Source organism: Dysidea avara, chromosome 5, assembly GCF_963678975.1.
Source record: "Dysidea avara chromosome 5, odDysAvar1.4, whole genome shotgun sequence".
Lineage (NCBI taxonomy): Eukaryota > Metazoa > Porifera > Demospongiae > Dictyoceratida > Dysideidae > Dysidea > Dysidea avara.
Genome location: NC_089276.1, coordinates 35,397,255 through 35,469,343, shown reverse-complemented (window position 1 = coordinate 35,469,343; position 72,089 = coordinate 35,397,255). Strand labels below are relative to the sequence as shown.

General features: G+C 38.0%; 1 protein-coding gene and 2 long non-coding RNA genes across 8 annotated transcripts; 1 reads left to right on the top strand and 2 right to left on the bottom strand.

Moving 5' to 3' along the window:
* The first annotated feature begins 21,546 nt into the window (after positions 1–21,546).
* Positions 21,547–23,585, top strand: LOC136255962 (uncharacterized). Its single transcript, XR_010701244.1, has 3 exons — positions 21,547–21,937; positions 21,987–23,331; positions 23,392–23,585. It is a non-coding gene; the product is annotated as an uncharacterized lncRNA (long non-coding RNA).
* On the bottom strand, positions 22,103–25,005 carry LOC136255961 (uncharacterized). 6 transcript variants are annotated; one of them, XR_010701240.1, is made up of 9 exons: positions 24,704–24,998; positions 24,522–24,581; positions 24,362–24,417; positions 24,036–24,305; positions 23,789–23,980; positions 23,623–23,730; positions 22,489–23,311; positions 22,386–22,438; positions 22,103–22,327 (listed from the first exon to the last, which is right to left on the bottom strand). It is a non-coding gene; the product is annotated as an uncharacterized lncRNA (long non-coding RNA). The 6 variants fall into 6 exon arrangements; XR_010701239.1 differs by having other exon boundaries at positions 24,735–24,997; XR_010701242.1 differs by having other exon boundaries at positions 22,489–23,267; positions 24,036–24,417; positions 24,735–25,005.
* Positions 25,006–47,697: 22,692 nt separating this feature from the next.
* Positions 47,698–59,597, bottom strand: LOC136255227 (uncharacterized). Its single transcript, XM_066047954.1, has 2 exons — positions 59,460–59,597; positions 47,698–48,255 (listed from the first exon to the last, which is right to left on the bottom strand). Exons 1-2 carry the CDS (start codon positions 59,595–59,597, stop codon positions 47,698–47,700), a joined length of 696 nt encoding a protein of 231 aa, XP_065904026.1.
* Between the last annotated feature and the right edge of the window lie 12,492 nt (positions 59,598–72,089).

Below are 72,089 nucleotides of genomic sequence, written 5' to 3'. Positions count from 1 at the left end.
GAACACAGCCGACAGCAAAGCGCAATGGATACTTCACTTTTCAGATAATTAATATAAATTGACATTCTTTTGGTATCCGTGGATTGCAGAGGTGCTTTTCAAACAGTTCTTGATTCAAAATGCTTGGTAACAGGTTGAACATAGCTGACAACAAAGCGCAATGGACAGTGTAATGGATAGTTTGCTTTTCAGACGACAATTGATATAGCTGGGGTGCCCAGCACCATTTCAGATGCGGTATGCATGGGTTCACCAGTCATAATAAAATTATTTACAAAAAAAAGTTAACAAGTACACAAATTATTTTGGAATTTTCAACTAGAGTAGGGATAATACACATCGATAAAAAGTACTAAAACAAGTTGAAGTAGTCCGTGATATTAAATCACTGTAAAACAATAAGAAGTGTTATATCCCTACTGTTCATTTCCATTATATATGGTATCTTGAGCACAGATAATAATTATTGCTGCAATGTCTACAAATATATTAACCTGATGGTCCTGTATTAAAGTGACTGAGTGAAGAAACAATGTTACTACAGGAATGGAGAGTGCTAGTAACATGTACTCCAGTAATCTAAAGGTTCTTATCATGAATATGACTTATGTTTCCAACTCAAGAAAGAATAATTTGTAGAAACAACATGTACCCTTAGCGTGTATCACAGATGCAATACAGTGTGGGCACATCAAAGGGGTCACACAAAACACTCATTAGTGTGGGACTAGTTTGAATTAGGCCTGCGGGAATTATGTGGGAATATTTTTGGGAGTTTTGAATGCAGAAGCTATGCTGGAATTACTTCCAGCATAATTTGGGAGTATTACGAATAAATCAGAACAATACACCAAATAATCAGCACATTCAAGACAAACCAAGCAACAGAAAACAATACATTGTAGCTACTTACAATGCAAACTGTATTTTTCTTCATTAATCACATGAGCATTGCCTGAATATAGCATGATGGCATGTGCTATGGCTACATCAGCAGAAAAGCAGCCTCAATTGAGTGTTTATCGATGTTGCCATCCAGCACTGTGTTAGATGCAGTGAACATTAGTGATTCTGAAGTAAGCGACCAAATCACTGATAGCAATGCTGAACAGAGTGAGGTGCTGGAATGTGAGAATGAACAAGGTGAACCAACATCTCATGCAGATTTAGGGGTGGACAATGAAAATGTTACTGAAGCTGAAACAGGTAGTTCTATAAGTTCAACCAGTGCCATAAGTCTATTGAATGTTCTTAGAGCTCCTAGACCATCTAATCTAACTAGAAAAAGAAAATTGCAGTGCAATCCTGGAAAGAGCAAGAAAACTAATGCAAGCTGTTTTGTACAGCTATTAGGGAGAAATCGAGTCAGAAAGTTCAAGTCTCGCAAATCATTTAAAATCACAGAAGTACAAAGAGGGTAAGGAACGACTAAAAAGGAAAGAAGCTAGAGAAAGAGATATTGTGAACAAAGTAGATAAGTACAATGAAGAAACTCATGTGGTTGGTGAGAACATAGCAGAGAGCACACAGGTGTTTTGTGTTAAATTTATTTTAGCTTTCTTTTGTGCTGGAGTCCCTCTTAACAAGTTGGAGTTGCTTAGAGAGCTTTTTGAGGAGACTGGATATCGTCTCACAGACAGAAGGAACATATGTGACTTGATACCGTTTATTTTCAACGAAGAATTTGAAAGAATTCAACAAGAGATCAATGGTAAAGATGTATCAGTTATTTTTTTGGCACTACCCACTTAGGGGAAGCATTGGCTATTGTCATTCGCTATGTAAATTCTGAATGGAAGATTGTACAATGTCTAGTTCATCTTCAAATGTAAATGTTGGTGAAGAGTGTTACTGGTGAGGAAGTAGCTAGAGAGCTAATTTCAGTTCTATCAGTGAATTATGGTATTTCAACTCAGCTTTTTTTAGCTGCCATAGCAACTGTACATGAAACAGCTGTTCGTACTCTCAAAGTTGTTTACCTTAACCTTTTGAGCATTGGCTGCTTTTTTCATACCATTGACCACATAGGAGAACATTTCAATACACCAAATCTTACTGAATTTATCATAAGTTGGATTAGCCTGTTTCACATAGTCCTAAAATAAGGTTTTTGTGGCTTGAACAGACAGGAAAATCAATGGAAACGTATAGTCCAACATGCTGGTGGAGCCGTTGGGAAGTTATTGAACAAGTGTCGGTACAATTTGGAGATGCTTTGCCATTTTTAAGACACGATGATCTTGGTTTTCAGCTACCACTACTGCAAAGTTGCTGACCTTTCTCAAAAAAAGGCTCAGCTTGGAGTGGAGCTTGCTGCCATAATAGAGTGGGGAGTGACTACTACTTATTTACTTGAAGGAGATGGTCCTTTAGTCATGGGGGCCAATGAAAAAATAGAACTGTCGGGGCCACAATCCGTGCTGGGCACATTCCTAATGTCAATGCTGTTGCTCGGAGACTGTGTAGTAGTACTGATAAGAGTTTACTGCTAGGAGTTTTCCGTCCATTGCGCTCAAGAGGATCCCCAATTACCAATCAAGCTTTACAGCAAAACATTATCCACTCTGCAGCAGCATGTGTGCAACCTGCACTTGATTACATCAACAAAATGTTTGATTCCAATCTAAAAGACTCTTTTTAACATTTAAAGCAGCCAAATATTTTTCTCTGAAGTGGTTGAAGGACATTCAACTTGGTGCTGAGGCTATTAAGACTTTCCCATTTTTAGATTCAAAGATGGTCCTGGATGGACTTAAACAGGAGCTTCCTACTTATCTAGTCAAAGTGGTTGACCTGGATCCTGCAATTGATATTCTTCACTGGTGGCATTGTAATAAGTCTGATTTACCATCCTGGGCAGTAGATATCCATAAAACATTATTTGTGCAGCCATCAACAGCAGTGACTGAGCAGGTATTTTTACTGTTGAAATCTTCTTTTAACTCCCAACAGCAAAGTTCATTATAAGACTACATAGAGGTGTCCTTAATGCTGCAGTATGTAATAGTTGTTGAACTTCACCTATGAGCAAAATTATATGTACACTGTATAACAATGCAGTTATTGACAATTGCTTAAGAAATTGTGTCCAGTGATTTGCTAGACTTTTTTGCATGTGTTACACTGTTTTGCTATGTTTTGGTGTATATGGAATTTACTAACAAACTGTAATTGGGGAATAATGATAGTCAGAAGTATAAAAATAATAAAAATGAGCACATTGATGAAATTTTAGGAGAACTTCAGAATAGAATAATGATGGAAAATTAGAGCGCATAATTCCCACATGCCTAGTTTGAATTGAACATTGTATTGTGTATTCAAGGCTCATTGGAGCCTGCCAAAAATTCTGCTATAAACGCACAACATAACACACTTCTATTATAGTACGTTCGCGTTGAGCTGAATCCTGGGTTGCTGGTTAAGAAGCCATATAAGATCAAAGGCTTTAGACATGATGTTTGTGATGCATTATTCGTAATCTCAGGTTACGGGAGCGCACTTAATTGTTGAGAATATGGTGTCCAGTGCAGTGTCAGCAAATGTGGAGCGAAACTCTTGGAAAGAGGTTAAACAGCCGAACGAAGTATCTACTTAGGAAACTATGGGAATACCTTAAGCAAGAAGTGTAAATTTCCGTCAACATCAAGGAGAGAATCTCGAAGGCCACCGGTAATACCTTCTTTGCTGGGTTATGGCATACATTACGCTACGCAGGGATTTCAAAAACGTCCATTGTAAGAGTTAGAATGGAGTACCGCAAGAAAGGCGGTTTATCTATATCTACACAAAGAAAAAAGCACTTTGCACAAGCCCACTCAATTGTGTAATCGTCAGGTACAAATGTTCACGAGTCCGTGTCAATGATTGGTGCAGACAGTTTCGACCGATATGCCATCAGACGGAAGATCCATTCATTGTACGGAAGGAAGGAAAATCTATCACTCTCTAAGATTTTGGTAAGTTAAATTTTGAACCCTGGAACTTTGTCACGTATTCTGTCTTAGGCCAAGCTTAAGAATGATGGTGTTTTCTCTGGGGGTAGACATAGTTTTAAAGAATATTAAGTGATATGGGATTTAAGTACAAGACAATTAATGACAAGAGGTTAGCATTGCAACGGTTTGGTGTACTTTAATGCCACTACACATTTACGCAGGGTATACTATGAGCAGTTCTGCATAGTCCATCAGCATCACAAATATTAAAGACGAACGAGGTACAACAGATGTGTACTTGAATGAGACTTGGGTAATGAAGAACTTCTAGAGCGATTCCTCATCCACATCAGCAGTGATAGTGAAGATGGCGATGGTGGTATTACAGGTTTTTGCAATTGAATTCGTCGCCTTCGCGATTGAATTCGTTCCATTTGCAATTGAATTCGTCCCGTTTGCAATTGAATTCGTCGGTATTGCAATTGAATTCGTCCCGTTTGCAATTGAATTTGTCGGTTTTGCAATTGAATTTGTCGGTTTTGCAATAGAATTCGTCGCGTTTGCATTACAATTCGTCATAAACAAAACGGCTCAAAGAAACCAACCTTCTCATTAAGAGATGAACTATTTATGCTTTGGAGAGTTACACTTGAGACACTAGAAAGTAATTGGAGCTGGTAGTACGCGAAGTTGATAGCTGTCTGACAAGTTAATTAACTTGCTCGCGAGTGACCATACCCATCGCGAATGGCGTAGTAGAGTTTGGAATGTTGCTGGATAGGCTGTAGAGGAAGAACTATTGCCTTATAAAGAGTTGTTTACTACTGTTGTACTTGAACAAGTTCTTGTAGCAGCTGCTACATCATGTTTTCATGTTTCCTCCAGCTGCCATTCTTGTTACGGACGAATTTAACTGCAAAAGCGACGAATTCAATTGCAAAACCGACGAATTCAATTGCAAAACCGACGAATTCAATTGCAAACTGGACGAATTCAACTGCAAAATCGACGAACTCAATTGCAAACGGGACAAATTCAATTGCAAAAACCTGTAATGACTCTTCTACTAGCAGCAGCAGCGGGTCCAAGTCTTCTTCTGGGCTTACTTCATCTGATGAAAGATTGTTTGACATTTACAGCATTGGTGTTACAACTTGACGTTGTTCCCCAGGAGTCATCGGGTAGCTGGGATTAAACTGTGTGAAGTACATGAAATACAGATGAAGTGTGTGCTTTAATAAAATATATTATTGCTTTATTACGCTAGCAGAAGTTGAACATACCATCCCTTGTATATTTGATCAGTGCAGGAGTGTTTGGAAGTCACTACAGGTACTATCAGCCCAAATTCATACAAACAGTAATATTTCAGTTGTTGAAACTTTTAGAGTTTGGTAGGATTGTGACTTCAAAAACAAAACACTGGCTGGAAAAGCTGTGTACATGTGGTGAAGTGATGAGAAAAGGATTAAAATAACAAATTGACTAAATGGGAATAGAAGACGATGGGTAGCCGTGTGGTAAATGTGGAGTAAAATACATGTCGTTTGGCTCACTTGCAGGTACACCAATCCTTGTACCACTGCGATTTTGAGCTGCTATAATTTGGGTTTTTCCTCTTTGACGCTGGAGAAGTTTTTTTTCCCTGAACATGAGTAGACCACTTATCTTCTAAATACAATGCAACAGTGGCTCCAGCTCTTCTACTCATGCAACTCTGTTTTACACATACAAAAACTGTTTTATTTTTCTTGCAAAAGTGTATTACAGCCTCTTACATAACAGATGGTAAAATCATGCGTGTTGAGGGCGGGAGTGTGACGTCTGGCTTCACCACAAACATGTCAACATGAACATCTAAGGGCTGCACTTTAGAGGCTTCCTCATTGGAAATGTATGGCAAAACTTTACAGTGTCAACTCTGGAGTGTCTTACATTCGAATGAAGCGCTTTTAATATATTTTTAGCAGATCAAGAAGCGCTATGTATTGCACAATACAAGAGGCCCATGCAATGTAGCAATTGTATGTTATTAATCGTTTTTGAGGATTCAACTCAATGCAAATGTACTATGGTCAGGTTTCACCCACTACCTATATAGTAGTACATTCACAAAGTGATTGTGAGTTTTAGTTTTTACAACTACATTACATCAGTGAATCACACAACCACCAGTCATTACAAATCAACACAGAAAATATTTAGTTGGCAGTATAAAGCCTTCCACTCCTTGTACCACTGCTCCCATAAAGCCAGTTAAATACAGGATCAGAACTCATCAGATACATCACCCAAAAATGATGGCTTTCAAACAAAACCTTGTTGTTTGAGAAATGTTAATGCTTTGGCCATTATCATTGTTTACTCATGAAGTGGTTTAACAAAATATTTGGAGGTTGGACCAAATATGTTCGACATCAATGGTTCAAGTGGACCAATTATGACAACATGGTCCTACCTGAGCAAAAAATGGTTCGTGTTATAAATTTCAATGTTAAAGCTAAGTCACGACTGTGTGTCGGCGTATTCAACATTGTCTGCCAAAAATTCTGTAGAGTATATAATGAAAACCTTACAATGGGGCTGTTAGTCAAGTTTCACTCACAGTCAAGTTTCACTCACTACTTATATAGTAGTACATTCAAAAAGCGATTGTGGGTTTTAGTTGTTGCAACTACATTACATCAGTGGATCACACAACCACCATTCATTATACAAAACAACACAAAGTGGTTAGTGTGTGAGAGTATAATTGGGCCTTTAAAATCAAGCACATACCTAGTTAATTCCTAGCTGAAGAACATCTTTGGTTACTAATACTACAATACACAAAAAATTTGGAATTTTCAACTAGAGTAGGGACCATAGCGCAGCGATAAAAAGTACTGAAACAAGTTGGAGTAGTCCATGATATTAAATCACAGTAAAACAATAAGAAGTGTTATATCCCTACTGTGCTCAAGATACCATAACGGAAATGCACAGTAAGGATATAACACTTCTTATAAGTTGTTTTATTGTGATTTAATATCATGGACTACTCCAACTTGTTTCAGCGCTTTTTATCGATGTGCTATGGTCCCTACTCTAGTTGAAAATTCTGTGTACTTGTTTGTTAACTTTTTTTGTAAATAATTTTATTCGTATGACTGGTGAACCCATGTATATCGCATCTGAAATGGCGCCGCATGCCCCAGCTATATCAATTATCATCTGAAAAGTGAAGTATCCATTACGCTTCGTTGTCAGCTATGTTCAACCCGTTACACAGCAATACAAATCAAGAACTTTTCCGGAAGAACCTCTACAATCTATATACGCATACCTAAAGAAATGGTGCCGCGCCCCAATTTTATTAATTATCAACTGAAAAGTGAAGTATCCATTACGCTTTGCTGTCGGCTATGTTCAACCCGTTACACAGCAATACGAATCAAGAACTGCTTGAAAAGCGCCTTTGCAATCAAAATAGCCACTACGAAAAATACGGACGATTTCCATTTCGAAGAGAAGCCATCACGTGCTCACGCCAAATCGACACCTTTCCCTGTCAGCAAAGATGAATGGGACACAAAGTAGGACACTGGTAAGTCCATGAAGAATGCATTGTACGTATTGTGGTATGCCAAAAGGCACCTGTCGGGCTGAAGCAACGTCGAACAGTGAAAAAATCAAGCCCGTAGCTTTAGCCGTTATCGAGGTACGCTTGTCTGAAGGCATCAGTCAGTTACTTACTTACTTACTACTTACTCAGTCAGTAGAAAATTCCGTTGAATAAAATTTAAAAAAAAAATTCTGTAGCAACTTGTTGAAAGTGTTTCGGGTCAATCTGAAAGCTTGTTTGGGCTTAGTTTAACCTCACCAATACTGCCTCATTGTCATCAGGGAAATTGAGGCTGGTTTTTGGGTGATTTTATTTCGTGGGCCACGCCTACTCCTTTGTGGTCCCTACTATACAGTTACTATCGTACTGTATGATAATTGGTATTTGTCTTCCATACCAACATAAGCAATATAAAAGCAGCCTGTATGTGAGAAATGAAGGCTATATAGTGCCAGTATTAACTTCCTGGTTGACAAGCTTTGCTTTAATAATGCAGTTTATTCGTTCTAGTTTGAAACGTCGATGAAGAAAGTACCCAAAAAATTGTGAATATCTTTCTCAATGACTATTTCCACATAAAACAACTGGAAAATGATATACTGGAAAATGATATATTGGCCTCCTAGGCTACCAAACAACCTTTACAATTAACAGATTGTGTGACGCTCTGAAAAAGGAACCTCATGCAGGAAGTACAGCTCTGGGGAGAAGACAGATATATAATGATTGACATCATTGAGTGTCAATTGAGCAAGGGAAATGTTAACACCTACGTAACACAACATCAACTTGGTTCAGCTTGGCTGGCTTATATAACACAAATAATTAGAGAGATTACTACTTGTTGATACAAGTAACATCATTCTCTTTCTAATATCAGCACCTAGTCAAAACTCTGGTTAATTCATGGTGAACAACACCAGCTGTCACTGCCTGATTATTTCTTTACAGAGTATGTATTTATCGAAATATTCTTCAGTATTTCGGTAAATATAGAATCTCTTAAAGCAGTATACAAATCGATACGATAATGATATCGACAAATTATAGCGATGTCGATATTTTTTCAATATATTGCACACCACTACTAGTAGTCTAGGACCTGACTAAGTTATGTATACACTTCATTTAGGAGAACATATCTCAACCGTTTTAGGGTAAATTTACCTCAAGGAACAACATGGGATATGTGCCGAAACCTATATCCGCTGCGAAATATGTGAAACTGACCATGCCCTTTTTATTACATAAAATATAGTTATATCTATTGATGCTACAGATTCTTTGACATGTTTCCAGTCTTCAAAATGGTCACATTTAGACAGTAAAGCCTAGAATTGTAGAACACTTGCATGTGACTATATATTAAAAGGAAAATATGCATGGCTAATATATTATCAAGAGTTCATGTATAATACAAAGTAGTAAGTGATCATAAATGGATAATTCTGGCATAAAAAAACAATTGACAGGGCTCATTATACTAGCTGTTTGTTCATTGATACTGTTCATTCATTGATAGGGTTAATGCAGCTTTGCATTTGCAGTATTTGCAGCACATACCCTGCAGCAACATCTTATCCGAGCACACTTGCTGCATGTGCAGGGATTTGGCAAACCTTCAAGCTTTGTTTTTGTCCCTTCAAAACTTTAGGGACCAGGATACTGTCTCTTCTTTCAAAACCAAAGGTTTCAGCTTTTATAAATTAAAGAAGTGGCATCTCTAAATGAAGCTTGGACCTAGTGCTGAGCAATGTGACAATATTTTAGTTAAACCATGGTATCTGTTTTTGATACCGTCCAATTTTTAACTACCACAAATACCGTGAATTCGAAAACACAAGTCTTTTAGTAGCTAAAATAACATCCTGTGTGAAGAAGTCTACTTACAGCACATATGAATGGATATGTACTGCAGTAAATATACTGCAATTGGCTTTCAACACAATTCTGTCGTTTACTGAAATTTTTAGGGTTATTTCTGTGTCTAAATCTAGTACTGTAGGTCTAAAATAGCATCAAGCATGCAAATAATTTAGTCATACCGCAATATCAAGTTGACAATACCGTACCGTCTATGAAATATCAAAACCGCTCAGCACTACTTGGACCATAGTTACCGTTAATAATCAGCTTGGTGAATGTGATTTCTTTCATTTGCTGAAGCGCAAGGAGTTTTCTCAAAATCCATTTTCAGAGCATTGCTACTGAATGCAGCAAGGCACGTGTCATCAAATGTCTCCTGATTTAAACACCTGACCAAGAATGTCTCAGCCATTTGTACTGAGTAGTGGACAGTCAAAATTCACAATCAGAGAATAATGTTCTGGGTTGTGGATGGCTTTGAGTGCTGCATGCTTGTTTGTTATTCTAGTGGTGTCACACCCAGTCAGTGCATGGAGTGTAGGAAGGCACCGTGTCAGCTCATCTCCCAGCTCTCTGCAGATATTGTGAAGTGGTAGTGTTGTTCCTGAATTGCGAATCAGCCAGGGCTCTTGGAGACCAAAACTTCTCCAATTAAAACACACAAAGACATCTGTATCACCTGATAACAACGTGATGGAACATGGAAGTAAGCCCTGACTGGTGACTTAAAGACTTTCCTGCATCAGCTTCCTTGTGTGTGCAGTTCAGCCAAGGAAATAGAGAAGTATACTCAGTTGACAACATTACTCAGTTGACAACATCCATGCCTGTGGTGATATACCGAGCTTACTTCCTTGGTGATATCAGCCATTCAACATAAGTAGAATGCCTGGAAGGCAGTTTTACTAACAGAAGATGACCAAAAGTTGTCTAATACAACTGGAGTTTTCGACATGGAAATATCTTATCAAGAACTATATCATTTCTGTGGCCTTTCTCCTTCTGGCTCTTTTCTGCATCCTTGATACTGTCCTCTCTATAAGCATAGTTTAAATTTCATCCAAGTTGTGCCCAGCTTTGGTAACCATAGACGTCATGTGTGTCAGCAAAATCATGAAATGTCTCCTTAACAGGTGGATCCAGCTTCCTTAAGGAAACCTTTCTCACTAAGGCCATAGTCAATAACCATAGCATTGGTTATAGTGGGGAGGTTTCTGGTCCTTTTGTATCTTTTGGTGGGCATAATTTTAACAGCTCAGTGTGTTGAGATTATCACTCTTCAAGTTACCATCCTTGTCAACCAGAAAGAATGCAGAATTAGTAATCTCATGCTGGAGTAGCTCCTCAACAGTAAATCCCCTGTGACACCCATACTCAATTTACTACAAACATAATTAGAGCTTTGATTGTCTCGTTTTTAGTGTCTACTTTAGAATTCAAATTTAAGGCTAACATATTTAATTACTGAGTGTATCGACAATGATTTCAATTTAGCACAAGCAAAAACTACCTTCTTTTATACAGCAGAGCAATTTATCTACATTTACATTAGTCACAATTATTTATCCAGTAAGAATATTCTTCAGCACTACCTGGTCTTTTAGACTATTTAGAGGATTACAAACTTTCAAGAGATGCTCTATGTCTTGCACCATCCTAACCATTGTAGATGCAGTGATGCAGTGTTTGTACTAAAGTCATGGTGAAGTGAGAGTTCTCCTTGAACATCATCCTCCATCTTTAGGAGGTCAACATACTGATCTTTATAATGCTTTATGACTCCCCACAAAGTTACTGCATCTTTGTTTCTGGCGACTCCAATTATTCCTCCATTTACTTTGGCAGACCTGTTATGTAGCACTGCTCCAGTGCCTGACTCCACTACCTTTCTTTATTCTGTTCATGACAAATCAGCTTTTAATGTAGGAGTTGTAGAGAAGTGGGAATTTTTCATTTAGTTGATAACGGTCGTGCAGGAATAATGGTGTCCATCAAGAGTAGTTTGTTTGCCCAAAAGGTGAAATTGTCTGCTCTATATCACTGAGGCAAAGAATCCAAATCTCCAGTGCACATAAAATTGTTTAAATCCCTGACAATTAGGAACAGGTCAGAAATATATGTGTTCCAGTTAATAAAGGACTAAGACTGCAATGCTCTTTCCTTATGGTATTGTTCAAAGGCTGCTAGGATATTATAAATACCTTGCTTAGCTGTGATCCGATTTTCACAGAAGAGTTCTTTGGACTCACAGTTGACTTGCATTGTCTCTAGTTCCATTTGCCTGTCTGGATATTTGGAGAGAAATTCCTCCACCATCACAGATGTAAAGACTTTGTAGCAGTACCATAGCACACTGTCCATTCAAAAATTACTTCCAGATGGTTCCAAGTACAAACCAAGACAAGCCAACACAATCTTCTCTATATGAAATCCACCTATACCAAGAAATGTTGTCAAACTGTCATGAATTAAACAGCTTTGTGACATTGCTGTCAAAAAGGAATGTAAACAAGTTTGTGCAAGTTAACCTCTGGCATGCTTTTGTCCACCATTTATTGTTTGCACATGCTGTACAAAATGGGTTAGTTGTGAAGTTATTGCCATTATCTCATGAAATATTTAAGTCAACAATATGCACTATTTTATTGCCTACATAAATAGGACCACTTTCAACATTTTTTTAAAATCTCAAAAGATCTGTAGCTCCAACAATTTAAGAAACAATGCTTTATTTTAAGGAGTCAATGTGATAAAAAGGCGTGGTCAGTTTCACATATTTTGCAGCGGATATAGGTTTCGGCACATATCCCATGTTGTTCCTTGGGGTCAATTTAACCTAAAGCAGTTGAGATACGTTCTCCTAAATGAAGCACATACATAACTTAGTCAGGTCCTCTACTATAGTGTGGGACTAGTTTGAATTAAACATTGTGTTGCGTATTCAAGGCTCATTGAATGGAGCCTGGCAAAAATTCTGTACAGTTTTAATGAATATCTTTATCTAACTGTTAGTCAAGTTTCACTCGCTACTTATATAGTAGTACATTCACAAAATGATTGTGGGTTTTAGTTTTTACAATTACATTACATCAGTGAATCACACAACCACCAGTCATTGTACAAACAACCCAAAGTGGTTAGTGTGTGAGATTATAATGTATTTTTAATGGGCTTTAAAGCCAGACACATACCTGGTTAATTCCTAGCTTAAAAACATGTTAAGTTACTAATACTGTATTTGATATTTGTTTGCCTTCCACACCAACATAAGCAATATAATAGCAGCCTTTATGTGAGAAATGAAGGCTATATAGAGCCAGTATTAACTTCCTGGTTGACAAGCTTTGCTTTAATAAGGCAGTTTATTTGATCTGGTTTGAAATTTCAATGAAGAAAGTACCCAAAAAATTGTGAATATCTTGAAGAAAGTACCCGAAAAATTGTGAATATCTTTCTTAATGACTATTTCTCATAAAACAACTGAAAAATGACATATGTGGTCTCCTAGGCTACCAAACAACCTCTACAATTAACAGATTGTGTGACACACTAAAAAAGGAACCACATGTAGGAAGTACAACTCCAGGGAGAAGACACATAAATAATGATTGACATTATTGATTGACATTATTGATTGACATTATTGATTGACATTATTGATTGACATTATTGATTGCCAATTGAGCAAGGGAAATATTAGCACCTAAGTAATACAACATCAACTTGGTTCAGCTTGACTTGTTTAGATAGCACAAACAACTAGAGGGATTACTACTTGTTGACGCAAGTAACATTCTAATATCAGCACCTAGTCAAACTCTGGTTAATTCATGGTAAACAACACCAGCTGTCATTGCCTGACTATTTCTTTACAGAGTATGTTCTGGTAGGCACACAGATATCTAAATAATTTTATTTTTGTATACCATAGACCTTTAAGATTTGGTAGATGTACCAGGAGGTACCATTAAAACTGTAATGTTTTTGCATCTCACAAGTCAAAATAACACTGGTATACAAGGTTACGTTTTGCATTTTCATAACTGATAGGCACAAGTAGGCTGGTGTTGACACCTCAAAGTCTGAGGTTTAGTCTTGTGGCACCACAAATCACAAACACACAAGTAGAAGGAAAAATTAGGAATCTTAAATTGGACTACAGATCAAAAAGATGGAAAATTTGCAAAACAAGGAAATAGCTAAAAGATGTGAAACAAGGAAGGTTGCCTATACCTGCAGATATACGTATCTTATAAAAACATTGGTAGTAGAAAAGGTTTGGCAAAAAACTACAAAACATTTTGGCAGTAAACACTTTTGAAAATGGGTACTCCACCTTAATTTATGCATTTTTTAAAGCAATAAAGTTACAACTACAACGTATTTATACTTTATCTGATCAAACAATAAATTGTTGAGGGGCAAGTGACTGTGCTATGTCGTATATGTAACAGTACCATGTGCAAGTGTCATTCGATGGTTGTGAATGTCAAACGCAATGTTTAGTTGTTAATACAGTGAATTCGGGCTCCAGGCTCCAGCAGTGCAGCCTATCACACATAGCAAAGTGTTTGGATGAATCCCTCACAGTGCAATGAACTGTACCTCCTTTCTTATCTCTTGGTAGTGGTTTAAAATATTGCAGGACGGATTTCAACAATGTATACTCATGTGGTTGCTAAAAAACTGGTGGAAAAACTTTGGCAATTCAAATGATATTTGCAGATTTCGCAAAAACTTTTACCGCAAATTTTTTTTTTCACAATACGGTACTAGTGCACAGTTAATCCCTAATTTAGTTATAGACTAAAGTTTATGGATTTAATGTCCACTAGTGTGTCTACAGGTATAGGTAACCTTCCTTGTTTCACCTCATTTAAACTATTCCCTTGTATCACTACTTTTTTCTCTTTGATCCCCACTTCAACTTAAAATTCCTTCAAATTGTATCTATTAACTACTCTAACTGATTAACTAAATCAGTGAGATTGAAATAAACAGCAGAAAAGCTTCTGAAATGCTTCACAAGTGTATTTATATACAATTTTAGTTTTACACACTAACCTCACTGGTAAACTGTTGTAATCCTCCAATATTGATGGGTCCCTCCTCGCTGACATACAGGTTACAAACACCCATACACAAGTCACTAGTTGGACACACCATCCCACAGGTCACACCAACACCATTGTCACACAACATGGCCTTGGATCAGCCATACTAGTTCTTAGTAGCTATACTACCTGAAAGACACAATATCAATACAATGACATACACTATCAGTGTGGAACTATATGAGCTATATGACCCCAGATTACACTGGACATGTATAGCAGAAGAAATGACACTATTACAAGTCACACTTATCATGATAACACTTCAGTACAACAAAACTTATCAGAATATTACTGACAATACTCCTCCTCATTGTATATTACAGATTGTAACACAGTGTGGGAACATTAAAGGGGTCACACAATACACTCACTAGTGTGTGTATTTTGCATCATCATGTATCGTGGTTCATAATAGGGATTGAGGCAAAAAAATTAAAACTCCCTAATAGAACACACAGCTTTAAGAGTGCTTCAAAAACCTTCCAGACCTTCCTCTAATGTTGTAAAGACTGACCAAGAAGTAGTAAACACAAGGGAAGAGGTTTCATATATTTTTTTAAATTTTCAAAATAGTTCCAATTCTCCATCTTCTTCTTGTTTCGCACGTCTATAGGCCACAGGAAGTAGATATCAGCACTAAAAATGTTCGGCATGTTTTAAAAACGTTCCTACCCAAGTCTGTGTGGCATTAAAATCTTTACTCTCTAAGGCGATTGCAAGATATAGAGCAAGAGACGCCATTCACTCAAGAAGCCATAAAGTATAGCAATTTTAAAAATGCCATTTATAGCAACTAACGAGACTAAAATACATCAAGATGTAATAAACTAAGCATCAAACATAAATGCTGCTCACTGAAATTCAATTCTGAACGTTTTAGAGTTCTTCAAATCGCATCAGTGAAGGAGGTGTGGCCTGTCACTGAAACCGCTTACTGGGCACTTTCCTAAGGGGTGCTACAGCCGTTTATCAGTCAAGAATTGACATAACAAGTCTTGTAAGCTACCAGAAACAGCGTAACACTTCGAATCGAAAAGAGGGCATGTCCCCTTTGTATGTGATCAAAAATGAAGGACAGCCTCGAGGCTTTGGGAAAATAATTTTCGTAAGAAAACACTACAGACTAACTATTATACAGTTTAAAAAATACTTCTGTGTATAATTTGTATTTTAAAGCAGTTTGCTTTACGTGAGTGTGCTTTACGAAATTATTTGATGGGCGACTGTAGCCACGTAGCTATATATTTACTACCTATCTATGTACCATCTAGAAAAAGGCTCCATGAACAATCGATAAAGAAATTGCTTCAGTGGGAAACTTCCCTCAAACACATTCCATATATGTGTTGATGTGTGCATACTTACAGAGACTGTGTTAATTCACTACAAAGCACATTACAATTGTGTGTCAAACTGTCAATCTACAAAAATAAATCATTTGTACAAAACTATTAAAATTTCACTACTGCATATATTTATTGCATGAATGGCAGTCATTACTAGTATAGTTAGTTCTACATACAGGCACGCACTGATTGCTTTGTCCATTTACATGGACATGAAAAAACTCAGAAACTAGGGGGTAAAATTTGCAAATTTAAACAAGTAGAATAGGGATTGATCAAAGATGTGATTTTGAAAACACTGCGTAAACAAGAAAGTAATAGGATGGTGATTCATAATACATCGATACAAGCCAAGCAGCTTGATTAGTGTACATTGAATTTAAGATTCCTATTTCGGCTTTCTTAAATTCAATGTACACAAATCAAGCTGCTTGGCTTGTATCGATGTATTAAGCAGTATTGTGAATCACCATCCCTATTACTTTCTTATTTACGCAGTTTTTTTCAAAATCACATCTTCGATCGATCCCTATTCTAATTGTTTAAATTTACAATTTTTTACCCCCTGTAACTCATTGGTTTTTACTCCAATTCTTCTATACTATTGAAATCAATACACACATTTTCTTCACATTTTCTTAGTCTTTTCATACACTTTGTGAAAACTGTTATAAACACAAACACGCTATCCGATTTCAAACAAATTTGACACACCTAAAAGGGGTTCAAAAGTGAATCCTAGTACTAATTTTAGTGTGAATCCGGTGAAATGTTTACGAGTTATGACTAACTATTCACACAAAAATAAAATGATTTCTTGTCCTGCCTACAGGGTAAACCGCTTCGTGGAAAAAACTATCATAGGAGTGCCTTTTGGGGGTTTGAAAGGAATTGAGAAAAATACCATGGAGATATAAAGCAAAACCAAAGATGTGTAACTATTGCTTGATCAATAAAACGACAAAAGTTTTTATGCCTACTGGACAAACCACTTAAGGGAACCCTACTCAGTGTGAAACAGCCAAAACAGTAAATTATATCACTACTCTACATTTAGTGCAGTGGTTAAGCCTCAAAAATAAAGAGGAACGTTCACTTTATGATAAAAGCATGGGATTTGGTGGAGATGTAGAGTAAGGCATTCTGAATCATTGCAGGATGGGTACCACCCAAATATAATTTAATTTAATGGATTATTACACAATGAAAATAAACCATTAAATACCATCGATAGGGCAGTATTATTTCAAAAATGATAGATCAGTACACACTTACATTAATTTACATAAATTGTTTGCTACAATGGATGCAGTTTATGAAGTGATATATCATACCTGTATATGGAGATCTGGGGACAAGCATTGAATTTACTTAACAAGAAGTTACATTTCTTCCTGAATATATAGAATGGGGATGGAAACTGTCTGAAAATGGATTGCTTCCTAAGTTTTGTTGCAACTTCAAAAGGTCTTGCCAAGGACACTATGCAAATGCTTCTAAGCCAACTTGTGCTGTTCAACCCTTTTTGCATGTGTTACATGTTGAAGTAATGCTTCTTTTGTTGGTGAAATATTTATGACTATATGTACAGTTGACAAAGAAGTTTGGCATGCTCCATTACATTGTTTGGCTTCAGATGTTTTAAGTAAAGCAAAACAACATATTACATCTTTGCAAGCATCTCATCATTCAGAGCACAATCACTTTAAACTCCCATTCCTCTGTCAAACCCAAATCGTTTGCTGGGGCAATTACTAAACTAGAACATCAGTGTCCATATTTAGTGGACCATGTCTTGTAGCATGAGCAGCAGGAATTAACAGTGTAGTATCAGTCACTTCATGGTTCCAATGTTCAATTTCTGCTATCAATTCAGTGCTAACTTTGTTGTTGAAAGATCTCTGTTAAGATGAGTGGTAGCTAGCTATAAATTACTTTGTGGTTAATGTCTACATTTTGTGTTTGGAGCAAAGATATCTCTCTTCTTTAGTATTATTGGTACTCAATAGGTAGACCAGTTCTAGGTAATTGTGTTATTTAACACACATCTTCTGGAACCTCCCCCAGCCTTATGAACCTATTGTTTGAAGAATAAAGATCCAATACAATGTCTGCAACATCTGCAAACAAATTGGGAACCAAAAATGGTATCAGATTGTTGTCTGCATATTTCAAAATATCTTGATATTACCAACAGCAGATCAGACTCGATTCATTACCTAATGCAAGGATTCGGTAAGCTTAAGCCAGATGATCGATGCAGAAAGTACAGAGCAACTTTTGTGAGGTTTTAAAGCATTTCTAATTTAAAAGCTGATTCTCTTGACTGCCATACAATAAACAACCTAGCAGAGAGTTGACAATCGTATTTTGAGTGCTGCTGTTTTAAACAGTGTTTTGGCTCCAATTATTGAGTTAAACAAGTTTTGCTGTAATAGCGAGTTTGCCTCTGTGCCTAATTGTTTAGCATTAAAATAATTTGACTGCATCTTCATTCAAATCAATCCTTAGGGTCTAGCATCTCCTTTGCATTACCCAGCTTAATAGAAGTAGTATTAACCTATTGTTCAAAAGGTGGTTGGTAGTGCAGAGCTTGTTCATGGTGCCTAGAACAGATTTTCCATCCACAAATTGATTTTATTCAAGCAATCCATCTCTATAAGTTGCACTATATGTAACTCTGTGCCATTCTATTATGTGTTGATCACTGAACACTAATACTCCCATATCTTGAATGTGTGCTGGTAGCCAGCATCCATAATTAACACAAGTAGATGGAAAAATTAGCAATTTTAAATTTGAGTAGGAACCACATTAGAAAGACAAAGCAATGAAACAAGGTACACATGTAACCATACTAGTGCAAATTTATCCCTACTTTAGTCATGGTTATAGCTAAAGCTACCCTGAAACAACTAAAGTAGAGATAAATTTATACCAGTATGGTTACATGTATAAGCAACCCCCCTTGTTTCATTACCTTTTCTTTCTACTGTGGTCCCTATTCAAATTTAAAATTCCTACATTGCATATCACATCAAAAGAAGGAATGGTACAGCTATAAATTGTTGTTTGAAAAGTGAAGTATCTATTATGCTTCATTGTCAGCTATGTTCAGCCTGTTACACAGCATTATGAATCAAGGTCTGTTCAAAAGGTGCCTCTGCAATTAAAATAGCTACTATGGAAAATATGGATGATTTTCGTTACGAAGGGAAGTGATCTTGCACTACCTCCAAATCAATAACACCTTGCACTGTCAGCAAGATGAATGGGACACAAAGGAGGACACTGGTAAGTCCATGAAGAATGCATTGTACGTACAACCTTGAATAGTGAAAAAATCAAGCCATTAAGTAGCCTTAGCCGTTATCGAGTTATGCTTGTCTGAAGGCATCAGTCAGTCAGTCAGTCAGTCAGTCAGTCAGTCAGTCAGTCAGTCAGTCAGTCAGTCAGTCAGTCAGTCAGTCAGTCAGTCAGTCACTAGAAAATTCTGTTTAATATATTTATTTTAAAATCCCATAGTAACTTGTTAAAAGTGTTTTGGGTTGATCTGAAGGCTATTATAGGTTTATATGGTTTTACCTAGCCAATACTACCTCCTCCTCGTCAGGGAAAAATGAAGGTGGTTTTTGAGTGGTTTTTTCATGTGCCATACCCAAACCTTTGTGGACCCTACTATACAGTGATCCACAACAACAAAAAACATGGTGTTAATCGATTCAAAGTACAATGTAATTGTTAAAATATTGGCTACAATGCATTTCAGGTAAAGTGCAGCTCTTTTTATAATGGTCCATACAGTGTGTGTGGTCATGATTATACCGAAAAATACAAGCGATTTACTATAAAAATGTTCTTGCTACACGCAAACATGTTTTCATGTTCATTTATATGTTGTATGCATGTAGAGCTAAGAAGTGCACATTTGTAAGGTTTCCTTGGTTCAAAGCTTTTCAAAAATGTTAATAATGGTGGCTTTACCATTGTAATTTTTAATTGTACCCATCGTAAAATGAAAATGCATGAAGTAAAGTATCACCACACCAAATTTGGTGCTTTTATCACAAAGTGAATGACTTAACCGCCCCACTGCAGTGGCGGATCCAGGATGGGGCATTTGGGGCAAATGCCCCCCCCCCCTTCAAGAAATTGCATACAAGATCGATATACTCTAATAGAGCAGTCAATTACTCTAATAAAGCAGTCACAATGTTCATGAGGCAGTGTAGCTTACCTATGAAGCTACAAATAGGATTTTATTTTACATAACAGACGTGATATAGTAGGTAAGGATAACTAGCTATTATTGTTGTGACCTTTTTTTTTTTTTTTTTTTTTTGGTCTTCAACTGGTTTTCAGCAAGTTTTTTTGGTCTTCAACTGTTTTTCAGAAAGGTGCCCCCCCTCTTTCGAAACTCTGGATCCGCCCCTGCACTAATTGTTTCTACTTTACATTAAACATTGTATTGTGCATTCAAGGCTCATTGGATGGAGCCTGCCAAAAATTCTGCAAAATATTTCAGCAAAAACAACTATTAGTCAAGTTTCACTTACTACTTATATAGTAGTACATTCACAAAGTGATTGTGGGTTTTAGTTTTTACAATTTCATTACTTCGGTGGATCACACAACCACCAGTCATTATAGAAAACAACACACAGTCGTTAGTGTGTAGGAATATAATGTACTTTGCTAGAAGTTTAAACTAAGCATGCAGATCATGTTTGGTTATTTATTTGTTTTAACATTTATTTGTCTTAAACACCTACATAAGTGATGATAAAAGCAGCCTGCGTGTGAGAAATAGAGGCTGTATATTAATGGATCTAGGATTTCAGAAGGAGGTGCTAACAGAGCTATATTAATATTAATGAGTGGGTAAGAAAAGTGACAACTGATTGATATAACTAGTTGTACAATGTGTGAAGCACCATGCTCTATCTAGGGGGTCCGAGGACATGTCCAATGTACAGTGCAAACTTAGCCTTCTGAGATCAAGTTTGGCAATGATTTTGACTGAAAAACGATTATAAGTTGAACACAATGCTTATAAGTATTGTGCAAGAGTCAATGAGCAAAATAGTAACAAAGTGACATCATTATTCCCTACCAGCTATAATACTAGCTGTCATTAGCTAATGAGTGTAGTGTTGTGTGACATGGCAAATTTTGTATATTACCTATCACGATTATTGCTCTCTTCTTCTATCATGATACGATAAATTATCACGATATACAAATTGTATGAAATCATGGTAATAAATTGCTAATATTTGAGTATAAACCATGTAAAATAGTCCCTAACATGCACTTTTCTCTGCAAGTAAGTCTGATATAAAGAAATCAATACTGTTTTGAACATCATTTTCTGATGAAATTGCTACGCCATCATATATCATGATATAAGAATATTATCTAAAACTAAAGAAAAGATTGATATACTCTAATAGAACAGTCAGAGTAATTTTAACCAAAAATCACTAAGGGGTCATCCACAACTTTTAGCCTTTTTACGAACATACAAAGAGTGCTCTTTTCTCTAACTCCATCTTCCTTAGCCCAAAGAGTACTGTATATAAATGTTGACACATGTAGATGTATTGTATAGCAGAGCAGATATGTGGATACTTCTTAATATTGCAAAATACATATGTGACCGGATTTGACAAAACCCGGCTTCGACGCACAAACTAATATTTTGCGTAAAAAGCAAAACAAAAATATCGCAATTTAAAAAAAACTCCTTTTAATACACCAATGCATTGATACTTATTAAACGCATCTTGCTCTGAAGTTTCAACTTACTTAAGCATACATAGAGCGAGTTATAACAGAATAAGCTGTACCTTACACGGAAGAACACGGATGGCGAACAAATCGATCGGTTTGTCTTCTCGGCGGGAAGATAGGCCATGGCTGCTAGAAGCATCGCCTCTATTCTTCACACACTCACCAGCGAAGAATACGTTTCCTCAGAGAACAGTGACAGCAATGAAATGGAGGCGCTTATTGCTGAATATTTCACCGGAAATGACGAAGTGACGGATAATGATGAATCAGAAAGTAAAGCGGAAACACTAGAGAGAGGTGTAAATTATTGTAATTTTCCTAGGTGATGAAAGCAATTCCGATGAAAAGGTGGAGAGACTTAAACAGATGCCACCTTCATACAATGAAGCAGTGTACAATGACGATGAAAATGCATTCTCCGACAGAGGTAAAACATAGTTAAGATTGACACAAAAAAAAAAAATTAAAATTCAAGTAAATAAGTAATGGAAAACTGATTAGTGTATAATAGTCCGTGTATACTAATAGAATTGTTTGAAGATGATGACAGCCTTGTGCCATTGGTGGTGAATGAAGTACTTGCTGAAACCACAGCTGTGGTAACTCCACCTCATAATGAAGAAACTCCATCACTTGTAGCCATCGATCGTGAGCCATCCATACCTAGCAACATTACAGAATCACGTGACGTAGCAAAATGTAGGAAGTATGTTGAACGTACTTGTAAGTGCGACTTGGTAGAACCTGATGGCAGTCCTTGCAGCACTTTGTTCCCTATTGAGCACTACATACAAACACGTGCACAAGCAAACTTTTTAACTCACGATGAGCTTGACTTAGTCCTCTTGGGGCAAATCGAGTCAGCAGTCTTACTGACATCAACAGTCATTGATGGTCGCCACAGTAATACAACAGAAAGGAGTAGAGTAACAATGAAATACAAACACCACGGTATGACAATTTGTCGGAAAACTTTCCTCTTCCTACATGCAGTTGGTAAAGATCGGCACCAAAACCTTAAGCAGCACTACATTAAGAATGGACTAGAGACACGTGTTCACAAAAACACCAAACGGGCACCAAAGCATTCATTCCCATATTCAACAAAGAAGCACATGGTGAAATTTTTACAAAACTATGCTGAGGAAAATGCCTTGTTACTTCCAGGAAGGATTCCAGGGTATAAAAGAGATGATATAAAACTCCTTCCATCAAGTCGCAGCAAACGGGTATGGGTAAAGTTTACACAAATGTCATTTGTGTCAATTACAGTGGAACCATGGAAACGGTTACCTTTGAACCAAAAAATTTGGCAATAGGCAGGTGGCTTGTCTAGACAGATTGATAGGGTATAAAATTCTCTCTTGGGATTTGAAATTTAGACAGGTGGTCTTTCTATACAGGTGACCGCCAAAAGCTGGTTCCACTGTACATAACTGCTCTCCCGTTTATTTTGAACATCACAGACCATCTGGGAGTTTTATCAGGAGTCATGTAGATCAGCTGGAATGCAGGTAGTGGCATATACCACATTTTGTGCGTACTGGCGGTCACTCCTTCCATTCATTGTTGTTGGTAAGCCAATGAGCGATTTGTGCTGGACCTGCCAACAGAATAACACCATGATCCTGAAGACTGTAAACAGACCTACCAGTGAAAAAAGCAATGTGAGTAAATCACAATGTTAGTCTTACAGTGACCTACTGTATACTTTGCACACACAACAGGTATTAAAAACAGCTGAAAACCACCTGACATTGGTTGCACTAGAAAGGACATTTTACAAGGAGATCTGCCAAAAAGCTCACACAAATTTAAAGGAATTTTATACTGTTGGAGATAACTTTCAGCCTCCACCATTTGGGACTGTCAGCAGGCCATTGCTACTATCAACAACAGTACACTATAGTTTTGATATGGCCCAGCAGGTACTGGTGTTAGGTATGAACAATGCTCACCATTCTCCAAACAGGTCCATTATCCTAGTGATCCTATGCAGCCTGGGCCAATTTATTTTCTCACTCCCCGTAAATGTGCCGTATTTGGTGTCTGCTGTGAGGCAATACCTAGACAAGTAAGTACATACCAGCATTATAAACAACAGTGATTAATTATGTCTCGTACCAGGTTAACTATCTCATTGACGAGGCATTCAATGTTGGTAAGGGGTCCAATGCTATCATCTCGATGCTTCACCATTACCTTGAGACACATAGTTTTGGTGAGACCCACCTACATTTGCATGCTGATAATTGTTGCGGCCAGAACAAGAATCGGTATATGATGGCATATTTACTGTGGAGAGTGATGACGGGGCTACATGTGGAAATAACCATATCATTCTTGCTTGTAGGTCACACAAAATTCTCACCCGATTGGTGCTTCGGCCTTTTCAAACGACTGTTTAAAAGGACGAAGGTAAGCACCTTGGAGGAGATAGCTGGAGTTGTGCACCGGTCAGCCACAGTCAATCACCCTCAGCTAGTTGGCAGTTATGATGGCACCTCTTCCGTATTGTTCTACAACTGGACTAGCTTCTTTGATACCAAGACGACGGCACTGAAGGGCATCACTAAATTCCATCATTTTAGATTTTCAGCACAACATCATGGATCAGTTTTTGTAAAAACCTCCAGCGACACTGTTGAGAAAGAAATCAATCTTCTGAGTGACAAAACTTGGAAGCCATCACAATACCAGTTGCCAGCAGTGATCGACCCACCAGGACTTTCGCTTGAACGGCAGTGGTACCTCTACAACAAAATAAGAGAGTTTTGCTCAGAAGAAGCACGAGACCTGGTGTGTCCTCAGCCCAGTACTCCCTTAAAATAGCTTGTAACACTTATGTATTATTTACCTTTCACTGTATTCCTGTAATAGACAGTAGTCACCCATTGTATCTCATTAAGATAAACACCTGTAAAAAAAACAGCGATATAACTTCACAATCACGTTGCAGGAAAGACACAATGAAGTAACTTCTATATAAAGCGCGTCGTCCAAAACAGGCTTCATTAATAAACTCATGATAATCCTAACCTTTAAGGACATCAAGGTGAAGTGCCCTTACTTGTAGTGTGCTCATACACTTCTTGATAGAACGATTCATTCATCACTTCGCCCAAAATTGCATTCTTTCTACCTCACGTGTTACAAAATCACGTGTTGCTGAGCTCTGCATAATTACGGTTTTCATCGGAGTCATGAATGGCGATTTGTCGAAGCGGCTGTCAACGATTTGTCAACTTCACGTATGCGGAAAAGCCTGAAAGTAAGTTTTTATTATTGTACACAATGTATGACGGCTTGTATTGAAGCAATGCATTATCGTACGGTTTTCAAACTTGAACCATAGTTGCATTACGTTATGTAGGCCTGATTTATTCAATAAAACTTTTTTTTTTTAATGTGCGTCGAAGCCGGGTTTTGTCAAATCCGGTCACATATTACGTATGATTGTTTTGTTTTTTAGGCATCTTATAGCTTTACCATTTGATGCTTTTGAAGCTGATACCCTGAAGGAAAGGTTCCTACACACTGGGCAATAGTATTAACCTTCATCCTCTTGGATGCATGTTTGCAAATGTATAAAGTGTGTGTATACATTTGCAAACATGCATCCAAGAGGATGAAGGTAAAAACACATCATTGGAAACAATTTGTTCTTGGTTATCTTAATTATGTTCAAACTAAACCATTCCACCACAGGCAGTGGTAACAGCAGTACTAGTTAGTTGGACATTCACCGTAGTCTGAGGTGGACTGGAGTCAGGAGATTTGGGTACCTCTGCAGAGACAGGCTTTCCCTATGGGCAGCACACAATTTGCCACAACTATATAGAGCAGGTACGTACAAACAGTGAACCCGGGGACCAGGGGACCCATGAGGATCCAGCTCTTTTTGAAATTTTATACACTTCACACTTGTACTAGGTACCTCTGCAAGTAGTCTTGCATGGCCAATCCACTTTTTCCTTGTCACGGTGTCTCACATGATGTTTATACCAATTAGAATTTATAAGCACCTCTGGAAGAGTGTCTGAAGCTGACTGCATTTGTAGGCCACTTGCCTGCTGCACAATGAGCATACTAGTCTATTATGTTACCTAGCTGTGCAACTGCACTATGATGTATGAGGTCTGGTTGTCATGCTCCTGCTCTGAAACTTGCTAGCTATCGATTGTTATTCCCCAAAATAATTGTTCACACAATGTTTCTAAACTTTAACTAGGTGATATAATAGACTAGTATGTTCATCATACAGCAGATGGGTGGACTATAAAATTAATGCTGTCAACTGTAGACACCTTTTTCAAAAGTACTTATAATTTCTAATTTGTACCCCGCATAAACAGCGTGTGAGACACCGTGACAGGGAAAACGTGGATTGGCCATACAACACTGCTTGTATAGGTAACTAGTACAAGTATAGAATATAGTGAAGTGTATAAAATTCTAAAAAGAGCTGGATCCTCGTGGATCCCCAGGTACCCTTGTCCCTGGACCTTGGTCCCCAGGTCCACTGTTTATACCTACCCCCACAACTATGTAGTGTCAACAAATTATAATTAGTACCTACAAAATCCAGCCTCCCATACCCAATATAGTAAAGCCAAAGTATTCCTAAACCCACAACAACACCTTCAAACAAAAGCAACCATCAGTGTAGCCTTGTAGTATTCTACTGTTATTGTTTATCAGTGTGGTTATGGTAAAGTAAGATGACTAAAGAAAAAGTGCTGTATTAAAGTATAAAGCCTGTAGTGTTACCACGATGATAACTGTCTTACCTGTAGTTTGAAAAATGAGTCAATGGGCTTTATCTTTGTCTCTCCTTCAGCTCACTTCATTGGTATAGCCTTATATTGTTCTCCATGGTTTGCTCCATTTCCAACCTTCATGGTTGGCTTAAGCTTAATGATTAATAGCATCAGATCACTTTAGTCCACCGTTTAATGATTTGCGTTAATTTAAGTAGCAATAGCAGTTTACTGGAGCCATACTGGTTTCTCTCGCCAACTCACATGATCAGCGTTTTTTTAAAAAGGGTGCATGCAATTTTACTCTCTCTCCCTAGAGTACAGTTTGTACACCCATGAAAAGGCTGAAAATTGTGGACGCCCCCCTAAAGAGATTATTTATTGTAATGATTAGGACAGTAATAACTTTATGAACTCTTCTGTACAGACTTCAATTTTTTCTGCAAACACATGGAATGGTAAGATTCAAAAGTTAACAGTGATATGGGGCAATGTTTACTTTCAATGTTTACAAGCTCCACGTTCTGTTTACATCATATTTACTTGAAGGGTGTGTGGTTGGTAATTGAAACCAGGTGAACTAGTTTAGTAGGGGCTAGCCTACATGTTGTAACAGGTGTATATCAACTGAAAAACAACATATGTACCAAGCCTTGTAACTTACCAGGAATGTTGTGTCTTCTCCAGTTGAAAGGGAGTGTATCCACCATTGTATGCAACGTAGCAGCTTTGTGTAGAGAAGTTGAAAGGGAGCGTATCCACCATTGTATGCTTTGTGTAGAGAATTTGCATATGAAAACATGATAAACAAACTATAAAACAATTAAGAAAATACTTCTGCATGTAATTTATGGTCTAAAGTAGTTGGCTTGGGTTACACTTCTTTAGCAATGCATGGTAATGTAATTGATAGATTATGTACAGCATGCATTGCTAAGGCAAGATACAAAGCTATAACATGCTGATTGATCACACAAATTAAAACACTCACTAGTGTGGGACTAGTTTGAATTAAACATTGTATTGTGTATTCAAGGCTAATTGGAGCCTGCCAAAAATTCTGAGATTGTTCAAGATAAATCATATCGAGGGACTGTTAGGCAAGTTTCACTCACTATTTATATTGTAGTACATTCACAAAGTGATTGTGGGTTTTAGTTTTTACAATTACATTACATCACTGGATCACACAACCACCAGTCATTGTAGAAAACAACACAAAGTGGTTAGTGTGACTGTGAGAGTATAATGTACCTTTAAAGCCAGGCACATACCTGCCCTAGCTTAAGAACATGTTTGGTTACTAATACTATATTTGCTATTGGGAAATTGGAAACAGTGGAAATGGAAACCAGAAATGGTCAAATCGTCATATAGATGTACCCTAGAGTGAAACCTTCGTTTAGTAGCCACCTCTTAAAGACCACCTTCTTATAAAGACCACCTCCATACAAAGACCACATTGTAATTAGATCTCAAAGGTAGCTGACCTAATAAGACCATTTCATGGTCCACTGAAAGACCACCCTCTTTACAAAGACCACCTTTCGTAATAATAGCTAAGATTCCAAGTATGTATTCCATGACTTTATCAAAACAGATAGGCTTGTATGGTAAAACCTCACTTAGTGTCACTTTTAAAGACCACCTCTGTACAAAGACCACTTCTATACACAGACTACATTGTAATTAGGTTCTAAAGATAGGTAAAGTCACTTTGTGGTCACCTTTTATAACGACCACCTCTTTACATGGTAATATTTGATAAGCTTCAAACATGTATTTCGCGACTTATAGAAAGAGGCAATGGCAGATCCAGGATGGGGCATTTGGGAAAATGCTTCCCCCCCCTCCCCCTTTCCATCCCTCCCCTTGTGTCAGACACATTTCTGATTAAAATAGCTACTAACGTTATGCCAGGCCAAGAAACTCATGAAAATATGCACATTTTGCTACAAATTCACCTGAAACCAAAGCAAACCAAAGTCAAACTAGTTGTGAAACTGTCATGCAGCACCTTCGTGCATAAAAGCGCCTCTCTATGAAAACGAATTACCGTGTTGCAGTTGTTTAAGACATTCAGAGCCTTTTAAACATGTGGAACTCTACTACATAATACACTCTATAGTAAAATTCTGTAGGCAGTTTAGCAACTTTGTAAAAAATACTACACTCATAAGGTCATCATCTCTTTATGACACCTCATTTTTTGTTGATACAATATATAGGTTGTAGTGTACTAGCCACATTTCACTTGCATAGACTAAGGACTTGGAACATTCTGGTACAAACTAGCAATAATGGTAGATGACTTGAGTGAAGTGTGGACCAAAACATGGCAGATGATATTGTCCTCTCAGGGGTAGGGATTAGCCTATTTTGCTTTTTCTTCCAACTATTTTTCTTTCCAGCAATTCTTTTATTTTTTACCTATTTTGCTCAATATTTTGCTCGAAATGTTTCTATTTTGCTGAGCATCAGTAAAAATTAATTGCAGTATATCTAGCTTACAAGCATGTGTGACTGCTCTATTAGAACATTCGTACATAGTGACTGCTCTATTAGAGTATCTCGATCTTTAGTCACCATTTCCTATGAGCATATATTGTCCTAATGCTATGCGTGACTGTTCTATTATAGTATTTCGATCTTTATCATACAAAATGTGCCACGTTGCCATTGCTTGGTGTCCATTTTTCCAATTTTCCACCTATTTTTCCAGCAATTTGCTCTTTGCTTTTACCAACGTAATTTTCCAAAAACTTTGCCGGCAAAATCGGCGCATCCCTACTCAGGGGCAGATCCAGGAGTTGGCAAGGGGAGGGGCACAAACAGGCTAAGTTGTAAGTGGCCAGATTCTCTAGTTTAGTGCTGCTTTTTTTGAAGCAGCACATAATCACCCTTTAGTAGTATCTGACTGTTTATTATTGCCATTTTGTCCTTTTCAGATGGTTGTGAAGTCTTAAAAGGGGTTCCAGGGTTCTAGAGGTTCCAGAGGTTCCAGTGGTTCCAGGGTTCCAGAGGTTCCAGGGTTCAAGAGGTTCAAGGGGATCTAGAGGTTCCAGGGTTCCTGAGGTTCCAGGGTTCCTGAGGTTCCAGGGTTCCTGAGGTTCCAGGGTTCTAGTGGTTCTAGGGTTCCAGAGGTTCCAGGGTTTTAGTGGTTCCAGGGTTCCAGTGGTTCTAGGGTTCCAGAATTTCCAGGGGTTCTAGAGTTCCAGGGTTCCAGGGTTCCAGAGATTCCAGGGTTCCAGTGGTTCAAGTGGTTCCAGGGTTCCTGAGGTTCTAAGATTCTAGAGGTTCCAAGGTTCCAGAGGTTCCAGAGTTCCAGAGGTTCCAGGGTTCCTGAGGTTCCAGGGTTCCAGAGATTCCAGGGTTCCTGAGGTTCCAGGGTTCCTGAGGTTCCAGGGTTCCAGTGGTTCCAGGGTTCCACAGGGTCCAGGGTTCCAGAGGTTCCAGTGGTTCCAGGGTTCTAGTGGTTCCAGGGGTCCAGCAGTTCCAGAGGTACCAGAGGTTCCAGTGGTTCCAGGGTTCCAAGGTTCCACGGTTCCAGAAATTCTAGGGTTCAGAGGTTCCAGGGTTCTGGTGGTTCCAGGGTTCCAGAGGTTCCAGGGTTCTAGCGGTTCCAGAGGTTCCACAGTTCCAGGGTTGCACAGGGTCCAGGGTTCCAGAGGTTCCTGAGGTTCCAGGGTTCCAGAGGTTCCAGGGTTCCACAGGGTCCAGGGTTTCAGAGGTTCCAGAGTTCCAGAGGTTCCAGGGTTCCAGAGGTTCCAGGGTTCTAGTGGTTCCAGGGTTCTAGTGGTTCCAGGGTTCCAGTGGTTCCAGAGGTTCAAGGGTTCTAGTGGTTCCAGGGTTCCCGAGGTTCCACGGTTCCAGAGGTTCCAGGGTTCCACATAGTCTAGGGTTCCAGAGATTCCAGGGTTCCAGAGGTTCCAGGGTTCCACAGGGTCCAGGGTTTCAGAGGTTCCAGAGTTCCAGAGGTTCCAGGGTTCCAGAGGTTCCAGGGTTCTAGTGGTTCCAGGGTTCCAGTGGTTCCAGAGGTTCAAGGGTTCTAGTGGTTCCAGGGTTCCAGTGGTTCCAGGGTTCCCGAGGTTCCACGGTTCCAGAGGTTCCAGGGTTCCAGAGATTCCAGGGTTCCAGAGGTTCCAGGGCCCTGAGGTTCTAATGTTCCAGTGGTTCCAGGGTTCCAGAGGTTCCAGGGTTCCTGAGGTTTCAGGGTTCTATTGGTTCCAGTGGTTCCTGAGGTTCAGCGTTCTAGCGGTTCCAGTGGTTCCAGGGTTCCTGAGGTTCCAGGGTTCTAGGGTTCCTGAGGTACCAGGGTTCCAGGGTTCTAGCGGTTCCAGGGTTCTAGTGGTTCCAGGGTTCCAGTGGTTCCAGAGGTTCTAGGGGTTCCAGGGTTCCTGAGGTTCCAGGGTTCCAGCGGTCTCACTTACTTCTGCTCAATCATTTCTGTCTATACCCTTTGTTATTTTCACTGAAATGGCCATCAAATCAAATTCTTTAAGGTGTGCTATTCTCCTACACTTGCATGCTACTACTCTTGCATGAGAATTTTGGTAACCTTACAATTTGGCATGCAACAGAGAACTTTCAATGATATAAAAGTGCTCAACATACCAGTCATTTTGTGACCAAACTTGCAAGAAAGATCTTCCACGCACCAAATTTTACCACTTTAATGATTCATAGCCTAATTTAGATATGAAATAAGTTATTGATTGAAATTTTGTCAGCTGTGAGCCATAACATAGGGCATTGGAGGCAGAAAATTTTCAGAAACAAAGTTATTCATACAATTAGCAATTAAATGTGGAAGACACAAATCCAGCCTTTAAGAGCATCCATCACATTATATTGCATAAACAAAATTAGACTTGAAAGTCTTTCCTGCTGCTACCTATTTGCTCCACTAATGATTTCTTCTATTGGCATTTATCAACAGCATATATTGGGGTCAGCAAACAGCCTGCCATATGTATGTGTGTGGCACACATATGCAGTACAAATTTGGTTATACAAATAATTCATAATAGTGCATGCTGAATGCGCACATGTACGTACATATACAGGTACATATACAGCCGGTGTTCTATGAAGTGCAGTGGTAGACAGGGACAATGTTTGGTTGCAACAAATCCGTAACAGTCAAGCTGTGCAAAGGGTGTAGTGGTACTACAACTGTATCATTCAGAGTTGGCTATAAACTAAAAGTAAAAAGTATTGGTCTAGCTAACATTTTAATTATTGGAGCAATTTCTTGGTGATTCGATCGATCACTTCACAGTTTGGCTATTCTGTCTGCAGCTTGGCTATTTTGGCATGGATCCCATCATTTACTACTTTACATGTACAGTACTCTATTCAAGGCAGAAAGTCAAGTTGATGTTGAAAACAGAACTTATACAATTTACCTATATATTTAAAACCATTTAGTTAATGAGATTACATTAATTTAACTTTACTTAATCGCTCGGCATAAAAGTAATAGTGAACTAGTTCATTCCGATCACCCCTGCCAGGCCTGCCTTATCAAGGAGGTGGTTGCATTAAACATGTTAAAGTCATTGTGTACACAAATGACATAATTAGGAGACATTACAATGATCAGTTTAAATCAGGTGACCTTATTATACAGCGATCCAGTTGGACAGGTTTCATTGTATAGTTGAATATTAGAAGTATTGCACCTCAATCACAAATGCAGTAAAATACCGGTAAAGCAACACGGAATGTGATCAAAGGAATCAAATGAAACTCGGTGTATGACTTGGACTCATGATGCACTATCTTTGTGCCAATTTTGAAGAAATTTTAAAAGAGTGGGTATTTTAATTTCTTTGATAATTTAGCATGGAATGACCAAAATACTAGAATTTCCTGAGTTAATATCCCAATTTGCCCAATGCTGACGGAGGTCCAGCAGGTGGTTTTGAGTAGTCCATAGTATGGAGAAATATTTTGTGGCATAAAATAAACTATAGACCATATTGCAAGGTTCAGCCAAAAAAGCCCCTTACTCTACCAGACTATTATATTGTTTATTGATTATTACTATATAAAACATGTAAATCTAGAGTGCATGGGGTATGCATCCCAGGTAAAAGTTTTGTAAGTTGAGGTTAAGTTCTAGAGCGATCTCAGCAGTTTACCAAAAAACTAGATATTTTATTTACCTGGAACCTCTATAAAGAACTCTGGAACCTCAACACTATTAAAAATGAAGAGTAATCACCACTCTAAAGAGTTCCCAGTGTAGAAAGGATTTAACACCCCAGGAGAGTAACCAACACTCTGAAGAGAATAACCATTACTCTGAAGAATAAGTGACACCACCTTCTGAGCATGTGTTACTCCTTTAGAGAAATGGTTACCCTCCCTGGAACCTCTAGAACCCTGGAACCACTGGAACATTAGAACCTCAGGAACCCTGGAACCTCTGGAAACCTGGAACCTCAGGAACCCTGAAACCTCTGGAACCACGGGAACCTTGGAACCTCTGGAATCCTGGAACCACTAGAACCCTGGAACCTACGGAACTCTGGAACCACTAGAACCTCTGGAACCGTGGAACCACTGGAACCTCCGGAACTCTGGAATCCTGGAACCTCAGGAGCCCTGGAACCTCTGGAACCACTGGAACCCTAGAATCCTGGTACCTCTTAAACCCTGGAACCACTAGACTGGAACCACTAGAACCCTGGAACCTTTGGAACCACTAGAACCCTGGAACCGCTAGAACCCTCTGGAATCCTGGAACCTCTGGAACCCTTAGAACACTGGAACCTCTAGAACCCTGGAACCTCTAGAACCCTGGAACCTATGGAACCCTGGAACCTCTGGAACCCTAGAACCTCAGTAACCCTGGAACCACTGGAACCCTGGAACCTCTAGAACCTGTGGAACTCTACTACATAATACACTTTAAAGTAAAATTCTGTAGGCAGTTTAGCAACTTTGAAAGAAGAAATATTTGTGAAACAAAGGAATGGCTAAAAGATGTGAAACAAGGAAGGTTGCCTATACCTGCAGATATACGTACCGTATAAAAACTTTAGTGGTAAAAAAGGTTTGGCAAAAACTCACTATAAAAAATTTGGCAGTAAACACTTTTGCAAATGGTTACTCCACCTTAATTTATGCATTTTTAAAAGCAATAGAGTTACAATTACAAAGGATTTACGCTTTATCTGATCAAACAATAAATTGTTGAGGGCACATAACTGTGCTATGTTGTATACGTATGTAAACGTACATACCACGTGCAAGTGTCATTCGATGGTTATGAATGTCAAATACAATGTTTAGTTATTAATACAGTAAATTCAGGCCCCAGGCTCCAGCAGTGCAGCCTATCACGCATACCAAAACATTTGGTTGAATCCCTCACAGTGTGATGAACTGTGCCTCCTTTCTTATCTCTTTGTAGTGGTTTGACATATTGCAGGATAGATTTCAACAATGCATCTATTTCTCCTCGTGTGATTGCTAAAAAATTTGGTGGAAAAACCTTGGCAATTCAAATGATATTTGCCAATTTCGCAAAAGTATTTACTGCTATTTTTTTTTTTTTACAATACAGTACTAGTGCACAGTTAATCTCTAATTTAGTTATACACTAAAGTTTAGGAATTTAATGTCCACTAGTGTGTCTACAGGTATAGGTAACCTTCCTTGTTTCACCACTTTTAAACTATTCCCTTGTATCACTACTTTTTCTCTTTGATCCCCACTTCAACTTAAAATTCCTTCAACTTGTATCTATTAACTACTCTAACTAGATTAACTAAATCAGTGAGATTGAAATAAACAGCAGAAAAAATAATTTCCAAAGGTTGGCCACTACCTTAATTCATTGAATGTTACTCAATGGACTGATTAACATAATACGGTACATCAAACAGGAGCTGATCCAGACTGTAAAAGTGAAATGTTAATGTTTAGACTATATGGTGTATCAGACAAAGTTCCTGTGGTATAACTAATGTGTGCTACATGGGTTAATCACCTACATGTGTGGGAAGCTTCTGACATGCTTCACAAGTATATTATATACAATTTTAGTTTTACACACTAACCTCACTGGTAAACTGTTGTAATCCTCCAATATTGATGGGTCCCTCCTCTCTGACATACAGGTTACAACCACCCACACACAAGTCACTTGTTCGACACACCATCCCACAGGTCACACCAACACCATTGTCACACAACATGACCTTGGATGAGCCATACTAGTTCTTAGTAGCTATACTACCTGAAAGACACAATATCAATACAATGACATACACTATCAGTGTGGAACTATATGAGCTATATGACCTCAAAATACACTGGACATGTATAGCAGAAGAAATGACACTCTTACAAGTCAAACTTATCATGACAACACTTCAGTACAACACAACGTATCAGGATATCTCTCTACTGACAATACTCCTCCTCAGTGTACATTACAGATAGTTCAAAGTGTAACACAGCGTGGGCACATCAAAGGGATCACACAAAACACTCAAACAAATTTAACCTAAAGCAGTTGAGATACGTTCTCCTAAATGAAGTGCATACATAACTTAGTCAGGTCTTCTATTATAGTGTGGGACTAGTTTGAATTAAACATTGTATTGTGTATTCAAGGCTCATTGGAACCTGCCAAAAATTATGCAAACGCTGCATGCCATTCTTCTTTTGTACATCAACATGATAGCCATTTCCCGTTAATCATTCATGTTCCACTTTCCATTCCAAAATTCTACTTACTTGAAGTTGTTGTAGTTTGTGCATGTCTCTAAACTGCAGTCCCTCCCACTTATGATGATGTTTGGTGATTGTATAGAAATAAAAATTGCACAAACTAGATGAACGAATGTATACAAAATGAGAACAGGGATTGCTTGCTGGAGAAGCCACAAATCAAGAGGGGATAGCCGGGGTGGTAAACCACAATTCCTTATTGATAAATGGAGCATAATGAAACTAAAAGTTTGTGACAGAGAATCAAAATAGGGATGTGTAGCTTATATTACCACCTCAACAGTTACTTCTTGTTTGGTGGGTTTTGTAACTATCACTATTCCCCTTTAAAATTATCTAGTGTCACAGGAGCTTACTTTACAGTACAATAACAACAGAAGAGATGACACCATCTACAAGTCAAAATATATCACAATAACACTTCACTACAATATTATATATTAAACACTGACTTCATCATTTAACCAACAATGGAAAAGTGATAACGTTCGGTGATCACCTTTAATGCTATACTACAGGATCTCAGTACATTCCAGATAACTGCTAATATTCTCATCCAGTTATAATTGTAGCAATGAACACCTAATTGAAGCGATAAATGAACAAGAATCACTTCACAAAGAGGTCAACACAATATTCTGATCCGTAATCATTTCTGTAATGACTATTTGATGACTGACCACATCAGTGAAGAGTGTGTATCAAATGTGACCCAGTGTACAACATTACAGATAGTTCAATAATTTAACACAGTGTGGGCACATCAAAGGGGTCACACAAACACTCACTAGTGTGGGACTAGTTTGAATTAAACATTGTATTGTGTATTCAAGGCTCATTGGAGCCTGCTAAAAATTCCATTGATAGACTAAGTATGCCTAGATTACTGTCAGCTCTTCTTACTCCAGTTTCACTCACTACTTTGTGATTGTGGGTTTTAGTTTTTACAACTACAGTGGAACCTGTGTTACGGTCACCTGGATTAAGCAGTCACCTCTGCATAACGGCCATGGACACGAGGTCCCAAATATTTTCCCATACAAATGTATGCATTGTTGTCTGCATTAAGCGGTCACCTGTCTAACGCGTATGACGGCCAACCAAGAATTCGCCTATGAATCACTGTATACATAACTTTCTCCTTCATATAGCGGTCGCTACCTTTTATGGTGGCTTGTTAAGCCAACTGTCTGGCACTATGGCACCGTTTCAATTAATGCACAATTATCACACTTCCTGCCTTTCAATGAATACTATATAATCTATCAGGCTTCATTGCTTAAACGTATTCAATAGCTATAACCAACATTCATAACAAGCTCACCTTGTCCTTTCTGTACTAAAGTATTACTGCATTGCGGTTGGCGCGAGCCTCTTAATAATAATCACTCATTTATAACGGCCATAGCCACTAAAATGCTGCTGACCACCTTACACAGGTTTTCTCTATAACAGCCACCTGTATATAAAGGCCAGATATATCTGGTCCCAAGGTGACCATTATAGACAGGTTCCACTGTACATTACATCAGTGGATCACACAATCACCTGTCATTATAAAATTAATCAACAAAAAATGTTTGGGTTGGCAGTACAAGGCCATCCACTCTTGTACCACTGTCCCACTAAGCCAGGTACCGGTAGCAAAATATCAATACCCACAAAACATTAGAAACATGTAAAATCTGGTCACAAACATAGACATGTACAGATAAATATTTAAATACAATGACATAATTTATGATTTAATGTCACTTGAAATACTCTAGAATATTGTAAAGTTTTAAATTACTATTTAAAACACCAAAATTGTAAAAAAAGGACATATTTCCGAGCCTTGGATAAAGGTGGATCCTATCAAAAAAATTATGTGGAAAGGAACTCACAGAATAAAATTGGTGCCTTTGTCAGTTGTGTCCACATTTTTTTCCAACCCACCTATCTATGAGAATCAATGATCACATTGGCCCATGGGAAGAGATATATGGACGAGTTCTGTCAAATTGCAAGTTAACAAACAATTAATTAGACCTATAGTAAAGCTGTTTCCACTTGAACTGGACAGCCCTGTCTGATAATGTACCAATACATAAGGATCTAATGCAGATTCACTTTATTTTATTAAAAGATTCACAATTTTGGGGGTAAGTAGAATTCTAGGAAAACGGGAATGGGACGGAAACGGAAAGCAGGAACGAGAACGACCAACGGAAAATGCCTGATGAAGCTTGCCATGTCAATATGTAGGTTAGATTTTACAGTATGATGCTTCTTTGTAACATTGTTGGACCCTTCTGCACTGTTCCGCTAAAGTGATCGAAACTCTCTAATAGAGCAGTCAAGAATGTTTTTTAAACTAGCTATCCGGACCTTTAAACCTGTGAATGATGGAGCAACTATAGCTGGCAAAGGTTAGTTATGTAGACTAGCTAAATCATTAACACTGGCTGTTAACTGTTCCTTTGAAACTATAAACATTTTAAAAGATTCAACACTTAAACATGTATGAAGAAGCTTGTGAAGTATTCTAATTATATTGACTGTGTCTATATAGGCTATGCGCTTAGTCTACATGTAGCTTCCAGATAAGGAGTCATATATGATAAGGTATGCTTAGCTTGCTTGTCAGGTTGAAGCAGCTCCAAGATGAGTCTTCATGCATGGCTGGTCTCGTATGGCACACACTAGCTATATCATCAATACTATTTAAAAACTGAAATAACTATACTCTTTGAAACCATATAAAAGAGATTCAACAATTAAAAATGAAGAGGTTTACAAAGTATTCTAATTAATTGACTATTATCTATGCTGCAACCTTGTCAAGATAAAAGTTAGGTATGTGATGGCTACAGTATGTGTTAGGCTGAGGTGACTCCAATGAAGAGGCTGAGGGTTGCCAGCTGTAGTACATTGATTTTAATATTAAAAGGTCTCTGGTGAGATGCGTATAGTTTGCAAAACATTCTGTGACTGCTCTATTAGAGAATTTCGATCACTTAGTGGAACAGTACAGAGGGTCCAACAATGTTACAAAGAAGCATCATGCCGTAAAATATAATGAAAATGAAAATCAGTATGTAGCTGGAATAATCATCATAGAAAGTCCTTTTCAGCTAGAAGAAGTCACATTGTAGAGAGTTCAGCTACAAAGAAACTACCATGTAGAGAGTTCAGCTGCAAAAAAACACCCTGTAGAGAACTCAGCTACAAACAAATCACCTGTAGAAAGACTAGCTAGAAGAAGTTACCTTGTAGGGATTCAGCTACAAACAAATCACCCTCTAGAGAGTTCAGCTACAAAGAAATCCTCATGTAGAGAGTTCAGCTGCAAACAAATCATCCTGTAGAGAGTTCAGCTATGAAAAGATCACCCTGTAGAGAGTTCAGCTAGAAGAAGTCACCTTTTAGAGAGTTCAGCTACAAAGCAACCACCATGTAGAGAGTTCAGCTGCAAAAAAAATCAATCACTCTGTAGAGAGTTCAGCTAGAAGAAGTCACCTTGTAGAGAGTTCAGCTGCAAATAAATCACCCTGTAGAGAATCCAGCTACAAACAAATCACCCTGTAGAAAGATCAGCTAGAAGAAGTTACCTTGTAGAGAGTTCAGCTACAAAGAAACCACCATGTAGAGAGTTCAGCTGCAAACAAATCACCTGTAGAGAGTTCAGCTAGAAACAAGTCACCCTGTAGAGAGATCAGCTAGAAACAAGTCACCCTGTAGAGAGTTCAGCTAGAAGAAGTCACATTATAGAGAGTTCAGCTACAAAGAAACTACCATGTAGAGAGTTCAGCTGCAAACAAATCACCCTGTAGAAAGTTCAGCTATGAACAGATCACCCTGTAGAGAGATCAGCTAGAAACAAGTCACCCTGTAGAGAGTTCAGCTAGAAGAAGTTACCTTGTAGAGAGTTCAGCTACAAAGAAACCACCATGTAGAGAGTTCAGCTGCAAACAAATCACCCAGTAGAAAGTTCAGCTATGAACAGATCACCCTGTTGAGAGTTCAGTTAGAAACAAGTCATCCTGTAGAGAGATCACCTAGAAGTATCACCTTGTAGAGAGTTCAGCTACAAACAAGTCATCCTGTAGAGAGATCAGCTAGAAGAAGTTACCTTGTAGAGAGTTCAACTACAAAGAAATCATCATGTAGAGAGTTCAACTGCAAACAAATCATCCTGTAGAGAGTTCAGCTATGAAAAGATCACCCTGTAGAGAGTTCAGCTGCAAACAAATCACCCAGTAGAAAGTTCAGCTATGAACAGATCACCCTGTAGAGAGAATCCTGTAAATAGTTCATCTACGTACAAGCAGATCACCCTGTAGAGAGTTCAGCTACATTTCAAGTCACCCAGTAGAGAGATCAGCTGTAAATTATCCTGTGGGCATTAGTTGACATGTAATAAATATATGCAAGAGTTCATAATATAATGAACTCTTGATATTTGCATTATATATATAATTTGTACATTTACTGATAAAATCAGAATGAGTTAAAGTATTTATAAAATCTGCTTCATCTTTTTCTTTTTCCTGTGGTAAAGAAAAATATATAGGTTAAAAAGCCTCAAAGCTGGCCATAGGCCGGCTTTGGGGTATACAAATACAAAAAGAAGTGAAATCTAATCAAAAACAGCCAAGCTGTAAAAAAAGGAGTGCGGCCCTTGAAAAGGCTATGATGAAAAAAGATGTGAAATCCAAGGTGGCGGCCAAAAAATGGCTGTGATGGTAAGTTAATGGTAAAAATTTTAATAACAACAATTCAGGTGAATTTGGTGCCGCTTGGTCTTGGCACAAAATTCACCTGAATTGTCGTTATTAAAATTTTTACCATTAACCTACCATCACAGCCATTTCTTGGCCGCCACCTTGGATTTCACATCTTTTTTCATCATAGCCTTTTCAAGGGCCGCACTCCTTTTTTTACAGCTTGGCTGTTTTTGATTAGATAATATATATGCTGTTCAAATATGCATGTACATCATATACCAAGTTTACTGTGAAACACAACTTGTAAATCAGTAGTCAGTTGACCACATGCACATCTAGCAGTAAAATGGAAGTATTCATGTTGTATATGTAATTGTAGCACAATAATTGTGATATAACACACTGTATGTAGAAAAACGTAATAAAATATGACTGTCCTTCAAATTATTTTTACATCAGCCACTTGGAGTTCAGTCATTCATTCAAGAAACTTTGCATGTCTATCTACCACTAGTGAATCTCAGAGGTATTCCATTTATGAGGTTGCATCCATGACCATGTGGCATCGATCGTTTGATCATGTCATTAATCGCATCTCTGGTACAATACATTTTCCACCAGTACCTTGTGAAAAGGCTTAATTGCAGAGGTTGGTTGGAAATGAATGCAATCTGGTACACTCTAGATGAAACAAATGATGTCACCATATGCTTCACCCTAGATAATAAACACCCCCACTCTACGGCTTCACGCAGCTACAACAATTCTTTAGCAGATGTTACATTCATGCCTGTTGTTCAGGCAAATTCGGTTGCATTGTCTTAGTTAATGGTGATTACACAGTGACACAGACTATTATATCTTTATCAGGGATACGAGATAGTACCATCTCGATTATCGCGCACTCCATTTGTTTAAACTACTGTAACTACCTCTTCCACTTTTCAGATGTTTATTCACATGATATGGGTGTAGCATTGCATGTAGCATAGGGCATCATCTTACTGTTCCTTAGATATGTTCTTGTAATGTCACAGATTTGAATGTCGTCTATGACTATGTCTTGTACAACACAAAACCCATCAGCCCCAGGAGCAGTCACTGACCAGTTAGTCTGGAATGCGTGCCAGCATAGATAGTGCCATATGCTTTCATACAGCAACTACAGTAGCCAGATCACGCTCCTCTCATGCCGGTTTTACATCTGCTCGGGAAGGTGCTTATAAGTGCCATGAATTCTGGTGACTGAGTCGCCAGAATATGTACACAGTTCTCCTGGTTTTCTGTAAGGTCTAGCGGCTCATTAACGTTTGACCGCTGGTAGCTGTGCTATAAATTGGATAAAATAAAATGAGGATAAAAAATGTAGCTTGGTAATAACTACCTTATTTTTATCTTAGCTCACCTTCAAATGGTTCTTTTAGCGAGTCATTTAGGAGTTTGCCATCACCTGTGTATTGTAGTTAAGCGCCTCAACAACACGGAGTGTCAAAAACGAAGTACTACGTTTCATATCCCGGGTAACGAATATATAATCTATGGTTTTGGCCGCTGATTTATGATGCGGTAGAAATAAAGTTGACCAGCATCATTTCATTGTTGAAATGGCCTTCTTCTTTGTCCATACAGAGATACACAGGGGAAAACTGTACTTTGATTGATTTGCCAGTTTAAAGTGAACAGAGTAAGGCAAATCCTATCTTTGTTAGATGTGAGTTATGATCAATTAAATAAGTGCCTGTAATTCATTTGCCAATTTTTGTTGTTGTTACAAATTGATTTTTTCCCCTATAACACTACAAAAGGGCTGTCCACTTCTTTTTTACTATAGAGGTAACAGAGAAGCAATACAGTTTATTTGTTCCAGTTTGTAATGTGGGTGAAGCAATCTCCTGAAGACATTCTGACTGCCTTCCCTATGACTATATTTGCATGTAAAACAACTGAAAATGACATAAGTGGTCTCCTAGGTTACCATACCACCTCCACAATCAACAGATTGTGCAAGGCTCTAGAAAATTAGTTCACACCATGGTACCACTGTGGGGAGAAGATCTATAAATGGACAACATATTTAATTACTAATTGAGCTATGGCAATATTAATCAGAGGAGGTATGACATACTCATGTGAGCACATAGGATTTGTGTTGAACAATTAAAAAACAACTTTTGGAGGGTTCATTGAAAACTAGCTGCCAATCAAAAGCTTTTCTTATGCTGGTGTGGTGAACCCCACTGAATCTGAGTGATTTTATAGGATAATCTTTATAAATATTTATGGCTTCTAGGGAGTATAAGTGAACCAGCAAGCAATGATACCTATATCTATACCAGCAATGATCAAGTCACCCTGTAGTGAGTCCAGCTACTTTACATCTCACCCTGTGGAGAGTTCAGTTACAAACAAATCTCTCAGTAGACAGTTCAGCTAGAAACAAATTACCTTGTACAGTATCATACAGTACTATAGTAGGGATAACATCACCCAAAAACCAGCTTCAATCTTCCCAGACGACGATGAGGCAGTATTGGTTAGGTAAAACTAAGCCCAAACAAGCTTTCAGATCAACCCAAAATGCTTTCAACAAGTTGATACGGAATCTTTTCAAAAATTTATGCAACGGAATTTTCTACTGACTGAGTAACTGACTGACTGACTGAGTAACTGACTGATTCCTTCAGACAAGCGTAACTCAATAATGGCTAAGGCTACGGGCTTGATTTTTTTACTGTTCGGCATTGCTTCGGCCCGACAGGTGCCTTTTGGCATACTGCAGTACATACAGTGCATTCTTCACAGACTTACCAGTGTCCTTCTTTGTGTCCCATTCATCTTTGCTGACAGCAAAAGATGTCAATTTGGCGGTATCACGTGATGCTTCCCTTCGTAACAGAAATCGTCTGTATTTTTCATAGTGACTATTTTGATTGCAAAGGTGCTTTTTGAACAGTTCTTGATTCGTACTGCTGTGTAATGGGTTGAACACAGCCGACAGCAAAGCGCAATGGATACTTCACTTTTCAGATAATTAATATAAATTGGCATTCTTTTGGTATTCGTGGATTGCAGAGGTGCTTTTCAAACAGTTCTTGATTCAAAATGCTTGGTAACAGGTTGAACATAGCTGACAACAAAGTGCAATGGACAGTGTAATGGATAGTTTGCTTTTCAGACGACAATTGATATAGCTGGAGTACCCAGCACCATTTCAGATGCGATATGCATGGGTTCACCAGTCATAATAAAATTATTTACAAAAAAAAAAGTTAACAAGTACACAAATTTTTTTGGAATTTTCAACTAGAGTAGGGATAATACACATCGATAAAAAGTACTAAAAACAAGTTGAAGTAGTCCGTGATATTAAATCACAGTAAAACAATAAGAAGTGTTATATCCCTACTGTGCATTTCCATTATATATGGTATCTTGAGCACAGATAATAATTATTGCTGCAATGTCTACAAATTTATTAACCTGATGGTCCTGTATTAAAGTGACTGAGTGAAGTAACAATGTTACTACAGGAATGGAGAGTGCTAGTAACATGTACTCCAGTAATCTAAAGGTTCTTATCAAGAATATGACTTATGTTTCCAACTCAAGAAAGAATAATTTGTAGAAACAACATGTACCCTTAGCGTGTATCACAGATGTAATACAGTGTGGGCACATCAAAGGGGTCACACAAAACACTCTTTAGTGTGGGACTAGTTTGAATTAGGCCTGCGGGAATTATGTGGGAATATTTTTTGGAGTTTTGAATGCAGAAGCTATGCTGGAATTACTTCCAGTATAATTTGGGAGTATTACGAATAAATCAGAACAATACACCAAATAATCAGCACATTCAAGACAAACCAAGCAACAGAAAACAATACATTGTAGCTACTTACAATGCAAACTGTATTTTTCTTCATTAATCACATGAGCATTGCCTGAATATATAATGATGGCATGTGCTATGGCTACATCAGCAGGAAAGCAGCCTCAATTGAGTGTTTATCGATGTTGCCATCCAGCACTGTGTTAGATGCAGTGAACATTAGTGATTCTGAAGTAAGCGACCAAATCACTGATAGCAATGCTGAACAGAGTGAGGTGCTGGAATGTGAGAATGAACAAGGTGAACCAACATCTCATGCAGATTTAGGGGTGGGCAATGAAAATGTTACTGAAGCTGAAACAGGTAGTTCTATAAGTTCAACCAGTGCCATAAGTCTATTGAATGTTCTTAGAGCTCCTAGACCATCTGATCTAACTAGAAAAAGAAAACTGCAGTGCAATCCTGGAAAGAGCAAGAAAACTAATGCAAGCTGTTTTGTACAGCTTTTAGGGAAAAAATCGAGTCAGAAAGTTCAAGTCTCGCAAATCATTTAAAACCACAGAAGTACAAAGAGGGTAAGGAACGACTAAAAAGGAAAGAAGCTAGAGAAAGAGATATTGTGAACAAAGTAGATAAGTACAATGAAGAAACTCATGTGGTTGGTGAGAACATAGCAGAGAGCACACAGGTGTTTTGTGTTAAACTTATTTTAGCTTTCTTTTGTGCTGGAGTCCCTCTTAACAAACTGGAGTTGCTTAGAGAGCTTTTTGAGGAGACTGGATATCGTCTCACAGACAGAAGAAACATATGTGACTTGATACCGTTTATTTTCAAGGAAGAATTTGAAAGAATTCAACAAGAGATCAATGGTAAAGATGTATCAGTTATTTTTGATGGCACTACCCACTTAGGGGAAGCATTGGCTATTGTCATTCGCTATGTAAATTCTGAATGGAAGATTGTACAATGTCTAGTTCGTCTTCAAATGTAAATGTTGGTGAAGAGTGTTACTGGTGAGGAAGTAGCTAGAGAGCTAATTTCAGTTCTATCAGTGAATTATGGTATTTCAACTCAGCTTTTTTTAGCTGCCATAGCAACTGTACATGAAACAGCTGTTCGTACTCTCAAAGTTGTTTACCTTAACCTTTTGAGCATTGGCTGTTTTTTTCATACCATTGACCACATAGGAGAACATTTCAATACACCAAATCTTTCTGAATTTATCACAAGTTGGATTAGTCTGTTTCACATAGTCCTAAAATAAGGTTTTTGTGGCTTGAACAGACAGCAAAATCAATGGAAACGTATAGTCCAACATGCTGGTGGAGCCGTTGGGAAGTTATTGAACAAGTGTCGGTACAATTTGGAGATGCTTTGCCATTTTTAAGACACGATGATCTTGGTTTTCAGCTACCACTACTGCAAAGTTGCTGACCTTTCTCAAAAAAAAGGCTCAGCTTGGAGTGGAGCTTGCTGCCATAATAGAGTGGGGAGTGACTGCTACTTATTTACTTGAAGGAGATGGTCCTTTAGTCATGGAGGCCGATGAAAAAATAGAACTGTCGGGGCCACAATCCGTGCTGGGCACATTCCTAATGTCAATGCTGTTGCTCGGAGACTGTGTAGTAGTACTGATAAGAGTTTACTGCTAGGAGTTTTCCGTCCATTGCGCTCAAGAGGATCCACAATTACCAATCAAGCTTTACAGCAAAACATTATCCACTCTGCAGCAGCATGTGTGCAACCTGCACTTGATTACATCAACAAAATGTTTGATTCCAATCTAAAAGACTCTTTTTTAACATTTAAAGCAGCCAAATATTTTTCTCTGAAGTGGTTGAAGGACATTCAACTTGGTGCTGAGGCTATTAAGACTTTCCCATTTTTAGATTCACAGATGGTCCTGGATGGACTTAAACAGGAGCTTCCTACTTATCTAGCCAAAGTGGTTGACCTGGATCCTGCAATTGATATTCTTCACTGGTGGCATTGTAATGAGTCTGATTTACCATCCTGGGCAGTAGATACCCGTAAAACATTATTTGTACAGCCATCAACAGCAGTGACTGAGCAGGTATTTTTACTGTTGAAATCTTCTTTTAACTCCCAACAGCAAAATTCATTATAAGACTACATAGAGGTGTCCTTAATGCTGCAGTATAATAGTTGTTGAACTTCACCAATGAGCAAAATTATATGTATAATAACGCAGTTATTGACAGTTGCTTAAGAAATTGTGTCCAGTGATTTGCTAGACTTTTTTGCATGTGTTACACTGTTTTGCTATGTTTTGGTGTATATGGAATTTACTAACAAACTGTAATTGGGGAATAATGATAGTCAGAAGCATAAAAATAATAAAAATGAGCACATTGATGAAATTTTAGGAGAACTTCAGAATAGAATAATGATGGAAAATTAGAGCATAATTCCCACATGCCTAGTTTGAATTGAACATTGTATTGTGTATTCAAGGCTCATTGGAGCCTGCCAAAAATTCTGCTATAAACGCACAACATAACACACTTCTATTATAGTACGTTCGCGTTGAGCTGAATCCTGGGTTGCTGGTTAAAAAGCCATATAAGATCAAAGGCTTTAAACATGATGTTTGTGATGCATTATTCGTAATCTCAGGTTACAGGCGCGTACTTAATTGTTGAGAATATGGTGTCCAGTGCAGTGTCAGCAAATGTGGAGCGAAACTCTTGGAAAGAGGTTAATGTTGTACACTTACCTATTACGTGAAGCAGGGGAGTCAGCAGTGGCTACTGTCACCATCCCAAGCATTCTTCACCTCCCACAAGCTATTGATTGTGGTGGTAGTTTGGTAAGTGTACGGGGTCTCAGCTGCCTTGTAGGATAAAAGTTCCAACTCTATTTTTACGGCCAAACATGAATGGGCCCTTTTCTTGGTTATAAGGCAACAGGTACTTGGGTAAGATGGGAATTCGGCGTCAGGAGTCATTTCCGTTTTCCTCCGAATTCCCCATACTCAAGCCTCTATGTAGCCTATTATATCTCTGGCAGTCATCCTAGGGGAGACCCCAATACTATCACATTCCTTCTATCAGGAATGGAGGTGCTGCGTTGCAGCCAGAGTTGGTGGTGCTGGTGCTCTGTTTGAATTGGCGCAGGATGAGTTGCACGTCTACATTTGACAACAGAGCGCCAGAATGTAGTTGCAACCATCTGGCCGAGATGGGGTCAACAGTTGCCGTCAAAGTGGCAGTGTGTTGGTGCACCCATGTAAAGGGGACAGCAAATGCTAGACGGAGTAGCAGTGTGCTGGTATGTCCCCCTCGGGGCGAGGTACTGGCACTTGCTTTGTGAAGATGCCAGCAGGCGCTCGCGAACCGGATGGCGGTGATATCACCACAGTTGAATGGCGGTAATGCCACTAAGGTCAGTTGTACTTGATGTGGGCTGATACAACCATATGTCTATCTGTATTGGTTAAAAAAAAAGAAGTAAAGTGACAAACAATTACAATGGGTTATGTTTCCAGCTGGTATGTGTGAACCGCGCATACATATATGATATATCATGGCTGTATAGAATTTGATTGGTCGGTATACAAATGTCAGGTAAGACTACAGGTCTTTTATTGGGAGATGTGCTCCGGGTGTGTACCCGTTAAATACACTACTGAAAATGCGGTGTACCACTGAGACTTGCTGTGTTTTGGTTGACACGCTTGTTGTACACCAATGCAATGTACCATAAGTTGTGCAGTGAGGCCAAGCCAGAGAAGTGGAGGGAAGGGGGTGCATGGGTAACACTCTCACGCAGCTGTTCACTGGTCACGTGGTACTGACTACGTATGTGCGTTTACTCTAATTGATGCCCTATTCTCTTTTTAATGCTACCTAACTCCTGCCAGGGGGCAGAGGTCTGGTGTTTCGTTCCCCCCATTAACTACGTTTAAAGGTATTTTTTAAACTATATTTAATGTTGTACACTTACCTATTATGTGAAGCAGGGGAGTCAGCAGTGGCTACTGTCACCATCCCAAGCATTCTTCACCTCCCACAAGCTATTGATTGTGGTGGTAGTTTGGTAAGTGTATGGGGTCTCGGCTGCCTTGTAGGAATCGGAGATGGCTACATCGGTGTCCTGGGTATCTTCTAGGTCGTCGCTGTCTTGTGAAGTCTCAGTGGGCTCTGGGAGTCCGTCCCTGGCGGCTTTTACTATCACAGGTATATCCGCTGTGGTTAGTGGACGAGTCTTCTGACGTTTGCTACCGTGCTGGGTGGACGAGTCCGTGGTCTTCCTCTTCCGGGTTGCAGCTAAGGATTGGCTAGCATTTCCACGCTTCCTCGAAGCTCCAGCGCTGGATGTCGGCCTGGAATCTGTCCGTTCCGTGCAGGAATCCGTTCGTCTCGAGCGGGAATCGGAGCGAGAAGTAGCACCACGTGTAATAACGGAATATGTATTCTTCTTGGCCGATTCACTAGTCGTCTTGGTGGAGTCTGTCTTCTTCTTGGCCGATTCTCTCGTCTTCTTGGTGGAGTCTGTCTTCTTCTTGGCCGATTCGCTAGTCTTCTAGGTGGTCGATTGGCTTTGCGACCCACGGTTGTTTGATTTTCTTTTGTCTTGCTTCGCCATGAACCTATAAACACTCTCAAGTAACACTCTCACGCAGCTGTTCACTGGTCACGTGGTACTGACTACGCATGCGCGTTTACTCTAATTGATGCCCTATTCTCTTTTTAATGCTACCTAACTCCTGCCAGGGGGCAGAGGTCTGGTGTTTCGTTCCCCCCATTAACTACGTTTAAAGGTATTTTTTGGACTATATTTAAACAGCCGAACGAAGTATCTACTTAGGAAACTATGGGAATACCTTAAGCAAGAAGTGTAAATTTCCATCAACATCAAGGAGAGAATCTCGAAGGCCACCGGTAATACCTTCTTTGCTGGGTTATGGCATACATTACGCTACGCAGGGATTTCAAAAACATCCATTGTAAGACTTAGAATGGAGTACCGCAAGAAAGGCGGTTTATCTATATCTACACAAAGAAAAAATCACTTTGCACAAGCCCACTCAATTGTGTAATCGTCAGGTACAAATGTTCACGAGTCCGTGTCGATGATTGATGCAGACAGTTTCGACCGATATGCCATCAGACGGAAGATCCATTCATTGTACGGAAGGAAGGAAAATCTATCACTCTCTAAGATTTTGGTAAGTTAAATTTTGAACCCTGGAACTTTGTCACGTATTCTGTCTTAGGCCAAGCTTAAGAATGATGGTGTTTTCTCTGGGGGTAGACATAGCTTTAAAGAGTATTAAGTGATATGGGATTTAAGTACAAGACGATTAATGACAAGAGGTTAGCATTGCAACGGTTTGGTGTACTTTAATGTCACTACACATTTACGCAGGGTATACTATGAGCAGTTCTGCATAGTCCATCAGCATCACAAATATTAAAGACGAACGAGGTACAATAGATGTGTACTTGAATGAGACTTGGGTAATGAAGAACTTCTAGAGCGATTCCTCATCCACATCAGCAGTGATAGTGAAGATGGCGATGGTGGTATTACAGGTTTTTGCAATTGAATTCGTCGCCTTTGCGATTGAATTCGTCCCGTTTGCAATTGAATTCGTCGGTATTGCAATTGAATTCATCCCGTTTGCAATTGAATTTGTCGGTTTTGCAATTGAATTTGTCGGTTTTGCAATAGAATTCGTCGCGTTTGCATTACAATTCGTCATAAACAAAACGGCTCCAAGAAACCAACCCGTTCATTAAGAGATGAACTATTTATGCTTTGGAGAGTTACACTTGAGACACTAGAAAGTAATTGGAGCTGGTAGTACGCGAAGTTGATAGCTGTCTGACAAGTTAATTAACTTGCTCGCGAGTGACCATACCCATCGCGAATGGCGTAGTAGAGTTTGGAATGTTGCTGGATAGGCTGTAGAGGAAGAACTATTGCCTTATAAAGAGTTGTTTACTACTGTTGTACTTGAACAAGTTCTTGTAGCAGCTGCTACATCATGTTTTCGTGTTTCCTCCAGCTGCCATTCTTGTTACGGACAAATTTAACTGCAAAAGCGACGAATTCAATTGCAAAACCGACGAATTCAATTGCAAACGGGACGAATTCAATTGCAAACGGGACAAATTCAATTGCAAAACCAACGAATTCAATTGCAAACGGGACGAATTCAACTGCAAAATCGACGAACTCAATTGCAAACGGGACAAATTCAATTGCAAAAACCTGTAATGACTCTTCCACTAGCAGCAGCAGCGGGTCCAAGTCTTCTTCTGGGCTTACTTCATCTGATGAAAGATTGTTTGACATTTACAGCATTGGTGTTACAACTTGACGTTGTTCCCCAGGAGTCATCGGGTAGCTGGGATTAAACTGTGTGAAGTACATGAAATACAGATGAAGTGTGTGCTTTAATAAAATATATTATTGCTTTATTACGCTAGCAGAAGTTGAACATACCATCCCTTGTATATTTGATCAGTGCAGGAGTGTTTGGAAGTCACTACAGGTACTATCACCCCAAATTCATACAAACAGTAATATTTCAGTTGTTGAAACTTTTAGAGTTTGGTGGGATTGTGACTTCAAAAACAAAACACTGGCTGGAAAAGCTGTGTACATGTGGTGAAGTGATGAGAAAAGGATTAAAATAACAAATTGACTAAATGGGAATAGAAGATGATGGGTAGCCGTGTGGTAAATGTGGAGTAAAATACATGTTGTTTGGCTCACTTGCAGGTACGTACACCAATGCTGCATAACAGATTTTGAGCTGCTATAATTTGAGTTTTTCCTTTTTGACGCTGGAGAAGTTTTTTTTCCCTGAACATGAGTAGACCACTTATCTTCTAAATACAATGCAACAGTGGCTCCAGCTCTTCTACTCATGCAACTCTGTTTTACACATACAAAAACTGTTTTATTTTTCTTGCAAAAGTGTATTACAGCCTCTTACATAACAGATGGTAAAATCATGCGTGTTGAGGGCGGGAGTGTGACATCTGGCTTCACCACAAACATGTCAACATGAACATCTAAGGGCTGCACTTTAGAGGCTTCCTCATTGGAAATGTATGGCAAAACTTTACAGTGTCAACTCTGGAGTGTCTTACATTCGAATGAAGCGCTTTTAATATATTTTTAGCAGATCAAGAAGCGCTATGTATTGCACAATACAGGAGGCCCATGCAATGTAGCAATTGTATGTTATTACTCGTTTTTGAGGATTCAACTCAATGCAAATGTACTATGGTCAAGTTTCACCCACTACCTATATAGTAGTACATTCACAAAGTGATTGTGAGTTTTAGTTTTTACAACTACATTACATCAGTGGATCACACAACCACCAGTCATTATAAAACGCAGCAAAATCAACACAGAAAATATTTAGTTGGTAGTATAAAGCCTTCCACTCCTTGTACCACTGCTCCCATAAAGCCAGTTAAATACAGGATCAGAACTCATCAGATACATCACACAAAAATGGTGGCTTTCAAACAAAACCTTGTTGTTTGAGAAATGTTAATGCTTTGGCCATTATCATTGTTTACTCATGAAGTGGTGTTACAAAATATTTAGAGGTCGGACCAAATATGTTCGACATCAATGGTCCGAGTGGACCAATTATGACAACATGGTCCTACCTGAGCAAAAAATGGTCCGTGTTATAAATTTCAATGTTAAAGTTAAGTCACGACTGTGTGTCGGCGTATTCAACATTGTCTGCCAAAAATTCTGTAGAGTATATAATGAAAACCTTACAATGGGGCTGTTAGTCAAGTTTCACTCACAGTCAAGTTTCACTTACTACGTACATTCAAAAAGCGATTGTGGGTTTTAGTTGTTACAACTACATTACATCAGTGGATCACACAACCACCATTCATTATACAAAACAACACAAAGTGGTTAGTGTGTGAGAGTATAATGTATTTTTGATGGGCCTTTAAAATCAAGCACATACCTAGTTAATTCCTAGTTGAAGAACATCTTTGGTTACTAATACTACAAGTACACAAAAAATTTGAAATTTTTCAACTAGAGTAGGAACCATAGCGCATCGATAAAAAGTACTGAAACAAGTTGGAGTAGTCCATGATATTAAATCACAGTAAAACAATAAGAAGTGTTATATCCCTACTGTGTTCAAGATACCATAACGGAAATGTACAGTAAGGATATAACACTTCTTATAAGTTGTTTTATTGTGATTTAATATCATGGACTACTCCAACTTGTTTCAGTGCTATTTATCGATGTGCTATGGTCCCTACTCTAGTTGAAAATTCCAAATTTTTTGTGTACTTGTTTGTTAACTTTTTTTGTAAATAATTTTATTTGTGTGACTGGTGAACCCATGTATACCGCATCTGAAATGGCGCCGCATGCCCCAGCTATATCAATTATCGTCTGAAAAGTGAAGTATCCATTACGCTTCGTTGTCAGCTATGTTCAACCCGTTACACAGCAATACAAATCAAGAACTTTTCCGGAAGAACCTCTATAATCTATATACGCATACCTAAAGAAATGGTGCCGTGCCCCAATTTTATTAATTATCGTCTGAAAAGTGAAGTATCCATTACGCTTTGCTGTCGGCTATGCTCAACCCATTACACAGCAATACGAATCAAGAACTGCTTGAAAAGCGCCTTTGCAATCAAAATAGCCACTACGAAAAATACGGACGATTTCCATTTCGAAGGGAAGCCATCACGTGCTCCCGCCAAATCGACACCTTTCCCTGTCAGCAAAGATGAATGGAATACAAAGTAGGACACTGGTAAGTCCATGAAGAATGCATTGTACGTATTGCGGTATGCCAAAAGGCACCTGTCGGGCCGAAGCAACGTCGAACAGTGAAAAAATCAAGCCCGTAGCTTTAGCCGTTATTGAGGTACGCTTGTCTGAAGGCATCAGTCAGTTACTTACTTACTTACTACTTACTCAGTCAGTAGAAAATTCCGTCGAATAAATTTTTTTTAAAAATTCCGTAGCAACTTGTTGAAAGTGTTTCGGGTCAATCTGAAAGCTTGTTTGGGCTTAGTTTAACCTCACCAATACTGCCTCATCGTCATCAGGGAAAATTGAGGCTGGTTTTTGGGTGATTTTATTTCGTGGGCCACGCACTCCTTTGTGGTCCCTACTATACAGTTACTATCGTACTGTATGATAATTGATATTTGTCTTCCATACCAACATAAGCAATATAAAAGCAGCCTGTATGTGAGAAATGAAGGCTATATAGAGCCAGTAATAACTTCCTGGTTGACAAGCTTTGCTTTAACAATGCAGTTTATTCGTTCTAGTTTGAAACGTCGATGAAGAAAGTACCCAAAAAATTGTGAATATCTTTCTCAATGACTATTTCCACATAAAACAACTGGAAAATGATATACCAGAAAATGATATATTGGCCTCCTAGGCTACCAAACAACCTTTACAATTAACAGATTGTGTGACGCTCTGAAAAAGGAGCCTCATACAGGAAGTACAGCTCTGGGGAGAAGACAGATATATAATGATTGACATCATTGATTGTCAATTGAGCAAGGGAAATGTTAACACCTACGTAACACAACATCAACTTGGTTCAGCTTGGCTGGCTTATATAACACAAATAATTACAGGGATTACTACTTGTTGATACAAGTAACATTATTCTCTTTCTAATATCAGCACCTAGTCAAAACTCTGGTTAAGTCATGGCGAACAACACCAGCTGTCATTGCCTGATTATTTCTTTACAGAGTATGTATTTATCGAAATATTCTTCAGTATTTCGGTAAATATAGAATCTCTTAAAGCAGTATACAAATCGATACGATAACGATATCGACAAATTATAGCGATGTCAATATTTTTTCAATATATTGCACACCACTACTAGTAGTCTAGGACCTGACTAAGTTATGTATACACTTCATTTAGGAGAACATATCTCAACCGTTTTAGGGTAAATTTACCTCAAGGAACAACATGGGATATGTGCCGAAACCTATATCCGCTGCGAAATATGTGAAACTGACCATGCCCTTTTTATTACATAAAATATAGTTATATCTATTGATGCTACAGATTCTTTGACATGTTTCCAGTGTTCAAAATGGTCACATTTAGACAGTAAAGCCTGGAATTGTAGAACACTTGCATGTGACTATATATTAAAAGGAAAATATGCATGGCTAATATATTATCAAGAGTTCATGTATAATACAAAGTAGTAAGTGATCATAAATGGATAATTCTGGCATAAAAAAACAATTGACAGGGCTCAATATACTAGCTGTTTGTTCATTGATACTATTCATTCATTGATAGGGTTAATGCAGCTTTGCATATGCAGTATTTGCAGCACATACCCTGCAGCACATACCCTGCAACACATACCCTGCAGCAACATCTTATCCGAGCACACTTGCTGCATGTGCAGGGATTTGGCAAACCTTCAAGCTTTGTTTTGGTCCCTTCAAAACTTTAGGGACCAGGATACTGTCTCTTCTTTCAAAACCAAAGGTTTCAGCTTTTATAAATTAAAGAAGTGGCATCTCTAAATGAAGCTTGGACCTAGTGCTGAGCAATATGACAATATTTTAGTTAAACCGCGGTATCTGTTTTTGATACCGTCCAATTTTTAACTACCACAAATACCGTGAATTCGAAAACACAAGTCTTTTAGTAGCTAAAATAACATCCTGTGTGAAGAAGTCTACTTACAGCACATATGAATGGATATGTACTGCAGTAAATATACTGCAATTGGCTTTCAACACAATTCTGTCGTTTACTGAAATTTTTAGGGTTATTTCTGTGTCTAAATCTAGTACTGTAGGTCTAAAATAGCATCAAGTATGCAAATAATTTAGTCATACCGCAATATCAAGTTGACAATACCGTACCGTCTATGAAATATCAAAACCGCTCAGCACTACTTGGACCATAGTTACCGTTAATAATCAGCTTGGTGAATGTGATTTCTTTCATTTGCTGAAGCGCAAGGAGTTTTCTCAAAATCCATTTTCAGAGCATTGCTACTGAATGCAGCAAGGCACGTGTCATCAAATGTCTCCTGATTTAAACACCTGACCAAGAATGTCTCAGCCATTTGTACTGAGTGGTGGACAGTCAAAATTCACAATCAGATAATAATGTTCTGGGTTGTGGATGGCTTTGAGTGCTGCATGCTTGTTTGTTATTCTAGTGGTGTCACACCCAGTCAGTGCATGGAGTGTAGGAAGGCACCGTGTCAGCTCATCTCCCAGCTCTCTGCAGATATTGTGAAGTGGTAGTGTTGTTCCTGAATTGCAAATCAGCCAGGGCTCTTGGAGACCAAAACTTCTCCAATTAAAACACACAAAGACATCTGTATCACCTGATAACAACGTGATGGAACATGGAAGTAAGCCCTGACTGGTGACTTAAAGACTTTCCTGCATTAGCTTCCTTGTGTGTGCAGTTCAGCCAAGGAAATAGAGAAGTATACTCAGTTGACAACATTACTCAGTTGACAACATCCATGCCTGTGGTGATATACCGAGCTTACTTCCTTGGTGATATCAGCCATTCAACATAAGTAGAATGCCTGGAAGGCAGTTTTACTAACAGAAGATGACCAAAAGTTGTCTAATACAACTGGAGTTTTCGACATGGAAATATCTTATCAAGAACTATATCATTTCTGTGGCCTTTCTCCTTCTGGCTCTTTTCTGCATCCTTGATACTGTCCTCTCTATAAGCATAGTTTAAATTTCATCTGAGTTGTGCCCAGCTTTGGTAACCATAGACGTCATGTGTGTCAGCAAAATCATGAAATGTCTCCTTAACAGGTGGATCCAGCTTCCTTAAGGAAACCTTTCTCACTAAGGCCATAGTCAATAACCATAGCATTGGTTATAGTGGGGAGGTTTCTGGTCCTTTTGTATCTTTTGGTGGGCATAATTTTAACAGCTCAGTGTGTTGAGATTATCACTCTTCAAGTTACCATCCTTGTCAACCAGAAAGAATGCAGAATTAGTAATCTCATGCTGGAGTAGCTCCTCAACAGTAAATCCCCTGTGACACCCATACTCAATTTACTACAAACATAATTAGAGCTTTGATTGTCTCGTTTTTAGTGTCTACTTTAGAATTCAAATTTAAGGCTAACATATTTAATTACTGAGTGTATCGACAATGATTTCAATTTAGCACAAGCAAAAACTACCTTCTTTTATACAGCAGAGCAATTTATCTACATTTACATTAGTCACAATTATTTATCCAGTAAGAATATTCTTCAGCACTACCTGGTCTTTTAGACTATTTAGAGGATTACAAACTTTCAAGAGATGCTCTATGTCTTGCACCATCCTAATCATTGTAGATGCAGTGATGCAGTGTTTGTACTAAAGTCATGGTGAAGTGAGAGTTCTCCTTGAACATCATCCTCCATCTTTAGGAGGTCAACATACTGATCTTTATAATGCTTTATGACTCCCCACAAAGTTACTGCATCTTTGTTTCTGGCGACTCCAATTATTCCTCCATTTACTTTGGCAGACCTGTTATGTAGCACTGCTCCAGTGCCTGACTCCACTACCTTTCTTTATTCTGTTCATGACAAATCAGCTTTTAATGTAGGAGTTGTAGAGAAGTGGGAATTTTTCATTTAGTTGATAACGGTCGTGCAGGAATAATGGTGTCCATCAAGAGTAGTTTGTTTGCCCAAAAGGTGAAATTGTCTGCTCTATATCACTGAGGCAAAGAATCCAAATCTCCAGTGCACATAAAATTGTTTAAATCCCTGACAATTAGGAACAGGTCAGAAATATATGTGTTCCAGTTAATAAAGGACTAAGACTGCAATGCTCTTTCCTTATGGTATTGTTCAAAGGCTGCTAGGATAATATAAATACCTTGCTTAGCTGTGATCCGATTTTCACAGAAGAGTTCTTTGGACTCACAGTTGACTTGCATTGTCTCTAGTTCCATTTGCCTGTCTGGATATTTGGAGAGAAATTCCTCCACCATCACAGATGTAAAGACTTTGTAGCAGTACCATAGCACACTGTCCATTCAAAAATTACTTCCAGATGGTTCCAAGTACAAACCAAGACAAGCCAACACAATCTTCTCTATATGAAATCCACCTATACCAAGAAATGTTGTCAAACTGTCATGAATTAAACAGCTTTGTGACATTGCTGTCAAAAAGGAATGTAAACAAGTTTGTGCAAGTTAACCTCTGGCATGCTTTTGTCCACCATTTATTGTTTGCACATGCTGTACAAAATGGGTTAGTTGTGAGGTTATTGCCATTATCTCATGAAATATTTAAGTCAACAATATGCACTATTTTATTGCCTACATAAATAGGACCATTTTCAACATTTTTTTAAAATCTCAAAAGATCTGTAGCTCCAACAATTTAAGAAACAATGCTTTATTTTAAGGAGTCAATGTGATAAAAAGGCGTGGTCAGTTTCACATATTTTGCAGCGGATATAGGTTTCGGCACATATCCCATGTTGTTCCTTGGGGTCAATTTAACCTAAAGCAGTTGAGATACGTTCTCCTAAATGAAGCACATACATAACTTAGTCAGGTCCTCTACTATAGTGTGGGACTAGTTTGAATTAAACATTGTGTTGTGTATTCAAGGCTCATTGAATGGAGCCTGGAAAAAATTCTGTACAGTTTTAATGAATATCTTTATCTAACTGTTAGTCAAGTTTCACTCGCTACTTATATAGTAGTACATTCACAAAATGATTGTGGGTTTTAGTTTTTACAATTACATTACATCAGTGAATCACACAACCACCAGTCATTGTACAAAACTACCCAAAGTGGTTAGTGTGTGAGATTATAATGTATTTTCAATGGGCTTTAAAGCCAGGCACATACCTGGTTAATTCCTAGCTTAAGAAAATGTTCAGTTACTAATACTGTATTTGATATTTGTTTGCCTTCCACACCAACATAAGCAATATAATAGCAGCCTTTATGTGAGAAATGAAGGCTATATAGAGCCAGTATTAACTTCCTGGTTGACAAGCTTTGCTTTAATAAGGCAGTTTATTTGATCTGGTTTGAAATTTCAATGAAGAAAGTACCCAAAAAATTGTGAATATCTTGAAGAAAGTACCCGAAAAATTGTGAATATCTTTCTTAATGACTATTTCTCATAAAACAACTGAAAAATGACATATGTGGTCTCCTAGGCTACCAAACAACCTCTACAATTAACAGATTGTGTGACACACTAAAAAAGGAACCACATGTAGGAAGTACAACTCCAGGGAGAAGACACATAAATAATGATTGACATTATTGATTGACATTATTGATTGACATTATTGATTGCCAATTGAGCAAGGGAAATATTAGCACCTAAGTAATACAACATCAACTTGGTTCAGCTTGACTTGTTTAGATAGCACAAACAACTAGAGGGATTACTACTCGTTGACGCAAGTAACATTCTAATATCAGCACCTAGTCAAACTCTGGTTAATTCATGGTAAACAACACCAGCTGTCATTGCCTGACTATTTCTTTACAGAGTATGTTCTGGTAGGCACACAGATATCTAAATAATTTTATTTTTGTATACCATAGACCTTTAAGATTTGGTAGATGTACCAGGAGGTACCATTAAAACTATGATGTTTTTGCATCTCACAAGTCAAAATAACACTGGTATACAAGGTTACGTTTTGCATTTTTATAACTGATAGGCACAAGTAGGCTGGTGTTGACACCTCAAAGTCTGAGGTTTAGTCTTGTGGCACCACAAATCATAAACACACAAGTAGAAGGAAAAATTAGGAATCTTAAATTGGACTACAGATCAAAAAGATGGAAAATTTGCAAAACAAGGAAATAGCTAAAAGATTTGAAACAAGGAAGGTTGCCTATACCTGCAGATATACGTATCTTATAAAAACATTGGTAGTAGAAAAGGTTTGGCAAAAAACTACAAAACATTTTGGCAGTAAACACTTTTGAAAATGGGTACTCCACCTTAATTTATGCATTTTTTAAAGCAATAAAGTTACAACTACAACGTATTTATACTTTATCTGATCAAACAATAAATTGTTGAGGGGCAAGTGACTGTGCTATGTCGTATATGTAACAGTACCATGTGCAAGTGTCATTCGATGGTTGTGAATGTCAAACGCAATGTTTAGTTGTTAATACAGTGAATTCGGGCTCCAGGCTCCAGCAGTGCAGCCTATCACACATAGCAAAGTGTTTGGATGAATCCCTCACAGTGCAATGAACTGTACCTCCTTTCTTATCTCTTGGTAGTGGTTTAAAATATTGCAGGACGGATTTCAACAATGTATACTCATGTGGTTGCTAAAAAACTGGTGGAAAAACTTTGGCAATTCAAATGATATTTGCAGATTTCGCAAAAACTTTTACCGCAAATTTTTTTTTTCACAATACGGTACTAGTGCACAGTTAATCCCTAATTTAGTTATAGACTAAAGTTTATGGATTTAATGTCCACTAGTGTGTCTACAGGTATAGGTAACCTTCCTTGTTTCACCTCATTTAAACTATTCCCTTGTATCACTACTTTTTTCTCTTTGATCCCCACTTCAACTTAAAATTCCTTCAAATTGTATCTATTAACTACTCTAACTGATTAACTAAATCAGTGAGATTGAAATAAACAGCAGAAAAGCTTCTGAAATGCTTCACAAGTGTATTTATATACAATTTTAGTTTTACACACTAACCTCACTGGTAAACTGTTGTAATCCTCCAATATTGATGGGTCCCTCCTCGCTGACATACAGGTTACAAACACCCATACACAAGTCACTAGTTGGACACACCATCCCACAGGTCACACCAACACCATTGTCACACAACATGGCCTTGGATCAGCCATACTAGTTCTTAGTAGCTATACTACCTGAAAGACACAATATCAATACAATGACATACACTATCAGTGTGGAACTATATGAGCTATATGACCCCAGATTACACTGGACATGTATAGCAGAAGAAATGACACTATTACAAGTCACACTTATCATGATAACACTTCAGTACAACAAAACTTATCAGAATATTACTGACAATACTCCTCCTCATTGTATATTACAGATTGTAACACAGTGTGGGAACATCAAAGGGGTCACACAATACACTCACTAGTGTGTGTATTTTGCATCATCATGTATCGTGGTTCATAATAGGGATTGAGGCAAAAAAATTAAAACTCCCTAATAGAACACACAGCTTTAAGAGTGCTTCAAAAACCTTCCAGACCTTCCTCTAATGTTGTAAAGACTGACCAAGAAGTAGTAAACACAAGGGAAGAGGTTTCATATATTTTTTAAAATTTTCAAAATAGTTCCAATTCTCCATCTTCTTCTTGTTTCGCACGTCTATAGGCCACAGGAAGTAGATATCAGCACTAAAAATGTTCGGCATGTTTTAAAAACGTTCCTACCCAAGTCTGTGTGGCATTAAAATCTTTACTCTCTAAGGCGATTGCAAGATATAGAGCAAGAGACGCCATTCACTCAAGAAGCCATAAAGTATAGCAATTTTAAAAATGCCATTTATAGCAACTAACGAGACTAAAATACATCAAGATGTAATAAACTAAGCATCAAACATAAATGCTGCTCACTGAAATTCAATTCTGAACGTTTTAGAGTTCTTCAAATCGCATCAGTGAAGGAGGTGTGGCCTGTCACTGAAACCGCTTACTGGGCACTTTCCTAAGGGGTGCTACAGCCGTTTATCAGTCAAGAATTGACATAACAAGTCTTGTAAGCTACCAGAAACAGCGTAACACTTCGAATCGAAAAGAGGGCATGTCCCCTTTGTATGTGATCAAAAATGAAGGACAGCCTCGAGGCTTTGGGAAAATAATTTTCGTAAGAAAACACTACAGACTAACTATTATACAGTTTAAAAAATACTTCTGTGTATAACTTGTATTTTAAAGCAGTTTGCTTTACGTGAGTGTGCTTTACGAAATTATTTGATGGGCGACTGTAGCTACGTAGCTATATATTTACTACCTATCTATGTACCATCTAGAAAAAGGCTCCATGAACAATCGATAAAGAAATTGCTTCAGTGGGAAACTTCCCTCAAACACATTCCATATATGTGTTGATGTGCGCATACTTACAGAGACTGTGTTAATTCACTACAAAGCACATTACAATTGTGTGTCAAACTGTCAATCTACAAAAATAAATCATTTGTACAAAACTATTAAAATTTCACTACTGCATATATTTATTGCATGAATGGCAGTCATTACTAGTATAGTTAGTTCTACATACAGGCACGCACTGATTGCTTTGTCCATTTACATGGACATGAAAAAACTCAGAAACTAGGGGGGGGGGGGGGGGGGGGGGTAAAATTTGTAAATTTAAACAAGTAGAATAGGGATTGATCAAAGATGTTATTTTGAAAACACTGCGTAAACAAGAAAGTAATAGGGATGGTGATTCATAATACATCGATACAAGCCAAGCAGCTTGATTTGTGTACATTGAATTTAAGATTCCTATTTCAGCTTTCTTAAATTCAATGTACACAAATCAAGCTGCTTGGCTTGTATCGATGTATTAAGCAGTATTGTGAATCACCATCCCTATTACTTTCTTATTTATGCAGTTTTTTCAAAATCACATCTTCGATCGATCCCTATTCTAATTGTTTAAATTTACAATTTTTTACCCCCTGTAACTCATTGGTTTTTACTCCAATTCTTCTATACTATTGAAATCAAGACACACATTTTCTTCACATATTCTTAGTCTTTTCATACACTTTGTGAAAACTGTTATAAACACAAACACGCTATCCGATTTCAAACAGATTTGGCACACCTAAAAGGGGTTCAAAAGTGAATCCTAGTACTAATTTTAGTGTGAATCCGGTGAAATGTTTACTAGTTATGACTAATTATTCACATAAAAATAAAATGATTTCTTGTCCTGCCTACAGGGTAAACCGCTTCGTGGAAAAAACTATCATAGGAGTGCCTTTTGGGGGTTTGAAAGGAATTGAGAAAAATACCATGGAGATATAAAGCAAAACCAAAGATGTGTAACTATTGCTTGATCAATAAAACGACAAAAGTTTTTATGCCTACTGGACAAACCACTTAAGGGAACCTTACTCAGTGTGAAACAGCTAAAACAGTAAATTATATCACTACTCTACATTTAGTGCAGTGGTTAAGCCTAAAAAATAAAGAGGAACGTTCACTTTATGATAAAAGCATGGGATTTGGTAGAGATGTAGAGTAAGGCATTCTGAATCATTGCAGGATGGGTACCACCCAAATATAATTTAATTTAGTGGATTATTACACAATGAAAATAAACCATTAAATATCATCAATAGGGCAGTATTATTTCAAAAATGATAGATCAGTACACACTTACATTAATTTACATAAATTGTTTGCTACAATGGATGCAGTTTATGAAGTGATATATCATACCTGTATATGGAGATCTGGGGACAAGCATTGAATTTACTTAGCAAGAAGTTACGTTTCTTCCTGAATATATAGAATGGGGATGGAAACTGTCTGAAAATGGATTGCTTCCTATGTTTTGTTGCAACTTCAAAAGGTCTTGCCAAGGACACTATGCAAATGCTTCTAAGCCAACTTGTGCTGTTCAACCCTTTTTGCATGTGTTACATGTTGAAGTAATGCTTCTTTTGTTGGTGAAATATTTATGACTACATGTACAGTTGACAAAGAAGTTTGGCATGCTCCATTACATTGTTTGGCTTCAGATGTTTTAAGTAAAGCAAAACAACATATTACATCTTTGCAAGCATCTCATCATTCAGAACACAATCACTTTAAACTCCCATTCCTCTGTCAAACCCAAATCATTTGCTGGGGCAATTACTAAACTAGAACACCAGTGTCCACATTTAGTGGACCATGTCTTGTAGCATGAGCAGCAGGAATTAACAGTGTAGTATCAGTCACTTCATGGTTCCAATGTTCAATTTCTACTATCAATTCAGTGCTAACTTTGTTGTTGAAAGATCTCTGTTAAGATGAGTGGTAGCTAGCTATAAATTACTTTGTGGTTAATGTCTACATTTTGTGTTTGGAGCAAAGGTATCTCTCTTCTTTAGTATTACTGGTACTCAATAGGTAGACCAGTTCTAGGTAATTGTGTTATTTAACACACATCTTCTGGAACCTCCCCCAGCCTTATGAACCTATTGTTTGAAGAATAAAGATCCAATACAATGTCTGCAACATCTGCAAACAAATTGGGAACCAAAAATGGTATCAGATTGTTGTCTGCATATTTCAAAATATCTTGATATTACCAACAGCAGATCAGACTCGATTCATTACCTAATGCAAGGATTCGGTAAGCTTAAGCCAGATGATCGATGCAGAAAGTACAGAGCAACTTTTGTGAGGTTTTAAAGCATTTCTAATTTAAAAGCTGATTCTCTTGACTGCCATACAATAAACAACCTAGCAGAGAGTTGACAATCTTTTTTTGAGTGCTGCTGTTTTAAACAGTGTTTTGGCTCCAATTATTGAGTTAAACAAGTTTTGCTGTAATAGCGAGTTTGCCTCTGTGCCTAATTGTTTAGCATTAAAATAATTTGACTGCATCTTCATTCAAATCAATCCTTAGGGTCTAGCATCTCCTTTGCATTACCCAGCTTAATAGAAGTAGTATTAACCTATTGTTCAAAAGGTGGTTGGTAGTGCAGAGCTTGTTCATGGTGCCTAGAACAGATTTTCCATCCACAAATTGATTTTATTCAAGCAATCCATCTCTATAAGTTGCACTATATGTAACTCTGTGCCATTCTATTATGTGTTGATCACTGAACACTAATACTCCCATATCTTGAATGTGTGCTGGTAGCCAGCATCCATAATTAACACAAGTAGATGGAAAAATTAGCAATTTTAAATTTGAGTAGGAACCACATTAGAAAGACAAAGCAATGAAACAAGGTACACATGTAACCATACTAGTGCAAATTTATCCCTACTTTAGTCATGGTTATAGCTAAAGCTACCCTGAAACAACTAAAGTAGAGATAAATTTATACCAGTATGGTTACATGTATAAGCAACCCCCCTTGTTTCATTACCTTTTCTTTCTACTGTGGTCCCTATTCAAATTTAAAATTCCTACATTGCATATCACATCAAAAGAAGGAATGGTACAGCTATAAATTGTTGTTTGAAAAGTGAAGTATCTATTATGCTTCATTGTCAGCTATGTTCAGCCTGTTACACAGCATTATGAATCAAGGTCTGTTCAAAAGGTGCCTCTGCAATTAAAATAGCTACTATGGAAAATATGGATGATTTCTGTTACGAAGGGAAGTGATCTTGCACTACCTCCAAATCAATAACACCTTGCACTGTCAGCAAGATGAATGGGACACAAAGGAGGACACTGGTAAGTCCATGAAGAATGCATTGTACGTACAACCTTGAATAGTGAAAAAATCAAGCCGTTAAGTAGCCTTAGCCGTTATCGAGTTATGCTTGTCTGAAGGCATCAGTCAGTCAGTCAGTCAGTCAGTCAGTCAGTCAGTCAGTCAGTCAGTCAGTCAGTCAGTCAGTCAGTCAGTCAGTCAGTCAGTCAGTCAGTCAGTCACTAGAAAATTCTGTTTAATATATTTATTTTAAAATCCCATAGTAACTTGTTAAAAGTGTTTTGGGTTGATCTGAAGGCTATTATAGGTTTATATGGTTTTACCTAGCCAATACTACCTCCTCCTCGTCAGGGAAAAATGAAGGTGGTTTTTGAGTGGTTTTTTCATGTGCCATACCCAAACCTTTGTGGACCCTACTATACAGTGATCCACAACAACAAAAAACATGGTGTTAATCGATTCAGAGTACAATGTAATTGTTAAAATATTGGCTACAATGCATTTCAGGTAAAGTGCAGCTCTTTTTATAATGGTCCATACAGTGTGTGTGGTCATGATTATACTGAAAAATACAAGCGATTTACTATAAAAATGTTCTTGCTACACGCAAACATGTTTTCATGTTCATTTATATGTTGTATGCATGTAGAGCTAAGAAGTGCACATTTGTAAGGTTTCCTTGGTTCAAAGCTTTTCAAAAATGTTAATAATGGTGGCTTTACCATTGTAATTTTTAATTGTACCCATCGTAAAATGAAAATGCATGAAGTAAAGTATCACCACACCAAATTTGGTGCTTTTATCACAAAGTGAATGACTTAACCACCCCACTGCAGTGGCGGATCCAGGATGGGGCATTTGGGGCAAATGCCCCCCCCCCCTTCAAGAAATTGCATACAAGATCGATATACTCTAATAGAGCAGTCAATTACTCTAATAAAGCAGTCACAATGTTCATGAGGCAGTGTAGCTTACCTATGAAGCTACAAATAGGATTTTATTTTACATAACAGACGTGATATAGTAGGTAAGGATAACTAGCTATTATTGTTGTGACCTTTTTTTTTTTTTTTTTTTTTTTGGTCTTCAACTGGTTTTCAGCAAGTTTTTTTGGTCTTCAACTGTTTTTCAGAAAGGTGCCCCCCCTCTTTCGAAACTCTGGATCCGCCCCTGCACTAATTGTTTCTACTTTACATTAAACATTGTATTGTGCATTCAAGGCTCATTGGATGGAGCCTGCCAAAAATTCTGCAAAATATTTCAGCAAAAAGAACTATTAGTCAAGTTTCACTTACTACTTATATAGTAGTACATTCACAAAGTGATTGTGGGTTTTAGTTTTTACAATTTCATTACTTCGGTGGATCACACAACCACCAGTCATTATAGAAAACAACACACAGTCGTTAGTGTGTAGGAATATAATGTACTTTGCTAGAAGTTTAAACTAAGCATGCAGATCATGTTTGGTTATTTATTTGTTTTAACATTTATTTGTCTTAAACACCTACATAAGTGATGATAAAAGCAGCCTGCGTGTGAGAAATAGAGGCTGTATATTAATGGATCTAGGATTTCAGAAGGAGGTGCTAACAGAGCTATATTAATATTAATGAGTGGGTAAGAAAAGTGACAACTGATTGATATAACTAGTTGTACAATGTGTGAAGCACCATGCTCTATCTAGGGGGTCCGAGGACATGTCCAATGTACAGTGCAAACTTAGCCTTCTGAGATCAAGTTTGGCAATGATTTTGACTGAAAAACGATTATAAGTTGAACACAATGCTTATAAGTATTGTGCAAGAGTCAATGAGCAAAATAGTAACAAAGTGACATCATTATTCCCTACCAGCTATAATACTAGCTGTCATTAGCTAATGAGTGTAGTGTTGTGTGACATGGCAAATTTTGTATATTACCTATCATGATTATTGCTCTCTTCTTCTATCATGATACGATAAATTATCACGATATACAAATTGTATGAAATCATGGTAATAAATTGCTAATATTTGAGTATAAACCATGTAAAATAGTCCCTAACATGCACTTTTCTCTGCAAGTAAGTCTGATATAAAGAAATCAATACTGTTTTGAACATCATTTTCTGATGAAATTGCTACGCCATCATATATCATGATATAAGAATATTATCTAAAACTGAAGAAAAGATTGATATACTCTAATAGAACAGTCAGAGTAATTTTAACCAAAAATCACTAAGGGGTCATCCACAACTTTTAGCCTTTTTACGAACATACAAAGAGTGCTCTTTTCTCTAACTCCATCTTCCTTAGCCCAAAGAGTACTGTATATAAATGTTGACACATGTAGATGTATTGTATAGCAGAGCAGATATGTGGATACTTCTTAATATTGCAAAATACATATTACGTATGATTGTTTTGTTTTTTAGGCATCTTATAGCTTTACCATTTGATGCTTTTGAAGCTGATACCCTGAAGGAAAGGTTCCTACACACTGGGCAATAGTATTAACCTTCATCCTCTTGGATGCATGTTTGCAAATGTATACAGTGTGTGTATACATTTGCAAACATGCATCCAAGAGGATGAAGGTAAAAACACATCATTGGAAACAATTTGTTCTTGGTTATCTTAATTATGTTCAAACTAAACCATTCCACCACAGGCAGTGGTAACAGCAGTACTAGTTAGTTGGACATTCACCGTAGTCTGAGGTGGACTGGAGTCAGGAGATTTGGGTACCTCTGCAGAGACAGGCTTTCCCTATGGGCAGCACACAATTTGCCACAACTATATAGAGCAGGTACGTACAAACAGTGAACCCGGGGACCAGGGGACCCATGAGGATCCAGCTCTTTTTGAAATTTTATACACTTCACACTTGTACTAGGTACCTCTGCAAGTAGTCTTGCATGGCCAATCCACTTTTTCCTTGTCACGGTGTCTCACATGATGTTTATACCAATTAGAATTTATAAGCACCTCTGGAAGAGTGTCTGAAGCTGACTGCATTTGTAGGCCACTTGCCTGCTGCACAATGAGCATACTAGTCTATTATGTTACCTAGCTGTGCAACTGCACTATGATGTATGAGGTCTGGTTGTCATGCTCCTGCTCTGAAACTTGCTAGCTATCGATTGTTATTCCCCAAAATAATTGTTCACACAATGTTTCTAAACTTTAACTAGGTGATATAATAGACTAGTATGTTCATCATACAGCAGATGGGTGGACTATAAAATTAATGCTGTCAACTGTAGACACCTTTTTCAAAAGTACTTATAATTTCTAATTTGTACCCCGTATAAACAGCGTGTGAGACACCGTGATAGGGAAAACGTGGATTGGCCATACAACACTGCTTGTATAGGTAACTAGTACAAGTATAGAATATAGTGAAGTGTATAAAATTCTAAAAAGAGCTGGATCCTCGTGGATCCCCAGGTACCCTTGTCCCTGGTCCCCAGGTCCACTGTTTATACCTACCCCCACAACTATGTAGTGTCAACAAATTATAATTAGTACCTACAAAATCCAGCCTCCCATACCCAATAGTAAAGTCAAAGTATTCCTAAACCCACAACAACACCTTCAAACAAAAGCAACAATCAGTGTAGCCTTGTAGTATTCTACTGTTATTGTTTATCAGTGTGGTTAGGGTAAAGTAAGATGACTAAAGAAAAAGTGCTGTATTAAAGTATAAAGCCTGTAGTGTTACCACGATAACTGTCTTACCTGTAGTTTGAAAAATGAGTCAATGGGCTTTATCTTTGTCTCTCCTTCAGCTCACTTCATTGGTATAGCCTTATATTGTTCTCCATGGTTTGCTCCATTTCCAACCTTCATGGTTGGCTTAAGCTTAATGATTAATAGCATCAGATCACTTTAGTCCACCGTTTAATGATTTGCGTTAATTTAAGTAGCAATAGCAGTTTACTGGAGCCATACTGGTTTCTCTCGCCAACTCACATGATCAGCGTTTTTTTAAAAAGGGTGCATGCAATTTTACTCTCTCTCCCTAGAGTACGGTTTGTACACCCATGAAAAGGCTGAAAATTGTGGACGCCCCCCTAAAGAGATTATTTATTGTAATGATTAGGACAGTAACAACTTTATGAACTCTTCTGTACAGACTTCAATTTTTTCTGCAAACACATGGAATGGTAAGATTCAAAAGTTAACAATGATATGGTGCAATGTTTACTTTCAATGTTTACAAGCTCCACGTTCTGTTTACATCATATTTACTTGAAGGGTGTGTGGTTGGTAATTGAAACCAGGTGAACTAGTTTAGTAGGGGCTAGCCTACATGTTGTAACAGGTGTATATCAACTGAAAAACAACATATGTACCAAGCCTTGTAACTTACCAGGAATGTTGTGTCTTCTCCAGTTGAAAGGGAGCATATCCACCATTGTATGCAATGTAGCAGCTTTGTGTAGAGAATTTGCATCTGAAAACATGATAAACAAACTATAAAACAATTAAGAAAATACTTCTGCATGTAATTTGTGGTCTAAAGTAGTTGGCTTGGGTTACACTTCTTTAGCAATGTATGGTAATGTAATTGATGGATTATGTACAGCATGCATTGCTAAGGCAAGATACAAAGCTATAACATGCTGATTGATCACACAAATTAAAACACTCACTAGTGTGGGACTAGTTTGAATTAAACATTGTATTGTGTATTCAAGGCTCATTGGAGCCTGCCAAAAATTCTTTAGAACATTTAAAGATATCTGAGTGAGAATATTAACAAAGTTTCACTCACTACTTATATAGTAGTACATTCACACTCACTACTTATATAGTAGTACATTCACAAAGTGATTGTGGGTTTTAGTTTTTATAACTACATTACATCAGTGGATCACACAACCACCAGTCATTATAGAAAATAACAAACAGTGGTTACTGTGTGCAGGGGAATAATGCATTTTTAATGGACCTTATAAATCAGGGGTTATTCCAGAAGGACATGTTCAGTTACTAATACTGTATTTGTTTGTCTTCCACACCAACATAAGTAATATAAAAGCAGCATGTATGTGAGAAATGAAGTGTGTATAGAGCCAGTATTAACTTCCTAATTGACAAGTTTTGCTTTAACAATGCAGTTTATTTATTCTAGTTTGAAACGTCGGTGAAGAAAGTACCTGAAAAATTGTGAATATCTTTCTCAATGGCTATTTCCACATAAAACAACTGAAAATGAAAAGTGTAGCCTCCTAGGCTACCAAACAACTTCCACAATTAACAGATTGTGTGACATTCTAAAAAAGGAACCTCATGCTGGAAGTACAGCTACGGGGAGAAGACACATAAATAATGTAGCACATGTTGCTGCAGACCTTCAGTGCTGGTCACTGTAAAGTATTAATACAATAAATACTTTAGGATTAAGGAAGAAAATCCATCCCTCCTGGAGGAGACTGAGTGTGGCCCCTGACTAGACATTGGGTGACCTGCAGTTCGATTCCTGGGGTTGGAGGGATTTTTTCCTTACTTTGGCCCCTTTTCTGTTACACCTTTTCAGCTATAAGTCACTAAGTCCACTAAGTGTAAGTCCTTGAAATTAGGTTAGGTAATCCTAAGGCTGCAGCACATGTTGCTGCAGACCTTCAGTGCTGGTCACTGTAAAGCATTAATACAATAATACAATAATTGCCAATTGAGCAAGGGAAATGTTAACACCTAAGTAACACAACATCAACTTGGTTCAGCTTGGCTGGTTTAGACCATGGTATGGCTCATTTATGGGTTTACTAAATCACTTAGTCACCTGACATGCTCACTTTGTCACCTACACATGTTCACTTAGTAACCCGCCCTCAAGCAATTTTGTACATGATAAATAATTATAACACAAAAGGCACACTGCAATAGTTGATAATACTGTAATATTCTTCTTCTTTGCGTTCCACAAACAATTCTGGACAAACAGTAGACTAAACGATGCATGTACTGAAGCTCTAACTGTTATTTTGGTTACCGGTCAAATAATTATTTTAGTGGGCGCTGTAAGGATTCCAGGAAGAAATTGTTCCATTGTTCTGCATTGCTCTTTCACCTCATACTCATGCTTTGGCTATAAAGGTACATACTTTAAACCATAGTCTAAATAAGATAAACACCACGACCAACTGGGAACCAAGCAATTTAGTAACCCCTCAGGCCCTTAGTAGAGCACTTGCTGCACTCGAGACACTACAGCCTCAGGCCATCGGGGTTACTAAATCGCTTAGTTCCCTTGGTCTTGGTGTCTAAATAAATTTATTTTCTGTTTACCATATATAGACCATCATGATTTGGTAGAGATACCGGAAGGTAACATTAGAAGTATGATGTTTTAGTATCACACAAGTCAAAGCAACGCTGATATATGCAAGGTTATAAATACATTTTGCATTTTCATAACTGACAAGCTGATGTTGACACCTAAAAGTCTGAGGTGGCACCACAAATCATAAACATACAAGTAGAAGGAATTTTAAGGATCAAAGAGAAAAAAAGCAGTGAAACAAGGGAATAGCTGAAGAGGTGAAACAAGGAAGGTTGCCTATACCTGCAGATATACGCACCATATAATAAAAACTTTGGCAGTAAAAGTTTGATGAAAACCCACTATAAAATTTTGGCAGTAAATATTTTGGCGAACTTAATTTATGCAATTTTAATATATATTTTGAAAAGCAATAGTGATCCAACTACAAAGTATTAGCATGTTATCTGATCGATTGATAGATTGTTGAGGAGCACATAAGTTTACTATCCCGTATATGTAAACATACCACGTTCAAGTGTCATTCGATGGTTATGAATGTCAAATGCAACGTTTAGTTGTTAATACAGTAAATTCAGGCTCCAGCAATGCAGCCTATCATACATACCAAAGTGTTTGGTTGAATCCTTCACAGTACAATGAACTGTGCCTCCTTTCTTATCTCTTGGTAGTGGTTTGAAATATTGCAGGACCGATTTCTACGATGCATCCTTACATCTGCTCATGCGATTGCTAATTAGCAGAAAAAAACTTTGCAATTGAAATGATATTCGCCAATTTCACAAATTTTTTACTATCAAAGTTTTTTTACTCTATGGTACTAGTGGACATTTGATCCCTGATTTAGTCATAGACTGAAGTTTAGGGATTTAATGTCCACTAGTTATAATAGGCAACCTTACTTGTTTCACCACTTGTTAACTACTCACTTATTCTACTACTTTTTTCTCTTTGATCCCTACTTCAACTTAAAATTCCTTCAACTTGTATCTATTAACTACTCTACCTGATCAGTGAAACTGAAATAAACAACACAGAAAAATAATTTTCAAAGGTTGGCCTCTACCTTAATTCATTGAATGTTACTCAATGGGCTGATTAACATAATATGGTACATCAAACAGGAATTGATCCAGACTTTAAAAGTGAAATATTACTGTTTACACTAGATGGTATATCAGGCAAAGTTCCTGTGGTATAACTAATGTGTGCTACATGGGTTAATCACCTACATGTGTGGGAAGCTTCTGACGTGCTTCAAAAGTGTACAGTTTTACACACTAACCTCACTTGTAAACTGTTGTAATTCTCCAATATTGATGGGTCCTCCTCTCTGACATACAGGTTACAACCACCCACACACAAATCACTTGTTGGACACACCATCCCACAGGTCACACCAACACCATTGTCACACAACATGGCCTTGGATGAGCCATACTAGGTCTTAGTAGCTATACTACCTGAAAGACACAATATAGCTTTTTTCACTATAGCTTTTTTAAGGACCGTACTCTTTTTTTAAAGATTGGCTGTTTTGGATTAGATCAAGACACACGGTAGTGTGTCGTGCGGCCCAAGAAGCCGGCGTGCCACCTGTGAGTATATTAACAGGAAGAAAGAAAACACAATTTTCACACCTATGTAGCTCTGTGCTCCCTTAT

Bases quoted from the DNA above. Each gene is read 5' to 3' on its own strand.
- LOC136255227 (XM_066047954.1), bottom strand. From the start codon at position 59,597: ATGTTGTGTGACAATGGTGTTGGTGTGACCTGTGGGATGGTGTGTCCA. The intron at 48,256-59,459 runs GTTAGTGTGTAA...TCGACCACCTAG, and splicing joins TACAACAGTTTACCAGTGAG to AAGACTAGCGAATCGGCCAA.